The sequence below is a fragment of the Panicum virgatum genome, chromosome 6N, assembly GCF_016808335.1.
Source record: "Panicum virgatum strain AP13 chromosome 6N, P.virgatum_v5, whole genome shotgun sequence".
Classification (NCBI taxonomy): domain Eukaryota; kingdom Viridiplantae; phylum Streptophyta; class Magnoliopsida; order Poales; family Poaceae; genus Panicum; species Panicum virgatum.
In genome coordinates, this window is record NC_053150.1 from 19,503,312 (window position 1) to 19,564,290 (window position 60,979).

The following is a 60,979-nucleotide window of genomic DNA, read 5'->3' on the forward strand; positions in this document are numbered from 1 at the left end:
TTCAGAGAAACAAGATGTAGACCTTTAAGTAACAGGTGATTAGATCACTGCTATGGCACAATCTCAGGGCAAAATAATTCATAAGGAATTAAGTGCAGCCTTTGCCATAGACTCTATTACCTTGTGTTAATTAATCAAAATAACCAAGATATGTATATTGCAAATTTTTAATCCATTAAAGATGAATAATCTTTAATGATATTCATGTCTTAGTTAAATTGCAACTAAGTTACTAGCAAATTTAACTTGTATGTGGTGCAAAAGTGTGTTTTGGGTGTACCAACATACCTCAATTCTATTATAAAATTACAAATGTAATATGTATGTGGTGCAAAGGAGGATTGGGTGCACCACATATTTCAAAAAATACGATAGAATCAAGATGACATTGTAATATAATCAAACCATAAAGTATATTACAATGACAATATCCAAACAACAACAAAACACAAAGTGCTATAGTTTGGTAGTAGCATAAATTATGCAAAATCCCGTGGGATCAAAGCAAAAAAAAAACTTCGACTGTCATTTTGCCTTTTTGATTTAGGCTCATCTGAGCCTAATTATATCAATATTAATTAACTATCAATTAATTAAGAGGATTCAATTTTGTTGCAACTAAAAAAAATATTTGCCAAACAAAATCGACAAACTATGTATATTTAGACATGAATAAATTTCTGATCTTTGAAACAAACGATGTATAGGAGTAAAAAGTTCTACCATATTGATTAGATCCATGACTAAATCAGGAAATCTGAGACATAAAAAATATATCTAAATATTAACATAGTAAATTGATTGCAATATAATATTATGATGCAATTTATGAGAATTGATGCGTTTCAAAAATTATTTATTTACAATAGGTAAATAATTTGCATTATAATTTATTTAGATCAGAGATCTAAAAACGAGCAATTATATGTGGTATAAATGCAATATATATTCCAGTGTTATATGAAGGGCTAAACAGAATAATTTAGGGCAACATAATATAAATATACAGAATTGAAATAATCCAAATGTCAATAGATAAAGTTGTGAGGGCCTTATACAATTTTGTATGGGAGAGAGGGGGATGGGCTTGGCTTGGCGCGGGCGGCCTGGCAGCAGCCCGTTTGGCTCGGCTTGCCGGTGGTAGGGCGGTGTGGCTTGCCCATTGGCTCGGCTCGGCCTGAGTAGAAAAATGAGGGAGGGAGCGGTTAAGGTTGGGAACCCAAACCCCCAACCCCAGGAACCGCCGCTGCTGCCTGCTCTTGGGCGCGCCGGTGCCTCCCCTTTGCCGCCTCCGCCTCCAGCCTCTGGCACCACCACCTCCAGCCCCTGGCGCCGCCACTTGGGCCATGTGCCGCCGCCGTCTCTAGGTCCTGGTGCCGCCGCCGGTCCCTTGGGCGCGCCACCGCTTAGCCACGGTGCCGGAGAGCGCCGCCGCCTGCGTGCGTCCGCCGTTCGCCGCTGCGGAGGCCCGCCATGGAGGGGCCAGGGGCGTGTGCTTTGCGTCCCCGTTGGGCACCGCCGTCGTGCATCGTCGTGCGGTGTTGTGTGCCTCCATCCGTGCTCCCCTGCTCTTCCCTGTCTCTCCCTTGGGGTGGCGATGCCGCCCCCGCGAGCGCCGGTTTAGGACCGGCCGCTGGGCACCACCGGCCGGAGGAGAGCCCTGCGCTGCGGTGTGCTGCGGGTGGGGTTGCGTCGGCCGTCTCTTGGTGCACCGCCGTTGCGTGGACGGTCAGTGCCGAGGATGCCACCACTGATGGCGTTGGAGCGGCGGGTGCCGCCTCCGATGGCGTTCATGTGTGTGCACTGTGCCGCAGATGGTGGCCAAGCGAGCGTCGGCGAGGATCCATTGTCGGCGTCCACCAAGCAGAAGGGCAAAATCCGGTGTCCAATTGGAAGAATCGTAAGTTACTGGGTTAATTATTACTCGTCCACGTATGAATATGGGGTATCAAAAAAAATTTCTACCGCAAAAACCAGGATTACTGTAGTTATAGACCACAAGATTACCACTAGACGCGCGGTTGCGAAACTTCTGTAGCGCGTCGGTGTAGTGCAGATGGAAGCCGGCAGTGCAGTTGCGTGAACCTCCTCACAAATGGCTCGTCCTTGTGCAGCAAGCGCAGCACCTCTACGAAGTCCACACGTACGGGAAGAAGCTTCGCTCTCCGGATTGCTAGATCCGCAAGAACGAACTATGGCATGGTGTGCGGGAGGAGGAGCAGCAGAGAGAGGGAGGAGGGCGCCAATGAGGGGCGGCTAGGGCTGCACCAGATTGGGGCGCCCCCCCTCCTCCCCTCCTTTTATAGCCCTGGTGGGCGCCCCTAGATGGGCCCTAGTGGGCCCCACCTTGGGCGTCCCTTTCAGGTGGGCTGCTCTACGCCCCCACCACAAGTCCAACCCCATGGGCCTCTCTAGGCCCATTAGTGCATCAAAGCCCAGTCTAATTTGGATCTCATTCTCATTAGGCTTCTGGCCCTTAAGTGTGTGACCCTATGGGCTCACGCGTGAGTAGACATGACCCAGTACTCCTACTGGCTAATAGTTGATAGCGGTCTCTAGCAAGACGTGTCAACTCTTAAGCACGCGCAATTCATATCTATCGAGCCATCACAATCTTATACATGTTGTTCCCTTTACCTCACGATATTTGGTCTAGCTTGAAGCCGACCACTCTTTCTTGATTCTGTGATTCGGAATCCTTGGTTAACTCTTAACCCTAGCATGGCCATGCATTTCCTGATCCGAATCACTCGAGGGGCCCAGAGATATCTCTCTCTTGTAGAGAGTGGCAAATCTCATCTTGACCGACTATGTCTCACAGCATGCTTCTTGACAGACCCGAAAGCCACCTTTATAACTACCCTATTATGGTGTAGTGTTTGATGGCTCCTAAGTAAGTCAGTTTGGAAGCTAGCATCAGTGTAACCAGTTACAACGAGCTCCTTCTCACCTCCATAGACTAGAAACACATCCTTAGTTCTTCTCAAGTACTTAAGGATGTTTTTCACAGCTGTCCAGTGACTCTCACCTGGATCTGACTGGTACCTGCTCGTAACACTTAGAGCATAAGAAACATCTGAGCGTGTACTTATCATTGCATACATGATATATCCAATTGCTGAGGCATATGGAACTTTGCTCATGCGCTCTCGCTCATCAGTCGTCGTAGGACACTGAGTCTTGCTGAGATGTATGTCATGTGACATAGGCAAGAACCAATTCTTTGCCTCTTCCATGTTGAACCGCTTCAACACTTTGTCAATGTAAGTATCTTGGCTTAATCCTATAAGCCTCTTTGATCTATCTCTATAGATCTTGATGTCCAGTATGTATGCTGTTTCTCCTAAATCCTTCATCGAAAAACTATTTTTCAGTGAAGTCTTTACGGACTCAAGCATAGGAATATTATTTCCAATCAGCAGTACGTCATCTACATACAGGATTAGAAATGTAACAGAGCTCCCACTTTCCTTCTTGTAAACACAAGTTTCTTCTTCGTTTTTAATGAAGCCAAACCCTTTGACTACTTCATCAAAACGAATATTCCAACTCCGAGATGCTTGCTTTAATCCATAAATAGATTTTTGAAGCTTGCATATCTTTCCAGCATTGGTCCGATCGACAAAACCCTCGGGCTGCATCATATACACGTCCTCGGTCAGATTTCCATTAAGGAACGTTGTTTTGACATCCATCTGCCATATTTCATAATCGAAATATGCAGCAATAGTTAGAATAATCTGAACATATTTAAGAATCGCTACGGGCGAGAAAGTCTCGTCGTAGTCAACTCCTTGAACTTGTTGAAAACTTTTTGCGACAAGTCGAGATTTATAGATGTGAACATTTCCATCCATATCTTTCTTCTTCTTATAGATCTATTTGCACTCTATAGTTTTCACACCATTAGGCGGGTCTATCAAGTTCCAAACTTGATTTTCCTTCATGGATTCTATTTTGGATTTCATGGCATCTTGCCATGACTCAGAGTCAGGGTCTGCCATCGCCTCTGCATATGTTGCATGCTCATCATTGTCTAACAATAATAATTTCCGCGCTGCGCGGAGCCTTGCTGACCTTTGTGGTTGCGGAGGTGCTTCTGTTGCCGTAGGCATCTCAACTTGTTCAGCTACATTAGCATCACTTGTAGAGTCATGTCCTATTAGCTCATCTCGAACTTCTTCGAGTTGCACTTTTCTTCCAGTTTTTTCTCCTTTGAGAAACTCTTTCTCTAGAAAAACACCGTTCCGAGCGACAAACACTTTGTCCTCAGATCGATTATAGAAGTAATACCCTAAGGTCTCCTTTGGGTATCCCACGAATATGCACTTATCCGATTTGGGTGCAAGATTGTCAGTCTGGAGTCGTTTGACAAATGCTTCACAGCCCCAAATCTTTAGAAAAAACAAACTGGGAGTCTTGCCAGTCCATATCTCATATGGTGTCTTGTCTACGGATTTTGACGGCACCCTGTTCAGTGTGAAAGCTGCTGTTTCTAGAGCGTAACCCCAAAATGACAATGGTAAGTCCGATTGGCTCATCATTGATCGAACCATGTTCAACAGAGTTCGATTACGTCGCTCGAAAAGCCCGTTCCTTTGAGGCGATCCAGGCAGCGTAAGTTGTGGAATAATTCCGCAACTCTTCAAATGATCGCTAAATTCGTGACTCAGATATTCGCCCCCACGATCAAATCGCAAGGCTTTAATCTTCTTGCCACGCTGATTTTCAACTTCATTCTGAAATTCCTTGAACTTTTCAAAGGTTTCAGACTTATGCCTCATCAAGTAGACATAGCCATATCTACTTAAGTCATCAATAAAAGTAATGAAGTATAGGAATCCTCCTCTAGCAGTCGAGCTCATTGGTCCACACACATCAGTATGTATGAGTCCCAGCAAATCCGATGCTCTCTCTGGAAAACCTATGAACGACGTCTTGGTCATCTTGCCCAGCAAACAAGCTTCGCATGTCTCGTATGATTCAAAATCAAACGAACTTAGAAGTCCATCCTCACGGAGCTTCTTCATGCGTTTCTCGCTTATATGACCGAGACGACAATGCCACATGTAGGTAGGATTCAAATTATTTAGCCAAGGCCTTTTAGCACTTATATTACAGACAGGAGAATCATCAAGATTTAAAATGAATAGCCCATTCTTAATGGACGCCAAAGCCACAAACATATTATTCTTAGAGATCACACAACCATTGTTTTCACTCACAAAAGAATAACCATCCTTCATCAAACATGAAGGAAACACAATGTTTCGACTCAAACTAGGAACAAAATAACAATTATTAAGCACCAAGACAAATCCTGACGGTAGGTGTAGTTGCATCGTCCCGACGGCCAAAGCAGCAACTCTTACATTATTGCCGACGCGGAAGTCAACTTCTCCTCTTTCAACGCTTCTACTCTTTGTCATTCCCTGCATCGAATTGCATATATGAGCAACCGATCCGATATCAAATACCCAAGAGTTAACATAAGAGTCAGTGAGAAATATTTCTGTAATATGAACGACAAGCGTACCCAAGGTGGAAGAACGGTTCTTCTGTGTGGCTAGTACAGCTTGGAGTTCCTCTTCCAATGTTCTAGCTGGTGACAATGAGAGCACTCCTTGTCTGCAGCTGGTCCAGGTTTCGCCTTGGGTGTAGGGTTTGGTTTAGGGTTCGCAACCTTAGCCTTGCCCTTCTTCTTCTTCTTCTTCTTCTTCTTCTTCTTCTTCTTCTTCTTCTTCTTCCAAGAAGAACCTTTCTTCTTGAAAGTAGGCTTATTCTGAACAGCCATCACATGGCCGCCACTTGTGCTGTTCTTGATGTCACTCTCTGCCATTTTGAGCATGCCGCACAACTCATTCAAGCCCTTCTCAGGCCCGTGCATGTGGTAGTTCGAGACGAAGTTTTCATAGCTCGGAGGCAAAGAGGCAAGAATGAAGTCAGTGGACAACTCTTGGCCAAGTGGGAAGCCCAGGTTCTCCAACCTCTGTGTGTAACCAACCATTTTGATTACATGCGGCCCTACTGGTGCTCCTTCTGCTAGCTTAGTTTCAGCAAAGGCCTTGGACACATTGAACTTTTCAGTCCTGGCCTGAGTCTGGAACATGTCCCGTAGCGCCACGATCATATCGTGCGCCGCATGGTTATTCTCAAACTGCATCTGCAGCTCAGGTTCCATGCAAGCTAGCATGAGACAGCTCACTTCACGGTCTTTATCAACCGCTCTCCTGTAAGCATTCCTCTCAGCAGCAGGGGCATCTGCAGCAGGCTCCTCTGGCAGTGGGTTATCTAAAACATCTTCCTTGCTAGCTGCCCTGAGAACAATTCTCAGGTTGCAGATCCAATCCGCGTAGTTTGTTTCATTCAATTTGTTGCTCTCAAGTACAGAACGTAAAGAGAAAGGTTGATTTTGAGCCATTGATCTACAAAAATGCAAAATACTAAGACAAAAGTATTCATGATGGAGTAAACGACATTAAACAATTTAATAGAATTTACTCACACTAAAATCAATATCCCTCTGTTGATTCTTAGTGATTCAAGACCCACAACTAACACGTCCACTAGTGAGCTTTTGCATCACCGCTAGAAGACGAGGTAGATCGGTAAGCAACTCTTGCTAATCATATCTCATATGACTCTTGTTGTTGGGTGACATCTCCATGTCTCGCTCCCAACCTTTATGCCCCATGGTCCTTAACCGTTAAGATGACCTTATCAAGCTAACCAACCATTTATGCGTGAATGTATCCGATACAGCCTGTCTAGTCAAGGAAAACTAGTGGCGCCCTAATTTCATAGACCCACCACCAATCGTACAAGACATGAGACAGTGCAAGGTTTAGTTGGTAGGGCATGATAGCTCGAAATTTGTGAGGGATCATTCTACTTCTACTTTGACGCATGTAGTAGTAAAATGTCAAGAACGGCAAGCACATGATTGTGAATCAGTATGGCCCTTGTTCTCATGGTGATATCCATCTCCATAGAACTTGTTCGCCATGTAGATCTCCATCTCCATGGAACTTGTTCACTATGATGATCTCCATCTCCATGTTCAAGTGCACTATCCTTCATGTGATGAAAACTCCAAGAACTAGAACTTGCTATTACACCTAATAGCTAGTAAATAAAATTACATTCAGACTTGGATCATCACATGTTGGCACGCAGGCCATTACATCAAATGCAACAATTCATATGGCTCCGACCGAATTGTCATAATTACGACACGCAGGTCATGAAATAATTACACACATGCATCACATACACATAGGGGCCATACCGATCACAAAACCTGCAAAATAGAGTTATGCGATTCCGATGTCCGAACTTAAATCGCCAAAAACTCTATCTTCTGGGACAAATTTCACAAATCTAAATTTCACGAAAATAGGTAGCTATTTTGAACTAATTCTAACTTTTTTTGTAGATACAAATCGATTTAAAATTCACCTCAATCAGAGTTCGTATACAAAAGTTATGACTGTTTTACTGTAAAACACACTTTTGCAACAAATCGGAATTCGCAGTAGATCCAATCTACTGCCCTATGCATCTCATGCATCTTGCTTATGCCCTAAGTTTCGATTCGACCAATCACATTGATCTCCAACCGCAGTGACTAGGTTTATGTGCATCACTTAACTCCGATGGCGGAAAACCGACCGGTAGGAGTATGTCATTGCACAACCTTCACAGCATGTTTACAAAACTAGGTCATTGATCGATCTGAAACTACGCATATCTCCATATGCACATATCCGAATCTATAACGAGACAGCACTGGCTCTTGATACCGCTGTATGAATATGGGGTAGCAAAAATAAAAATTTTCTACCGCATAAACCAGGATTACTGCAGTTATAGATCACAGGATTACCACTAGATGCGCGGTTGCGGAACTTCTGTGGCGCGTCAGTGTAGTGCAGATGGAAGCCGGCAGTGTAGTTGCGTGAACCTCCTCACGAACGGCTCGTCCTTGTGCAGCAAGCGCAGCACCTCTACGAAGTCCACACGTACGGGAAGAAGCTTCGCTCTCCGGATTGCTAGATCCGCAACAACGAACTATGACTTGATGCGCGGGAGGAGGAGCAGCAGAGAGAGGGAGGAGGGCGCCAATGAGGGTGTCACACCCGGTTTTAAGAACAAAACCGAATGCATAACTATATGTATGCCAGGATCAAGTTCCATACATATAGAGACACTATAAGTGTATAATCAGTAATAGTATCACGTAAAAGAAAATAAAGAAATTATAGACTATCAGAGTTATACAGGTTATCCTGGAAACGAAGGCTTCAAACTTCACAGGCAATCGACTGGGGGTTGTGTACGCCTAGAACTCAGTATCATCTTCGAAGACTTCACATCATATTTCTCTTCTGAGCAGCAGTAAGCAAGGGTGAGTACACTTATGGTTGGTACTCAACAAGGCCACAAGAAATAACTAGAATGTGATTTATATCCATCTTCAAGTAAATTAATCAAGTGAGAGTCCAAGCCGCTCTTGACCATGAGCATGGCAGATATATCAGTTTTACACTCTGCAGAGGTTGTACACTTTCACCACAATTCGCGTAAAAGTTCCGAAGAGCTTTGAACCCAACCACGCATGTGCTAGCTAGGCACAATACCACACTTCCGAGGTGTGATTGCATAGGGACGCTACGAGGCCTTTACAAAGATTCCCTAATAAATGACAATCCGCTAAGGTTTCAAGCCAAAGCAAAGCATAACCCTCCCTAATGGTCAGCTCCTTAGCAAAGGCCGCTACCCCAAGAGGACCGGGCTATACCCCATCGATGCATCCCCTCTTGCCCTTTCGGTAAGACTGTCACAAGCTAGAGTTTCTAATTAATCAGCCAAGACCAGAGCCATAAAGTATTGTGGTTGTACTGTTTTCCTGGGTGGTTCTCCATGTTCTAATTAAACAAAGTATTCTTGTAAATAAGCATAGACAGAAAGATGGTTAGGATCACTTGCCTTTCACCAATGAAAAGCTACTCTTAGTGCTCTTCACTTCTCTTTACCTTTTGCTCACTTGCAATTCTTGATTCTTCAAGCTTCAACAACGATCCTTCTACTCGAAGCAATCACCGAGCAAACATACAAAGCAAACAACAAGTACAGCTCAGAACGATACACCAAAACAAAAGAAAGGCTTTAAAAAGCATATATAAGGATAAGACTCGTTGCTACAGTTATGCTAGCGCAATAAACGCGGAAAACGGAGCTACGGTTGAAAAGAGACAACTATCGTAAGATTTGTGTTGTAAAGAAACAAAAGAACTATAAACTTTATTTATTTTAATTAGAAAACACATGTGAAAGATATTCAAAAGAATTATCCTTGATTATAATTAACTCACATTATATTTGCATTTACGAAATTGAAGTGAAACTTAGTCAAATTTTATATATAATTGTCTATGTAGAAATTACACAAATTAAACAATTAATTAGAGAACATATATATGACAGCATCTAACCACGTAACTTAGGATTTGGCTGAACTAAGCAAATTATATACATGTTTAAGTGGTTAGTAATCAAATTATCATTAATTATGAAAACTCGAGTTAAAACTCTAATTTGTTTTTAATTAGAAAAGCTAGTGACAATATCATTAATAAAATTAATTCTACATTTATTTAGAAATAGCAAACTATGGTAAGACTATGCTACTAAATGATAGCTTAGTCTATTAGAAGACTAACGCAAAAAAAAAACGGACTGAAACGGATCTAAAACAATGATTCTACGAGCTAAACGGTGATTAAGGGGCCTATTTAAGAGATTGCGAGGGCTAGTAGAAAAGACTCGCAAGACATAGAAAACTGTGCTCACAGAAGATGACAAGGTGGTAGAGCTTTTGCACACGTTGCAAGGATCACGTGAGCACAAGAATCGTCGAAAACGGAGTTAAAACGAAGAAGTTATGGCTAAAGCAAGGTTCCAGGTGCTAGATTGGAAGAAAACAGGCACTAAAATGATATTAAACCTAATCTTTAGGGGTTAGCTTGCAAAACTAGGGGTCTCGGACTGCGGGTTAGATTTTAGGAAAAAGGCAGGGGCTAAATCAGAAAATAAAGGGCTACCTTGTAAATACTTTTGAATATGTGTGGATCGCGGGTTGATTTTAGCAAAACAGAAGGGCTCTTTTGCAAAATGGACTAAGGTTGACCGGTATCAGCTCGGTTGACCCCAGATTGGATCTAACGTGGATCGTCAGATCCAGATCCGACGGCTCTGGATGGATTGGGCGGGAGCGGGCGGCGCTAGGCACCGGCGATGAGGTTTCATGGCAGCGAGTTCGCCAGAGTGATGCTTTACCACGCGGCGGAGCTTCGGAGGCGGCTTGTGGAGGCGAATGAGCGACGGAGCAGCGAGTCGGCGGCAGCTCCGAGATCAACGAGCTTCAATGGCGGCGCAACTAGGGTTTGAGCAAGAGGAGGCGGCTGCGGCTTGAAGAGGGTCAAGAGAGGGGTCCAAGAGGGCGGTGCAGGGCTATAAATAGGGGCGGTCGCGGGTCTTGGCGTGCGCACCAAGGGAGACGGTAGCGCGGGCGGCACCCGGACTCGGAAGCGAGTCCCGGTCGCGCACGAGGAGGATACGGCCCTGATGGGCGGGGCCCGCGCGGCAGCGAGTGAGAGAGGGATAGAAGGGGGTGGCGGTTTGGGCCGGGAACTGGGCCGACGGGAGTGGGCTGCACGGGGAAGAAAGGAGAGAAAGGAAGGGAGAGAGGGAGAGGCGCCGGGTTGGGCCAAAAGAAAGGATGCTGGGCCGGTTTGGGCTGAAAGAGGAGGGAAGAGAAAGGGAAAAGCTTTCTAATTTAGCAACAAACAATTAAATTCAAATTTAAATTCAGATTGAAAACTCAAACAAATAAAATGATGCAATCAGCATGAATGCAACAAAACAACCTCATTTAGTTTTAGAAAAACAACCAATTATTTTATTTTCTTATACTAAATTTCCTGTAAAGAGAAATAAATGTTGGGGAAAATTTTAAAATTATGAGAAAATTATTGTTTTATTTTTATTTTTAATCACATTCTGAAATCCAACAATCTCAAGGTGCGACAGAGGGGCTAGGGCGGCACCAGATTGGGGCGCCCCCCTCCTCCCCTCCTTTTATAGCCCTGGTGGGCGCCCCTAGATGGGCCCTAGTGGGCCCCACCTTGGGCGCCCCTTTCAGGTGGGCTGCTCTAAGCCCCCACCGCAAGTCCAACCCCATGGGCCTCTCTAGGCCCATTAGTGCATCAAAGCCCAGTCTAATTTGAATTTCATCATCATTAGGCTTCTGGCCCTTAAGTGTGTGACCCTAGGGCTCACGTGTGAGTAGACATGGCCCAGTACTCCTACTGGTCAATAGTTGATAGCGGTCTCTAGCAAGACGTGTCAACTCCTAAGCACGCGCAATTCATATCTGTCGAGCCGTCACAATCTTATACATGTTGTTCCCTTTGCCTCACGATATTTGGTCTAGCTTGAAGCCGACCACTCTTTCTCGATCTTGTGATTCGGAATTCTTGGTTAACTCTTAACCCTAGCATGGCCATGCATTTCCTGATCCGAATCACTCGAGGGGCCCAGAGATATCTCTCTTGTAGAGAGGGGCAAATCTCATCTTGACCGACTATGTCTCACATCATGCTTCTTGACAGACCCGAAAGCCTCCTTTATAATTACCCTGTTACGGTGCGGCGTTTGATGGCTCCTAAGTAAGTTGGTTCACATCTTGAGTACACACGACGATCTCAGGTCTTAGGACACAGTGTACATATTGTGTAATGAGAAGTCATCATCTCGTGTTGGGTCAGTTCTGTCTCATGTCTCATATGAACCAACATTATTAGTTTGACATCCCCATGTCTATGACTTGTGAAACATAGTCAATCAACTAATATATGGGCTAGTCTAATATTCATGTATGTTCTCACATGAATTACGACTAGGAACATTTTAAAATATTCATATAAGTATAGAGTTTCACAAATACTTCACATAAGCATTAATCAATATAAGTTGTCATCTATGAATATTCAAGGAGCACGTTATTAATCATGAATACAAGAAAATATAATTGTCTCTAGGGCATATTTCCAACAGTCCAAGTGTAATCCTTCTTCCCGTTGCTCTTGCCGTGGTCCATTTCCGGTGGCCATCGTGTCTGTCTTCTCTGTGAGTTCACGTGGTCGTCAAGTTCCCTTTGTCGAGGAAATCGTCGAGTTCTCCTTGCCCAGGGAGCGAGTTCGGCCCTCGTTCCTGTGTCTCTCAGCGTTCGTTGAGTCAATGCGTGCGTGATAACGTGTTAGAGTGAAAAGGGAATGAATGATTCCATTGATTATCTGTTGAACTGTGTGTTAACAATATATATACAACCCCAAGGGGCACCAAATGAGAAGAGACGCCTCTACAGGAAGATTGTGTGACTCCTACGGTAAGTCACGTTCCTACAGGGGAACTGCCAGGAGCAGTTACTAATGTTGGAATTATCCTAATTGATCACTAAATTAATAATTAATCTTAACAGTAGTCATTCTGCGAAGAAATGAGCAGTCGTATAATTGCTCCAAAAGGACTTGATCGTCAGCATATTCTGAGTTAAAACTTTATTTTTTCTATATAAATATTTTATATATAATTTTTTCTAAGTTAAGGACTAGAAATGCATATAGTGCCAAACTAAAAATGTATTTTTTATCTAATTTTTTTGCCGATAGTCTATCTGTGTTGATGCAACGAAGAAGTTATAGTTGTGCACCTTCACAAACACCATACGACGTGTCTTTTTGTTTGGTTGATGTATACATGTAGGTAGTGATTAGTAAGCTGGGTAGAATCAAACCTGGCTCTGGGTAGTGCAAGGCCCCTTTAGCCTGGATAGAGGAGTACATTGAACCATATTTGGTTGGACGCTGTTCCACTTTTGGCCTGCTGGAGATTGAGTTTGGTTGGTTGTATTGGGCTTATGCATTGTGTAATGCAGGCTTCGCTCGTTTGGTTTGGGCCCGGCTGGACGGTCAACCAACTGTTTCCACTTGTTGAATTTTGAATTGGCAAGAAATGTTTGGCAACACATTTGCCAACACAACATCACATAATTCTACTTAGAGGGTCAAATGGTTGCCAACACAGCATCAGCTGTTACAAATATAGTCTGCTAATTGCCATACAACTTAAAGATCACAGCAACAAGAACTATCACAACAACCAGCATAAGGCCTTCCTTCTTCCAGTGCCTGTTTGCTGTCTCTTGGAGCTCTGAGCTTGTTCCTCAACATGGGGCACTCTCATTCGTGACTTCACTCCATTCCCACAGAACAACTGGTAGGCGTACATGGCCTCCTCTCTAGACTTGTAACTTTGGTGGCAAGAGTGACTGAATCCAGAGGCTTGATCATGGCATGCATTCCAGTTGTCATACACCCCTGGCATCCGGCCTTTGAAGACAACATACCACTTCATGTCTACATTGCAGAAATTTGCACATATGAGAAGTAATTCGACAATATAGATCGTAGACAATACATTTGCGGGAATTCAGAACATATGAATCAGCCACAGAGAACAAACAGACATGCATAAAAGTAATCTCACACTTTCATCTCAGTATACCAAATGTAAGATTTCATGGCACACAAGCATGTGCATACTAAAGTGTTCATGTACTCCCTCCAGGTTGGTAAAAGAAGTCGTTTAGGACATTGACACGGTCTCCAAAAATAACTTTGACCACTATATTTTTACTATAAAAAATTTATAAAATATACTTAATATATACTTTTACTAAACTACATTTCAAGATGAATCTGTTTACATCGCTTTCATATTTTCAAACTCAATCCAAAAAAAATTATTTATAGTCAAAGTTTAAAATGTTTGACTTCAGACAAACTCAAAACGACTTCCTTTACCAATACGGAGGGAGTATGCAAACATCACCACCTCCCTCATCCTGCATACAAAAGTCTCCTTGTATGCCTCTGATGATCAGCTCCTCCTCCCATCCTAACTAATTTACAAAAACAATTGCATGGGTTTGTTGGGTATTTTAACGATGCGAATAAATCCGCAAGCAGACGGATACCGTCGTAGCTTCCACCCGAGAGTATTCAAGGGTATCGAATCCACAGGGAACGTGTGTGCACTAACTTCTAACTCAGTCGGTCCAAGGACATATCAAGATATGTGACGAGGATGGAGAGGATTCCTGAGGTAGTCCTATAAGTGAGTTAAAGATTGATCTCTCGGGCAGAAAACTCGCTTCGGGCACCGACTTACCCCTAAAATGGTTAGAAGACTCCGGCTAACGGCTTTACTCCATATCCGAACTTGGAGGATTACAAATGACTAACAGGGCTACCTATGACTTACCTCTACAAACCATGAGATATAAGGCAAACGAAGGTAACTCTTAGCCTATACACCATGTCTATGCTACTGAATACTACCACAGTCTAACTACGTCTAAATCCCCGTAGCGAACTACGGCACTCTGTATAAATATAGAGCGACACAACCATGAGTAAGATAACTGATCTCACTCAAATATAAGTACTATGCAAGATAGAAATAAGAAATATTAACTTACTCATACCAGAGAAAACCAGCATCCATGCAAGGTCGGAGTAGGGTGCTGAGGGACTCAGCACTCCTCCGAACTACTCTCCCTCCCTCCCTCTCCCTCTCCCTCTCTCTCTCTCTCCCTATTATAATCACTAGCCTAGGCAGGGCTTCACCATGGAGTGGAGCGCTACATCTTCAGGTGAAGGTGCTGGAGGTCTTGGTGGTCTATGTTGAGATGGTGCTTTCCTCCTCTTTTTATAAGTTGGATAGGTCAATTCCCGAGGGTTGGTTTGCATGGAAACACTTGGAACCGATGTAAGGAAGAGCGCGGGAAGCCTTCCCGCCAAGGCTGGGCCCAAGAGGCGCTAATTTGGGGTCTGCCGACACAAGGAATCTACCCACCGCCAACCGACTTCTTTTCCACTGCCCTTTGGCTAGGTGACGGTTTGGGGAGGGAGGCGGCTAAGCTCTGTTTGTAGGCCCATCTTTCTTTATGTAATGCAGGATGTGATCTTCTGTGCTTTTCTTCTGTGTTGGTGCGTGTTTTCCCTTGCTTTCCACTTTGTGGGTGCCTGCAAATCATAATTCATCAAGACTTGTGGAACCAAAATTAAACCCCATAGCTAAGTTTGGTGATTATTTAATACGGAAATTATGACAAAGTTGACAATTGAATTTATGACTTAAGGATCGTCAATAGGGTCATGAACCCCTCTTGTGTAACATCTAGTCTAGTGCAGGATTGAAACCTCCAGCATTAGTTACATTCAATGGATGACAATGCAACTGATAAAAAAACAGTCAGCTACAATGGAAGACTCCATCAGCCAAAGAAGTTGTTCTTGCCAAGATGTCCAGCAAGCTATAGGTCCTTCTATCCAACATCCATCTCCAAGAAACCAAGTGCAGTACTCTTGTGTTCCATTAGGTGGTTCAGGCCGAACATCAATATAGACTTGGTCAAGTTGGTGCAGCCCATCACAGCCTTAACGATTCCTAGTGCACCTTCAGAGTGTGTTTCCTCTTTCAAAGCACCCACAACCCCCCCCCTCTTCCTTTTGCACAGCACAGGCCCTTCACCTCTTGCTCTGAGATCAGATCCCTCGGCCTGGTCTAGAGTTGTTTGTGCAGCATCAGCATCCAAGTTAAATGCCTCGGGTTCTGCAAGTTCTCCCAGTGCTTCATTAAATCCTATGGCAAATATTCTAGTATCTACTCCACTTACAAAGATGGCCTCATCTATGGGTAGTTAACTAGTGGAGCATTTAGAAACTCAGCATCCTTAGAGTGATCCTGCATCATTTAGAAAGGGTCAGTTGGATCCATGCCACTCCAACTTCTTGAAATTGGATTTCATGTTGAAATCCATGCCATTGAGTGGCATGATTTTGAACATGAAACCCAATTTCACGGAGTTGTGGTGGCATGAATCGAATTTTCCCTAGAAAATAACCAAGCATGAGCGGCACACAAGCATGAACTTGTGTAGACAAAACATGATGTAGTATGAATGCCATAGAAGAATCTAGTTAGAATGACTTGCCCTCACATGACCAGCATAGTGCTCAGGGGCTAAGATTATCATAAACAGGCTTTCACCCCAAAGAGATCCACTCAAATCTTTCAGCCTACAAATCTTAACCCACCTAGTCCTCCACTTGTGCAGGTGATTGTACATCTGTGTCCTAGTCACCTCAACCCCACTAAACTCAGTCAGGTCCCAGGCAACCCTGTTCAGGTGTACATCCTTGAACCCTTTATCAATCTTCACTCCCTCACCAACAAGTTCTATGAAGCGGTGTAGCACAAACCCTGACATCTTATTTATCCAGTTCATCCTACCACCCTAACCATTTTCCTGCACTGGGTTGCCATTATGGGCAGCACCTTGACCTTGGAGAGAATTATTTCCTTAGCCCTAAAAAGGTTATGCTTAGTTTCTTGGCCCTTTTTCTCTTGAACTTGGCTATTTTGCACAAAAACGAGTTAGTGATTTATTAATAACAATATCAACTTTTCAGTAGCTCAAATGGCATGTTAGTGATTTTTTTCTGGATCCAGCATGCTTAGATACGACTCCACTGAGTTTTTCATAGTTTTACCATGTTTTTGTGATTTTCTGTGATTTAAAACTTAATATAGATTAATAAATGCCTAGAAATTATTTTACTAATGGAAAAAATACTAAAATTTCACAAAAGATTCCTTTATGTTATCATTTTCCTAGTTAAAAATCTAAACTGGTAAGTTTGAATATAATAAGACTGTAGATCTAATTGTAGGTGATGGAAGGGTCAAGAAACTAAACAAAACTCGTTTTAGATGCCAAATAGCCAAGTCAAGAGAAAATGAGTTAAGAAACTAAGCACAATTTTTTCTAGGGCCAAGACAATAATTCTCTCTTGACCTTGAACCTCATCCAACACATGGTCATCATCCATTACCTAACATCACAATTGTAGCAACATATGCATATAAAATAAATGGCAAAGAGGGAAACATTACACAACCACGTCTAGCGTAATAAAAGGAAACAAAGTAGATAAAAGAATAGGCATTACAATACGAAATGGTCTTGGGGTGTGGCATCAGTTCCAAACATTACAGAACAAGGTCAACATGACAAGTAACCAGCAGTACCAATACATAATTAATGACAGACTACATCTTATAAAGATTACTGAAGCTAACTAGTTTCTACCAACACCCCTATTTTGCCACATCTACTCAGCCCATTGGTCTCTTTTGGCTGCCTATGTCCCATTGTCCATCACAACATCATTGGGACCTTCCTCATCAGAGGGATTAGCACTCCACTCTTCCTCAGGGGGATGTGTGCATCATGTCCATGTCTTAAAATCCAGTTGTGAAGGATACATCAAAAGTTCAAATTTCACCTAGCTCTATGGATGAAATGGCTTTTTGTATAGAATCCTGAACATATTCTTTGATGCCCCAAATCCCCTCTCTGTAGTAATCCTGAGTGATGAATGCCTTAAGTTGAATAACTCCCTTGCATTCTGAAGCCTCCTATACTCCTTTAGGTGGTACCTAGTGCCTCCGTAATGTGGCAGAAATCTAGGCCTTACTGCATAACCATCATCTACAAGGTAGAACTTGCCAAAAAAGAGGGATACAAGAGAAGATCACCATTCATCAATAGGGTTCATCTCCTAAGTTTAAGTGGTTATGCAATTATTACTTGGTGGAACTCTTAAACCATCATCCCTTTGGAGGGCATCAGACATGATAAGAGCATCATGTGCTGAGCCCTCCCATCCGGCTAACACATAGGTAAACCTTAGGTCAAAGTCAACTGCAGCAGTGACATTTTGTGTGGTAGTATGGTTCCTACTAAGGAAATCAGCTTTGTGTTTAACTGGAACTCTAGCAAGCACATGGGTTCCACCAGTTGCACCAAAACACAGTCTTACATCAATTTGCCAAATGTGCTATTTGTTACAAAATCCATCTTACTCTAAAGACACAAATTGGATGCTCAGACATAAAGGCCCATCCATCCGCAGCTACGTTGGATTTTGGTAGGAACAATTGTAGACAGTGGAAGGATCAACTCTGACATCAGTTCCCCCACTGCATACATAACCTCTATGGCAAGGCTATTTGAGTGGGTACTGGAGCACAAATACCTATGGGCTATGGCAGGGGAGGAAGGCAGCCGATGACAGGGAATTGTGGCACCGATGAATAGTAGCATGGTGGCGGGGAGGAGATGAGAGCCAGCGAAGAGGCGAGGCGGAAATGAGCACAATGTGCGGTAACCCTAGCATGGCTCCTATTGGCGCTTCTTAAGTATCCATTTTATCCCCTATTTAACTTTGATAATGGCATGAATTTAATATCAAAATCACTAACCATCCTAACCTCGGCCCAATTATTGGTCGTTTTCACGTTTGCACATATATTTTGGAGGTACTTCGTTTTTGCAGGTTTTTGACCAATTTTGGAGCATGAAATGGCGAGGCCCACGATCACGCGATGACACGAAGAATGACGAAGGCCAAAGCCCGAACAAAGGGTCGAAGGCCATGATGATTGGAGGCCCATTCATGCACATCCACCCTCCAATGAAGCCCAAAAGACAAAGCCCACAAGATAAGATTGAGATACTTCGGAGCTAAGCAAAGCAAAGAGATATTTAAGGAAGGATTTTCCATCCTATCCTTCTCCTCGAAGAAATCTCGAAGATAACGACGTCTAAAGGGGTGCAATCGTGAAAGACATAAACTCTAGAAGATTCCAGGAGGCTTGGGGAGAAAGTTGAGCATGAGCCGGCGAAGGAAAGTGCTAGGCCGGCCGGCCTAGGCTCATTGGGCCGGCCGGCCCAGGCCTTTTTTTAGGTCGGTTCGACCTCCCCTTTGACCGAGGGTTCCCTGAGGCTATTTAAAGACCCCTCCCCAAGGTTCACGCAGAGAGCAATTCGGGAGACGACGCCAAGGAGCAGAGAAGATAGAGGGACACCTCTCGGAGAGCCGAGGGTCGTGCTAGTTGTCTAGGGTTTGCCCTAGCCGACGTGGGAACCTTGCAAGGAAGACCACGTCGGAGTTCTGGAGCTAGGATCATCAAGATCAAGGTAGGGCCCCGGTTGTGATCTTGTGATGTACTATCATTCATGGTGAAGTTATTTGTGTTTCCGAATGTTTAGCGACCATGTTCTCCTCTTTCGATTTCGTTCTTTTCTTTGGGTTAGCTTCATCTTAGATCTATTATCGAGATAGATCACTTAGCATGATCTTGTAGTCATGGTGGCTAGAGGTTCATGGCGGAACTACCAAAGTGAGTTCGACTGGCTTCAGGGTATCCCGTTGAAAAGGGGGGCGTCGTGACAGGCCGTCTCCACAGAGTAGGTTGGGTATCGAGGGATCGGATTGGAGATTTTGGGTTTAAAGAGGCTTTTCATTGAGATTCACATCTATCTTACTTCACTTTATCTAGCTGGAACTACAACATATGCATGATCTAGGTGATCTAGATTGGTTGTCTCTAACTTTCTCTTGCTACCTTCGGTGTTTGTCGTGTTTTTAGTAGATTATATTCGTTTTCACCATCTCACATAAAGGAATCTCTATGCTAGTAGATTGTTTCTTGTCGCTTTGGTTCCGTGAATTGATAAACCTTGGGGGAATACTCTGAGGGAAAAGCTACACGAAACCGTGCGCTTGCGGTATATAAATCGGGGGCGCTAAGGAGCGTCAACAAGCTTTTCTGGCGTCGTTGCCGTGGATCCATCGATTTAAGATCCAATCTTACTTGCATTCGTAAATATTTCTTGATTTTTCTTTTTGACCTTTTTAGATCTCTTAATTTTTCTGAGCTAACTAAAAAAACCGATCTATTCCACGAAAATCAATCTAATCTAGAGTTTGCTTTATTTTTCTTTTATGTTTTAAATCTTGTATATTCATCTTTTAGATCTCGTATATATTTTTTCTTTTTCACTAACCCCTAACAGGAGATGGACGGGAGCCTCTCCAACAAACCCGAAAATTTTGTGGATGATCCAGAAAAAATTTACAGGCAAAGGAGACGAGAAGCACGATCAAGGAAGCCGGAACTAGTAGATCCAGAAGTTGAAGCCGACGATTCATCGTCTTCACCTCAAGCAACTCCACCAACAAGTCCAAATGAGGCGCCACTTCACCAAGGGATGGCGCTACCGGAGCCAGAGCGTACGATCGGAGAGCTATGCACTCCGGACGTTCGAGACTTGCCGATCCAAAATCTCGACAACATCGGAGTTCCGTTCGAGATCAAGACTTCAATCATAAGGATGGTGCAAAGCTCGCCCTTCACTGGAAAAGAAGACGCTAATCTACATCTTCAAGCGTTCCTCCAACTATGCCGCACCTTCGACATGTAAGGGATGACTCAAGATCAAATAAGAGCGAGGCTCTTTCCATTCTCTCTACTTGGGAGAGCGCTACAATGGTTTCATTCTCTACCACCGCACACGGTGCAAAATTGGGAGTCCTTGATGAAAGAGTTTATGACGGAGTTCTACTCGCCGGGCAAGACCCAGATTCTGCGCAACAAGATTGCAACATTCGCGCAAGCCCCAACAGAGACTATTGCGGAAGCCTATGAGCGCTTCAACGACTACATTCGCGCCGTACCTCATCACAAGTTCTCAAGGGAGGATGTGGTCCAGAAGTTCTATCAAGGCCTCACTACTGCATCAAGGGGGATCATTGACGCATCGGCCGGAGGTTCTATCATTGAGCTCACGCCTACTCAAGTTTTCAAACTATTCAAGACGGTGGCGGGCAATGACGCATGGGCATCATCGGGGCGCCTGCAACCACTCCAAGCCGTGGGTGCCGCGAAGAGTGTATTACAAGTGGAACGCGAAGAAGTGCTAGAAGGGAAGATCGACACGCTCATGAGAAGGTTGGAGAAGATGGAAGTGGAAAAGAGAGAAGCCCAAGCTATCGATTTGAAGGCGGCTGAAGCAAGGTCTACATGTGAAGAATGTGGAGAGTACGGCCATGTGCAAAAGAATTGCCCGGAGGAAGCCAAGATGCTCGATTACATGAAGAAGGGAGAATGGATTCCGCCGACCAACTTACGCTACGGGCAAGGTAGACCCCAATTTAATGCAAGCTCTTCCATTCAAAACTCGGTACCTCTTCGTATACAATTGAAGGAGTTTATGGAGGAGCAAGGCAAGATCAACAAGGACACCGTCACCAAGTTCAAGGCTATGGACAAGATCTTGGAGAACATTGATGGCAAGGTGACGGAGGTCGGGAGCTCTAACCTTCAAGTACTCAACAGGATGAAGATGCTAGAAACACAAGTAGCCCAGCTCGCCGGACGCCTATCTAGCAACGAAGGAAAATTGCCCGGGCAACCTCAAAGTCCGGAGACGGCTAAGGCAATTCAAACTCGCTCGGGAAAGGAGACCGAAGAACCCGAACATGCAGCGGGAGCAAGGAAGCCTAAGCCAAGAGTTGAAGTGGAGACCATCATCAAGGAGAAGGCACCTACTCCTATGCCAGAGATAGTCACCGAAGAGCCGGAGTTTGAGCTAGATGATATAAACACCAAGATTCTACCGCCAAGGCCACGATACCAGAAAGGTAAACACGAAGATGAGCAATTCAACAAATTTGTTGAGATGGTACGCAGGTTGAGCATCAATATGCCGCTCTTGGACGCTCTACAAGTTCCGACGTATTCTCGCTACTTCAAAGACATCATGGGAAACAAGCGCGAGATACCGCCAAGCACTGTCAAGCTAACTGAGGAATGTAGCGCGGTAATCGCTAATGAAGCTCCAGAAAAGAAGAGGGACCCCGGATGTCCTACCATCCCGTGTTCCATTGGATCTCTTATGTTCGAAAGAGCACTTTGTGATCTCGGTGCAAGTGTGAGCGTCATGCCAAAGAATGTGTTCGAGAAGCTATGCTTACCGGAGCCGGAACCCACCGCCATGTGCCTAGAGTTAGCGGACAATTCCGTTCGCTATCCTTTGGGAATCGCCGAAGACGTGCCCGTGAAGATTGGAGAACACTTAGTCCCCGTTGACTTTGTGATTCTCGATATGGGAGAAGGGAGCAAGGCGCCTCTCATACTTGGGAGGCCTTTCCTCAAGACCGCAAGGGCAAACATCGACGTTGGCAAGGGGAAGATAAAGTTCGACATCAATGGCACCACAAGCGAATTCAAGTTTCGTCCACGTCTCGAGGTATGCAACATGATCAATGTCAAATATGTTTCGCCTCACCGCCGTGTCACAGAGGAGAAGCCAAAGAAAGAAGAGGAGCCGAACAAGAAGGAAGCGAAGAAGGAGATAGAAGTCGTCGCGTCCATCGCGACAAAGAAGATCGTTGCACCCGTCAAGAAGAAAGCTAAAAGCCCGCCTGTGAAGACCAAAAAGACGACTAACGTAGAAGACAAACCCGCACCAAGGATTGTGCGGAAGTGGGTACCCAAGACTGCAGCGCCATCACCGAGCGTTGGTCCGAAGTGAAGAAGAAGAAAGTCTAGCTATAGACTATAAACGAAGCGCTTTGCGGGAGGCAACCCGTTCATCGAGTCAAGAATAAAGCTGCCGGGAGTTCAACCCGTTCGTCGAGTCAAGAATAAGCTACCGGGAGGACAACCTGCGAAAGGTTTAGGTAAGTAAGTCGAGAATTTTGCTACGCAGGAACATGATATACTTTTGAACAATTGGTAGTTCGGTCAAACAATTCGATTTGGATTTTATTCGCTCGGTCATTCCAATGTTATTTCTTATTTTAAACCAATGACATGAGCCATCCTATGATTTATTTGCCTCTTCTTGAGAAAGCCACATCCAAAATTCCATACCTATTTTTGGCGACCGTCCTCTCCATGACGGCCGGACCAAGTTGAGTTAAAACACACGAGTAGAGCCGCGCTATGTTACTTAAATTCTTGATGCGTAGGTTCACACAAACATAGAGAGAATTTTCAGTTTCATTACCATAGGACTAGAATTTTCCTAACCTTAATTATTCTCTTTTTCAAAATTCTCTCTCTCATTTTGGCAAAAATTAGAACCTAAACCCAAGACCCACGGTTGAATTCGAGATTGTTCGCTATCAATTCATGAAAGTGAACGGTTCCGGTGCAACCAAAATTAATGTAGTCGGGAAATATTTTTTGACTTACAAATGTAAAGATGTTTCAATTCCCCTCTAATTATTCATTTAAACTCATTGCATGCTTTGAGTCAATTCTGAAATTTCGAAGGTAGAGGAGGATTAAACATCTAAGCATCATTTGGAAAGGGTTTATGTGCTTGATTAACATCCATTGATCAAAGTGAGTTCACGGGAAAGAGTAGTGCTCTCTACCTACCACCACATGCAAATAATTCAAAGGAGGGAGCAGCCATGCATGGGAAGGACAAGTGATTTTCAGCAAAGATGGCACCATGTGATGAATGATTAAGCATGGGACAAGGTGAATGACACAAAGTGGAGAAATAATGTTGCAAGTGGACATCAAAGGCAAAGAAGGAGTGGTTCACATGATTTGGGCGGTGCAAAGCATACAAGATGTACTGGACAGAAGCAAATAATTGCACCAGGAAGCCACCAGAGAAAATTGAAGTGGAGAAGAGGGAAAAACACCCTAGGCCGGCCGGCCTAGCCCCTATTTATGCCCTCTGGTGCTCCCCTTTGGCAGGTCTACTCCTCACTTATTTCCTTGCTTATGTTCTTCAAGTTCTTTGCCCAGAAACATTAGTTAGAGCCCTGAAAAATTCGTCCACCAAAATCTACTCCAAAAATCTCAGAAAATTCACCACAATTCCTAGTTTGCTCCACTCTTCGATATATTGTTCTCCCGCCGGCAAGAAACCCCCAGTGTGTTTGTTTTTGAGTGTGTGCAGCAAGGAGTCACCATGAGTGGCCTCATGAAGTTCATCGCCGGGAGGAGAAGGACACGTTCATCAACATCCGACGCATCGGCAAGTTCTTCACGGAGGCACTCGGTCTCCGAGTCTCCGCGGAGCATGGAGGAAGACAACCCCGCACCGAGGAGCGACATGTTGCTCCTTGGTGGGATGAGAGACCCGAGAAGCTCCTCCATGAGATTCACCGAAGCGATGCCACCTCCTCGACGGCGTTCGACAAGGTCATCCGCACCACCACCGTATAAGCCCAAGAATTCAGAATATGGGTTTATTATCTTGTCGAAGGAAGAAGAAGAAAGGCTAAAGTTCATGAAGGGAAGACTACGAGCAAATTATGATTTTGATGATGAAGCATTGGTGAAGCTGGGATTTCATCATGACATCTATGAGCTATTGGAAAACATCGGTTGGAAGTTATTTTCCGATGGTGTCACGGTTGATATGCAAGAAGAAGTGGCTCTTGAGATGTTCATGACATTAGAAAAATCAACGGAAATGGTGGATGGTGAAGAAGTTTCATGTCTGAAATTTAGGCTCAAGAATGAAGAGAAAGTAATCACCTATGGTGAAATAGGAAGCTTGCTTGGATTCAAAAATAATGCATATGAAATGGTGCAAGTTGAAGATGGAGAGCTTGATGAATTTTGGACAAAAATAGCAAAAGATGTCAACCACCAAAGAAAAAATATAAGTAATGTTACCCTCCAAATATTCCACTCTTGGTTGAGCAAAAGAATTCTCGGGAGGATGAGAGAATCAAAGGTCACCAACCAGGAATTAAGTTGGATGTATGCTGCATTGGTGAAGAAGCAAGTAATTGATCCCACCAACATCATGGTTGAAAGGTGGCTTTGTGAAGCATCATCCGGCACGGGAGAAGTTGGTTCGGGATGTTATCTCACAATGATAGCCCGAGCAATGAATCCGAGGTTACGAGTGATCCAAAAATTTTATGTCCCGGGAAGAGATATTGGGATTGATCATTTGAGGCAAGGCCATTATATCGGAGGAGATGAAAAGAAGGGATTTACTATTTCTGAGATGGATATTTCCCTCCCCGATCAAAGGCTGAAATTATTTGCAAGAGGGAGGACTGATTGGCGAGTTGAAAATATTGGAAAAAAGGTGAAGAAATAAAAAAGAGGAAGGTTAATTGAAGGGACATCGGCATCGGCACAACAAGAAGACTTGGAAGTAAATCTTCCACCGCCAAGTTCTGCTTATTGGAGGAATGAATTTCAAGGTGCATCAAGTGGACAGGGATACCCGCAAGGATGGACGAGTCAATGGGAAGGAAGCCAAGAACAAGCATGGGGGCACGCTGCGGCGGCACCCCCACCATTTAGCAACTACGGATGCCCACCCTCGTCATATCAAGGAGAGATGCCCGACCCGTCATTTGGAGCACAATATTTTGACCTCCCTCAACCAGAACAAGGAATGAGAATTATGGGTGCTTATGCGAGAAGAAATATGGAAGATATAGATGCCATCCGGAGGCATACAACCCAACTAGAAGATCGAACTGCAGGAATTGCATATCAAATGGGACTTCTAGGTCTGGCGCCACCGGAACAATTTAATGGAGGAGCATTTCAGCAGTATTATGATCAAGGATACAACGCAAGAGCCAATCAAGGAGATTGATCGACGGCATGACCAAGAATAAAATGCTCGCACGTGTGGTTTGGATTTTCTATTTCTTTTCATTTATTTTCAGCATGTGTGCAAGCTTGTGTGTGCGTAGCGATTTTCTGTTTTATTTATTTCAGCATGTGTGCAATTTGTTTTCTTTTGTCTTCATCACCATGATAAATAAATGCATCACCCACGCTTTAATATTATGGTTAGTAATGATGATAGAAAGTTTGTGCCATGTTAAAATATGATGATCGTTGCCGCTTTGTCTACTTTCTTGTGCTTGGTTTATGCATGATTAAACTAATGCTCTCTTTAACATGATCTGAAAATTAATTAAATGCCGGCTAATTCAATTGTGGAGGTTATGATAAATTAGGACCCATATCTTTTACTCTTGCTCTCTTACTTAAGCTTGTCAAGGAAAATTTATTTTGGATTTAATTCTGAGCTAACCTTGTCAATAATACCTTTTGCAATTGCTCTACCCTTCTACAAGCCTAAATGATATATCATAACAAACCATAGAGCGAGAATTATTTTCAGGTGAATTAATTCAGGATTTATCTTCTTTGGTACGAGACTAAGAAGCTGACCATTCCATATTTTTGCGTACCTCTCTTTTGCTAGCCATTCTATCCATGCATTGTGAGTTTCAATACCGGGAACATCGCAAACCTCGCTGGATATCCACCCTTAACCAAAAACATCTTTTTGTGAAACACCTCCTTGACCACAGCCTATATATTGAGTATATATATTTCGACGGCAAAACAGTGGAATCAAGAGCAAAATTCAGTAAAACATAAGCTTGGGAAGCATCAAAGAATTCGCAGAAGAAAAAATCCGAAGAAGTGGAGGCCTACAGGCAATAGGCTGGCCGGCTCAACACCCCTAGGCCGGCCGGCCTGCCTCTTTTCCTCCTTTGTTGGCTTCAATCTTTCACGAGGAGATGCTCCTCTGAATTCCAAAGTTATGTCCAGAGAATTGATAAAGGTTTTGTGCACTCACTCCATCAAGTTATCATCACTTCATTGCTTGAGGACAAGCAAAAGTTCAAGCATGGGGGGAGGTGGAGTAAGTGCATTGTGTTGCCAGTGGTTCTGAGGAGCAAAAAGAATAAAAAAAGAGAGAAAGAAAGAAAGAAAAAAAGAAATAAATAAATAAGGATGAAAAGCTCCTCGGTTCCGTCTGCTTCATTAAACTCCGGGTACTTTGAAGATTATTCTATACTCAATTATTCCAACCATGTGCAATCCGATAACAAGGACTTCAGTCGTGCCTTGGGATCAACTGTTGCCATTTGCACATGTCCACCATCTAAAGTGTGTGTTCCATTCTCTCCCTCTCCCCAAAGAAATTATTTTCCAATGGTCTTTTTGACGAGTCTCGGTAAATCCATAAGAAGTATTTCTTGTTTTGATAATATCTTGATTATAATATCTTTTGTTAGGACTAACCTTTCCAGAGCTCCAGATAAAGCCTCACACATACATATGAGAGAAAGAAAGGAGAGAGTTCTAGCAAGTTTGAGAGACAAGATGAGCTGAGAGTTTCCATGAGCAAATTGCAATGAGGTTTGAATTATTGATCTTGGTTTAGCATTACTTATGGAACTTACTTTCTAACTACTGAGACTTGTTTAATTTTGAGAGCATGTGCTTAATAATTGTGGGGAAGCATTTAACTTGTATCTACCTTCCACATTGAAAAAAAGCTGGTTACAACTTGAACTATTAACTGCAAAATATTTTTTGGGAGCATTGTGTTTTCTCGTGTATGATCAAGTACAGGGATTGGACACTGAAAGGCAGCGCTGATTTTTATCAAAGACTTACTCGAGGACGAGCAAGGTTTAAGCATGGGGGGAATGTTGGCGCTTCTTAAGTATCCATTTTATCCCCTGTTTAACTTTGATAATGGCATGAATTTAATATCAAAATCACTAACCATCCTAACCTCGGCCCAATTATTGGTCGTTTTCACGTTTGCACATATATTTTGGAGGTACTTCGTTTTTGCAGGTTTTTGACCAATTTTGGAGCATGAAATGGCGAGGCCCACGATCATGCGATGACACGAAGAATGACGAAGGCCAAAGCCCGAACAAAGGGTCGAAGGCCATGATGATTGGAGGCTCATTCATGCACATCCACCCTCCAATGAAGCCCAAAAGACAAAGCCCACAAGATAAGATTGAGATACTTCGGAGCTAAGCAAAGCAAAGAGATATTTAAGGAAGAATTTTCCATCCTATCCTTCTCCTCGAAGAAATCTCGAAGATAACGACGTCTAAAGGGGTGCAATCGTGAAAGACATAAACTCTAGAAGATTCCAGGAGGCTTGGGGAGAAAGTTGAGCGCGAGCCGGCGAAGGAAAGTGCTAGGCCGGCCGGCCTAGGCTCATTGGGCCGGCCAGCCCAGGCCTTTTTTAGGTCGGTTCGACCTCCCCTTTGACCGAGGGTTCCCTGAGGCTATTTAAAGACCCCTCCCCAAGGTTCACGCAGAGAGCAATTCGGGAGACGACGCCAAGGAGCAGAGAAGATAGAGGGACACCTCTCGGAGAGCCGAGGGTCGTGCTAGTTGTCTAGGGTTTGCCCTAGCCGACGTGGGAACCTTGCAAGGAAGACCACGTCGGAGTTCTGGAGCTAGGATCATCAAGATCAAGGTAGGGCCCCGGTTGTGATCTTGTGATGTACTATCATTCATGGTGAAGTTATTTGTGTTTCCGAATGTTTAGCGACCATGTTCTCCTCTTTCGATTTCGTTCTTTTCTTTGGGTTAGCTTCATCTTAGATCTATTATCGAGATAGATCACTTAGCATGATCTTGTAGTCATGGTGGCTAGAGGTTCATGGCGGAACTACCAAAGTGAGTTCGACTGGCTTCAGGGTATCCCGTTGAAAAGGGGGGCGTCGTGACAGGCCGTCTCCACAGAGTAGGTTGGGTATCGAGAGATCGGATTGGAGATTTTGGGTTTAAAGAGGCTTTTCATTGAGATTCACATCTATCTTACTTCACTTTATCTAGCTGGAACTACAACATATGCATGATCTAGGTGATCTAGATTGGTTGTCTCTAACTTTCTCTTGCTACCTTCGGTGTTTGTCGTGTTTTTAGTAGATTATATTCGTTTTCACCATCTCACATAAAGGAATCTCTATGCTAGTAGATTGTTTCTTGTCCCTTTGGTTCCGTGGATTGATAAACCTTGGGGGAATACTCTGAGGGAAAAGCTACACGAAACCGTGCGCTTGCGGTATATAAATCGGGGGCGCTAAGGAGCGTCAACAGCTCCCGGGTTTTGTTGCCCGCAGAGTGACTTGTCAAGCCGCACAACCTGAGCCCAACAAAGTGGCCTCACGAGGCGCTAGCCACCCTGCACAAGCTGGAAACAAGATTCAAACTCATTTTCAGTTATGCAAGCCATACTGGGGGTTTGCATAGCCGGGGGTCTTGCTAAACCCTCTAGCCAGCCCACCAAACAACTCAGACCTGCATTAGCTAGGCCTAGATAGGCCTTGTCCACCTTACCAATCACTACCTAAGCTACGCTCAGGTGAGAACGTGTTCGGTTGCCTGCTCAGCTAGCGTGAATTAGCTTTTCCCTCTCTACACGCTCACCCAAGCACTCACTTGTAGGGTTGGCAAGGGGCACAGACCCATGGGGGTTTGCCAACCCAAACCCGTGCCCGCAATGCTGGAATGAATCCCGCTAAAAATTCATACCCGTCGTGAGTTCATTTTAAGCCCAGACCCGTGCCCGCTCGGGTCTCGGGTCGCCCACGGGCTGCCCGTGCCCGTTAACAAACGCATGCACTGCTGCACACAGCTAGAAATGCGAGGGAGAGCGAGCTGCGAGGGGTGAGCGTCCAGCGGGCGTCGCCGTCGATATCGAGCACGAGCATGGCCGCACGGGCACACCGCGCACGTCGAGCTGCAAGGGGTGAGGCGGCGAGCATCCAATAGGCATCGCCATCAAGCTCGAGCATGGCCGCACAGGTGCATCGCACCGCTTGCGGCGAGCTCGCCGCAAGCGAGCGTGTGCCGTGTGCGGCGAGCGAGCATCGAGCGTGCGGCGAGCAGACGTCGGGCATGCGTACGCCTAGGCGTGCGTGCTGCTGGGGCCGGCCGCCTGGTCCTATCCTTGTCTGGTGGCATGCGACTGCTGGGGTGGCGAGCAAATGGATTAGGTTTCGAGTTTGGGGTGGCTGTTGTCTTATATATATACTATCTATATTGGGCCAAGCCTCTTGGGAACAACGCTGTTTTGGGATGGTTACAAGCTAATTTGACTGTTGGCCTGGGTAAAAAAACTTATGGGTTTACAGGTTCAAGTTCTACAATCCTAGACTCGTGCCCGGAAACCTGATGGATCTGACTTTTTGCCCATTAGCTGACCTACTATAGGTTGAGAAATTGATCCAAACTCGTGCTCTAATTAGTAAAAAACCCATTGGATTTCGGGTACCCGTTGCCAACCCTACTCACTTGCCCGCACCATACCAGCCGGCTCTAGGGAAATGAGGAAAAAATTCTGCATCCTAGGAGCTGGGCTCACCGGCGGTGTTTGCATCCCATGAACCAGGCTGAATGTCTAATGCAAAGCAACCAATCACATACGCTGCATGTGACGGGTCTGGATAGCTTGGTTGTGAGCAACCAATCATCCCCTAGTAACCATCGTGTTCGAGTCAAAAGATGTTCTGACCAAACCTATTCATGTAATCGGTTTGTGTTTATGTGCAGATTTAATTAGTCGCTCGTTCATGCATAAGCAAAGCCTTCTTCATATGTTATGAATTAACTCTCATTCAGAATTTTCCGAACCTTACTTGCGCTACACCAACATCATGTTGACACACGCACGTGCACGCCTGGGATCGATCAACATGCGCATGCGTGCATGTGTTTACGCCTTTCATCTATTTTTGAACTTTGTCAACATGTGCATGTGCTACTCGTTGGGATTAACCATTTTGTAAACCTCGAGTGTTTAATATAGGCCTTCAGATTTATTGATTTAATTAGAAATATATAATGGGCATAGTGCCCTAGTCAATAAAATCCCACAACTTGCACAAACATTCTCTCCATCTCCAAATATCTATTTCCTACATCTTGGATTTTTTGTACAAAGGTTTATGCAGTAATAATTATCTGGCTTAAGCTAGGTTTAATTCCACTGGGGCTTAAAATAGGCCCCGTCACATTGGATGACGTTTGGATGTTAATTAGGAGCATCAAACATAGATGGATGACAAAAAATCCATAATCCCTAGGTTTATTTGCGAGACGAATCTATTAAGCCTAATTAGTTCATGATTAGCCCCTGTGATGCTACGGTAAATATGTGCTAATCATGGATTAACTAGGTTTAGTAGAGTCGTCTCCTGAATAATAAGCCCAAGGCTTATGCAGTGAGTTTTATAATTAACTTATGGTTAGTTTTTCCTAATTAGCATCGAAATATTCAATGTGATAGGGTTTATTTTAAGCCTTTGGAAACCAAACAGCCCTTACTTCATTCTTCTCTCGTTTCTCTTTATGAGATTTATGGGATCTTATTCACTCCAAACAAACATCAAATCAACATATAGGGCTCAGTCCAACGAAAACATATATCAGAAGTGGCAAACACTCCTAGCAGAACTATTTGTCTAGTTAATGACCAAGATTATATTTGTGGTCTCTATCTGAGTGCATACAGTGGTAATTTGTCCAGTTAGCGAGGATACAAATTTTGTAGAAGAGTTCTTTCGTTAGTAAAGAATGCAACTATTTACATAATATAGATTCATGTTATTCTAAATGTTAAACGCTAAACAATTGGTCACCTATCGTTAACTCTTTGTTCTAACTAAATAGTTATTTAAACAGGTTAAAAGGTATTAAATAGGTATCACTATAGAAAACATTTTTAGAGGTGGGTAAAACATTTGTAGACACAGCTACAAATAGCTTAGCTGTTTGCACGAGCGGGTAACATGCCCCCTTACAAATACTATTTTTAGGGACATGTCATGCTAGTATTTCTAGAGACGAGTCATGCTATGACCCATTCCTACAAATCAAATTTCAAAAAAATAAAATAATTAGAAAAAAATTTAAAACAACAAAATGAAAAGACATAAAAATATAAGCCAATCGGCCACCACCACATGCCTCTATGTACAATTGTTTTGATGAAAATATGCACACATGCATTAACCGGGGTTCCGACGCTTATCTGAAACCTTGTGCATACCCTCCACCACACAACATAGTGACACATCCTTTTGTATTAACTCTAAAATAGATTTCTAGGAGGGCGGGTCATACCCGCCCCTACAAATACATTTTCAGAGGTGGGTTACACCCCCACCCGCCCCTAAAAATATTTTTATATTATTCTAAAAATGTATTTAAATTTTAGAATGTATAAAAATAAATAAATAAGTAAAATTTGTACACTATGTTTATTGTGAACTATAGATATAGAAAAAATATATCAAGCATATTTTATTATATATAAATGATAAGATTGTGGAAACCTTAATGTATGACTTAGGATGTGTTTGGTTGGGCTGTGGCTATACCAAAAGCTGTTGTTGGCTGTGACTTTGAAAAAAAAAGTAACTTTGGCAAAGGTTGGAAGCCCATTTGGTTTAGCTGCTGTGACTTTTGAAGAAGTCCCCTCACTTACAAGTGGGTCCCACATGTCATACATAGATTGTATCTTCTTCTTACTCTACTCAATGCCAGGATGAGTTCGCTGAGGCTGTGCAGGGAGGGGCTCGCCAGAGCCGCGCCCGCGCCCGCCCTCGGGGTGGAGCTCGCGCCGTCGTGCTCGACGCCCGCTGGGCGCCCGCCCTCAGGGCTGAGCTCGCGCCGGCCCCTGGCGCACGGCGGAGCTCGCCCTCGGGACGAAGCTCGCGCCGGCCGCTGGCCCGCGGCGGAGCTCGCCCTGGAGCGGCGGATCTGCAGTGGAGCTCGCCCTGCAGCGGCGGATCTGCGGCGGACCGCCTTGGAGCTAGACAACATCGAGCCATGCGCGCCGCCCCGCCCCGCCCGCCGCCATGCGCGCCACCGCCGGTGAGGGATGGCCGTGAGGGAGAGCCGCCGGTGTGGGAGGGCCGCCGGTGAGGAAGGGTCGCGAGGGAGGAGAGAGCGACAGGAAAAAAAAGAATGTGAACCAGTATCCTCATAACTAGTGGCAGGTGGGTAATTTTTTGACCCAAAAGCCAGTGAAAGCAAGGGGGGTCCAGGTGCTTTCTAATTTGTACTAGACAAAAGCTGCTTTTGACTGTGACTTTGGATGGCAGCCAACCCCTTTGGTTGGACTGTTGGCTTTTGGAGGCAAAAGCCACAGCCAAAAGCCCAACCAAACACACCCTTAAGTCCGTATGAGATACTAGTGTGGGGAGTCGATGAGTTTATAAAGAATGTACATTGAACTTAATGCATAATGTTTTGAATCTTCTATGATGACAAAAAATTATTTAAAAGTATGATGTCATGCCATTTACAGAAGATTTGGACCTCTTTTATATAAATGCACTATCCATATCCATAATACTTCTAGATTTTAAAATTAGAGAACTTCTAATAATTTTTTGGACTAATAGATGACCTTAAATGAAAAGGTTATCAACTACAAATTTTTAGGTATCATCAATCTCTACAAATTAGGTGTGATGCTTGACTTCATCCGAGATGATATGAAATATTTGTGTATGATCATTTGTAGGGGCGGGTCAGACCATCCTTGCCCTGAAAATCAATATTAGGGGCAGGTGATGCCATTACCCACCATTTCCTGAGATAGGCGATGGCGTCATCTGCTCAAAAAAAATGGTGGCCATTTTCAGAAACGGGTAACACAATCATCTATTCCTAAAAATCTATTTCAAGGGGCAGTTTGAAAGCTCTAGTAACCCTGCTCTTTTTATAGGAACAAGTTACGTTTTAGGTCGCTTCTAGAAAAAAAAAGAAGAGAACCTTCCTAAAAATCTTTTTTGTAGTAATTCAATGGACACACTTGTGTAGCGTTTATACGGTGTGTATGCCAACACTAATGTAGATATTGAATATCCTCGCTTGCTGGCGTAGTCGGTTGCATTGCTTTCGGTGTAGATAAAGTATTTATCGAGGTAACTGCCGCCTTTATATTTCACAAACTAAAGTCAACTTAGGATTCCAATGCAAAGTACTAATGTTTGCATCATGGCCTCACGAGTATTAACTATTTTATCTTTGCAGATCAGATTATTAACAACTCAGTTTGTCTCGTCTGCTCTTACCCACTCCATTGCACAAGTACGTACACAAAGAAAATTTAATTCGAACTAGACAAGGAAGAACGCCTAGGTTCGGCACAACTTTTCAGCATAGTTATAGCTCATGTTGTTACTGACTATAACAAGCAATGTCCTTTTATTAGTTATATAAGGCTGTCCGCACCGGCGAATTGAATCTGCTCGTGCAGTACGCATATAGCGTAAAATGAGATTCATCATGCTAAGGCTGTCTGCACTCGTGATCCTCTATATTCATCCTCTAAACGGAATATTCCGTCTAGTCATCGAGATTCTCTTCTCTATCCCCACTTCTCCCGCACTCGTCATACTCTATATCTCATCCTTTATATCCTAGTCATCTACATTTTCTACTCAAATCTACCCTACCCAGTCACTGACAGGTGGGACCACCCAACCTTATCTCCCCACGTCTCTCTCCTCCCATGTTTTCTCCTCCGCCAGCACCCATGGCCGAACGCGCCGGCCACCACATGGCGGCCCCTCCTCGGCGATGCGGTGGAGCGGCCGCAACAGGCTCCTTCTCCAGGCGGCGGGCGGAGCGGTGGCGGCGGCCCCTCCCTCCCCGCGCAGGCCAGCCCCACCCAGCGCGCGCGGCCGTCCTTCCCTCTCCCCTGCGCGCGCGGCCGCCCTCCATCCCCGTCCCCTGCGTGCGCGCGGCGGCCACGGCCCCCCTCGTCGACGGTGGCCAAGGCACGCGTGCGGGACGGCGGCCATGGCGCGCGGTGGGGTGGCCACGGCGGCGACCCGGAGCTCCGTCCGCGGGCGGCAGCGGCGGGGCGGAGGGAAGCGGCGCGCGGCGGCCGTGCCGTGGCCGCGGCGGGGCTGAGGAGCAGCGGCGCGCACGGCCGTGGCGGGGCGCAGGAGCCGCGACGCTCCCGGCGGTGCTCGAAATCGGCTCTCCCCGGCGTCGTCCCCCTCCCGGCGGCGCTCGAAATCTGCGGTGGCGACGCGATGGGCGCGCGGCGGCGAGGCAGCGGCGAGGTGATGGGAGCGTGGCGGCGAGGCAACGACGTCGGGAGGACAGCGGCCCAGGCAGGCCACGACCACGGCGGTGCACGCGCAGCCGTCCTCCATGGCCATGGCGGGGCGCACGGGCCGTCCTCCTCTCACTCCCTCTCCGGCGAGGCGGCGCGCGGCCCTCTTCCGGCGCTCGAACTCTGCGGCGTCGAGGCGATGGCGGCGTGGCGCGGCAGCGGCGGGGCTCCTCTCCCGCGCGTCCTCATCGGCTCCTCCCTTCCGCAGCGGGGCTCCGACAGGCGGTGCGGCCTCGACGGCGGGGCTCCGACGGTGGGTGCGGACCAGAGGTCGCGCGGCGGTGGAGGTGAGCGGAGGCACGACTATGGGAGGTGGGCCCCACGCCACGGTAAACCGGTAGAGCGCCCCCACTATTGCGCTACATTTGGCGGGCACGGGACGGTAGCGGGAGCTTTCACGTCCCCTGCGGCAGTGCCTTTTTCCTCTAAATGCTGCTGAAGGGAGCTATTCAGTACAGCAGTGCAGCCAGCCTAAACAAGTGGAGGCAATTCCCCTGGACCCATTATAAAAGTTCTCAATTCCATTTGTGCCATTAAAAAAGTTTGAACTCCCAACCAACCATTAACCCAGTTTTTTCTGGACATCCAGACCATTGCTATCTATATCTGGGCTAACGGGGTTAAATTGGTAGACCAATTGTCTGTTTTGCCCACGGGGATGCGGGGCAGCCCACTGCGGAACGCCGGAACGTGGCTCAGCGGCGGCTCCCTGTCCGCAGACGCGAAGCTCTCCCACCCCTTGCCGGTGCCGGAGCAAGGATTCCTCCTCGGCAGGGGCTTCGCGAACGGCACCTCCACAGCGTCGACGAACCCCGCGAGCTCCGCGAGCGCGCCGGAGCAGAACACGGGCTGCGCGGGGTCGGACACGCCGGGGAAGCCGCCGAGCGCATGGTCCTCGAGCGCGAGGATGATGTCAGCAATGTTTGGCTCTATGCGGCCGGGGACCCCGGCGAAGGCCGTGGTGGCACGGCCCAGGGACTCAATGTAGTGGCCGGCAATGTCAGAGAGGGCGCGGAGCGTGGCGGCCTTCACGGCGGAGTAGCCGGAGGCGCGGAGGATCTGGGAGGTGGAGACCACGGCCTGGAGGCGGCGGGGGATGGGCGAGGCCCCACCGCGTTAGAGGGGCGCTTGGCCGGAGTTCCCATACATGGCGGCGACGCAGGTGGCCGGAGGACGCGCGAGCCGGCGGGCGGAGGAGGAAGAGGTGCGCGCCGGCGGCCGGGTGGAGGAGGACGCGCGTGCCGGCGAGCGGAGGAGGAAGAGGCTCGCGCCGGCGGGCGGAGGAAGAAGAGGCCCGCGCCGGCGGGCGGAGGAAGAAGAGGCCCGCGCCGGCGGCCGGGAGGAGGAGGATGCGCGCGCCGGCGGGCGGAGGAGGAAGAGGCGAGCGCCGGCGGTCGGGCTAAGGAGGACGCGCGTGCCGGCGGGCGGAGGAGGAAGAGGCGCACGCCGGCGGCCGGGCTGAGGAGGACACACACGCCGGCGGGCGGAGAAGGAGGATGCGCGCGACAGTGTGCACCTCTTCAGTCAAGGTGGGGTCAAAGGTGAGGTCAAGGTGAGGAGGGGTAAAATGGGCACTATAAAGTCCTCTGCTTCTTCCCAATGAGTTTGACTGACGGTCAACGTGACGGATTTGGACGGTGATGGTCCGGAAGTCCAGAGAAAACTAGGTTAGTTGTTGAGTGGGAGCTCAAACTTTTTTAATGGCACGGATGGAATTGAGAACTTTTATAATGGCTCTAGGGGAATTGCCTCAAACAAGTGGGTCACCTCCCATCCGCCAAATCTGATGGGCTTCCAGGACCCTGCTATCCGCACTGGCCCCACCGATGATGACCAGCCGTTGCTGCCCTGCACGCGAGAGAGTAGGAGGAGGGGCTGTCGGCAGCCCCAAGCTCCACAGCCGGCAGCCGAGCTCGAGCTCGCGCAGGCCCGCCTGCCTGCCACCACCAGCGCATCGCAGGGGAGGGAGGAGGGGCACTGGCGAGGGAGGGGAAGGGAGGCGTAGAGAGATCTGAGCGAGCTCGGCGCTGCATAGCTTGAGGCTGGTGGCGGCGAGCAGGAAGGAGAGGGTGGGAGATCCGCAGAGCTTAAGACGGAGGAGGGAGCCCGGTGGAGCTCAAGGTCACGGAGCTCAAGGCTGGAGAGCTCGATGCTGGCGGAGCTCATGGCGAAGGGAGGAGGCTGCCAGTGCTGCTCCACTCCTGCGCCTGTTCAGAGCAGGAAGGGGAGAGGGAGAGGAAGGGATGTCGTTGTGCAGGCCTCGGCCACCACAGATGGATCCGCCCAGCGGGGCGAGAGAGAGAGAGTGGGGAGGGAGGTGGGCCATGGGGGTTAAAAAAAGAGAACCCAAAGCTGGCAGTTGGTATAAAGGTCTGTTCGCTTGGCTGTGGTTGATGGCTAGTGCTGATTTGTTATGAGAGAAAAGTAATGCTGGCTGGCTGGTGGCTGGTGCTGATTTGGTATGAGAGAAAAATACTGCTGGCTGGTTTGCTGATAAGCCAAGCGAACAGAGTAGGATGGATAGGTGCGGGGGAAATGGTATAGAGAAGAGAATCACGATGACCAAAATAGAATATTTCTTTTAGATGATGAATATATAATACTACAAGTGTGGACAGCCTAAGGTGTAGGCAGATAGATGCCTTGGAACTCTAGAAAAATTAAATAATAAGTGATGTTTTGACTCCTCGGTCATTTTAATTTTTTCAAACAGATAAATAGTGGCGTGAAAAGACTCTCAACACCTCATTTGTCAGCTACATACAATTAGTTTTAGCATACAAATCAAATATATGCCTATTTCAAAACTGAGTAAGATTTCTATCTATTTTTTTTGTTTGATCCGTCTTATGGCATTGATATGTGGACCTTGGTCCATCTTGTATGTGAGTTGGACCAGCCCTCCATCTACGATTCGATCACGTAGATTCTTACAAATTAATGAATAGACAATTATACATATTCAATGCTTATACCAACTCCGTCTGTAGCAACGCACAGACATAATTACCTAGTCTAACTAAATTAGGAAGGTAGTTTTAGTATACAAATCAAATCTAACTAAATTAGGTAGGTAGTTGAGATCTAATATCTAGTATTGCAATTTTTATGCATCTTATTTTCAAACGCAGGAATTTGCTTTTTATGGGATGGAGTAGGCATATACGGCTTCCAAAACACAACTCTAATCAGAACATTTTTTACAAAATGCTTGTGTGCTTTTATGAAATTACATTCTCAGGAAAACAAATTCCTCAAATCATTTGTCGAATATACACACTTAACATATAAAAGGTAATCAGATAGTTTTTCTAAAAGAAGGTAATTTGGAATCAAAGTTTCGAATAGTTGATACTTTCCTTTGAAATACGCACTAGGTACTCTAGTAGAAGGCTAAGTAGCTTGATTATTGAACAATGATTAGCTAGATGCAGGTAATATAAAAGGGAAAAGTCCAATTTAGATCTTGGACTATCATAAAAGCCAATTTTCAACCAATAATTACAAAATCAGATAATGGAGGTGATCTAACTGTTGAAACCAGACAAATTTGCTTTTTTGGTGACTTCAAAGGCGATTTTTTATTTTCTAAAAATAAATAATATTCAATTTTAGACTAAAAAATTTATAAGTAACTTACTTTAGATAAAAACAATATGAAACGGGTGCTAACATTTGTTTTTAAATGTAGCCTATCTATTGGCACTTTACTCATCGGTTATTCCGATATAATTTTTCATGTTCCTAGTATTTATTTGCTTGCATTTATGCCTTTTATTTTTGAATAAATAAGATTCAAATAGAGCAACAACAAATAGGCTAAAATTTTTTAAAAATTTTGGTACTAGTTTCATATTTTTTAATTTAAAATGAATTAGTTTTAATTTTTTAGATCTAACCACAAATTTTTTAAAAATGCAAAACCACCTTGCAAACTTGATTGGTTCAGCAGTTGGATGGCCCTCGTTATCCTATTTTGTAGTGAAGGTTGAAAATCGGATTTTTGCAATAGTTTGATGTGTAAAGTAGACTTGTTTGCCCTAAAAATGATACCTGCTCGCCCTTTCAAAAAATTATAAAAGTCAAATCAAAGCCTTCTATGCAAAATAAATGAAAAATCAAAGTCTTCTGTGCAAAATAAACAAACTTATTGGCGTGTACTGTTGTTATTAGATGTTAAGGCATACATTGACTCATCGCTTGCTTTTCCCAAGTGCCAAAAGCTATTGCCTTCTGTGCAACCTCACCCAGCTGGTTCCGTGCATAAGCGCTCCTATCCAATGAGGCAATGACGACCTTCTCCAACAAATCCGTTGACGCAATTTGCATTGGAATAAAAAAACAGTAAGTACAATCTATTCAATATTAGCAGAATATGTACTCTTTGTATTTTTTATGCAACGTTGAACATGCTGCGTTTCAAGTATATATCTGTAGGTTATGGCTAGAGGCCTAGAGCAACTCTCTCTCTCTCTCTCTCTCTCTCTCTCTCTCTCTCTCTCTCTCTCTCTCTCGGAGAAGGTTCCAGAAGCTTCTGGTTCATGCCCGTGTCGTCACTCCTGCATTCCCTTCATTAAGGGATGTTTGAAGAGGCTATGGCTGTGCAGCCTGTGCTGCTCTATAGCATTTGAGTACTGTTTGGTTAGGAAATCTGGCCGCGAGGGAGAGATCAAATCTTCTCAGCTGAAGCTCCTTCCTCGCATGTGCACACAGTTAAGGATCCTGTTCTAAAGGATTGGTAAGGAAACGATGAGGTGAGTTTGTGCGATAGTTTCTAGTGCAAGTATTCCACGGATTGGATTATATCATTGGTGACTCCATTGAAACTTTCAAGAGGTTTCACAGTAGTTTGTTTTTGCGAAAGAAAAAGGCAAACTATTTATTTGAAGATTGAATGTTTCACAATTTTGAAAATAGTTATGAAAACACTTTGATATATTTTCTCAGGCATTTGTCACAGAAAAAAGCTCATTTATATGATGGGCACATATTTTAATTCATATATATATATATAGATAAGAATTTTTATTGATTCATGGCCTTTGTATATACAAGGCCTGAACTGTCAACTAAAGTATAAGAGGAACGTAGTAATATGTCAAGGAACATCCAGAAACAAATGGGCTACTCCAGTATGATACTATAATTGCTACAAAATACATGTACTGGTGCTTTACAATGACTGGCAAAAAAATATAAAAATCAATTTCAGTCTCATAAACAAGTGCAACTAGTATAGCAGACTTAATACAGCTGGTTGGGAATCACATGTACAGGTTCCTAATGTAGTAGGCTATATACCTTCAAAAAATACTAAATGATTCTTCTATGAATTTCGATCTCCACAGGTTTAACCCAGGCAAGAACGATCGAAGAGGCGAACAACAGAATACAGGCACAGTTAATGCAACAGGAAACGAGATAATGTATAAGTTACACTGGACATGCTGGCACAAGTGGATTCTAGACCCTGGAGGCAACACTGTACTTATATGGAACCGCGCCTTCCTCATCTCCTGTGTAGCTTCTCAATGCGTTGATCCTCTATTTTTCTTCTTGCTAACCGTTGAGAGTGCATACACCCCATGCATGAAAATAGACCACCATTTTGCCATCGGGCTCACATATCTCCGGACTCTTATCGACATGTTCTTCATAGTTCAGATTGCCACAAGATTTTTCACTGCATATATTGATCCAGGCTCCATAATGCTTGGCAAGGGCGAGCTTGTCACAGATCCTAAAAGAATTGCATACAGATACATCAGAACGAACTTCTTCATCGACGTCGCAGCAGCATTGCCTGTTCCACAGGTGCGTATCCTTTTTCAGAGAACTCCACAACTGCAATTGAAGAGAGTGGTATATGTGTAACTGTTGAATACTAATGCTCCTTCCTCGCATGTGCAGATCCTTGTGTGGGCAATCCTGCCATCTTTGAGCTTCAGATATATCAACACCTCTTTGTTTCTGATAATCTTGGTCCAATCTGCAGTTAGGTTATACACTGCAATTCAGCTCAGCGTAGACATTATCAAAACAGTAGGCTTTTTGACTAAAAATGGGTGGACTGGAAGTATCTATAACTTATTTCTTTATTTGGTCGCCAGTCATGTGAGTCTTTTCATTCTCTTCAATTATACTAAGACATATCCATGAATGCAGTAAAAATATTGAGATGGCTTGATGAGGATTAAGCATGCCATCAACGAACAATGTGCTTTAGCCCTCAGGGAACTGATTAAAACTAATGACATTGGTGTTTCCCGGAATTTAGAGCACATGTAAGAAGCCACAGAATCAGGTCTAACATAATAACATTCTAACAGGTTGTTGGATCAATATACTATCTACTTGCAGTTGGTCGGCAGAAAACATGCTGGGAAACACAATGCTCCATCGAGGACCAGATGACAGATGATGCACCGTGTGATTTCAAGTTTCTTGGTTGCATTTATGGCACATCAAACCAAAGTCGAATTTGGGCTAAAAGCACGAAAGTCTTCACAGAATGTGATGTTGACAGTGACAACATCTACTATGGGATATTCATTTCAGCAATGAAAAATGGGGTGTCTGAAATATCATTTCCTGAGAAATATTTCTACTCCCTGTGGTGGGGAATGCAACAGCTAACGTACATCTTATAATCTTATCACTATTGCTGTGCATGAGTTTTGATAGTTCCAGTTTGGTACCATATAATCATGCTACAAATCACCCATACAAATGAGTTCAGACTATTCACAATGTAGAGAATTGGGAAGGAAAAAGTCTATATCACCCCCTCACCTATGGGGGTGGACTACATAATCCCCACAACCTATAAAACAGTCTATATCACCCTCTGAACTTTTCAAAACCGGTCAAAATTACCCCCTAAAGCAGCTTAAAAAAACATAGTAAATCACAGAAAAATCATAAAATAGAAAATTTAATTGTGTTGGACTCCAAATGAGTTGATCTATATAGTGAATATATAATATGGTATGTTTTAGTATATTTTTTTTGTTGTAGCTTTAGATCTATGCCTTTCTTCATAGCTGTAAAAAAAATGTACTAAAGCATATCATATTATATGTTCACTGTGTAGATCTACTCATTTGGAGTCTAACACAATTTGATTTTTTATTTTATGATTTTTCTGTGATTTACTATAATTTTTCAAAACTGCTTTAGTTGGTAATTTGACCGATTTTGGAAAGTTTAGGGGGTAATATAGACCGTTTCATAGATTGGGGGGTTATGTAGTCCACCCCCCATAGGTGAGGGGGTGATACACCACACACCCAAAGGAGGGGGGTGACATCTATTATATATTGCCGTATAGGCTCGGAGTACAAGTAAACTCAATACAAGGAAATACAACAATATATTTCTAATACCCGCCCGTAGTCGTAGGCGGAGCTAAACGAAGACCAAGACTAGTCTTAAAATCAGTGTACAATTGGACTGGAAGTCCTTCAGTCATGATATCAGCATACTGATGAGAAGACGGGACATGTAAGACCCGAATTTCTCCCAAGACCACCTTCTCGCGAACAAAAGAATGCCAATCTCGATGTGCTTCGTGCGACGATGGTGGACTGGATTAGCAGTCATATATACAGCACTAACGTTGTCACAATAGACAACGGTAGCCTTGGCGAGGCGAACATGAAGCTCCTGAAGCAAATGACGCAGCCAACAACACTCAGCAACAACATGTGCAACTACCGTGTATTCAGCCTCAGCACTGGAACAGGAAACTGTAGTCTGGCATTTAGAGGACCAAGACACCAAATTATCACTAAGATAAACACAGTAACCTAAGGTAGAACGTCGGGAATCTGGGCATCCAGCCCAATCAACATCAGAATATGCTGTGAGAGTGTCGACAGGACCAGCTCCTAAAGAAAGGCCAACATCCAGAGTGCCCTTGACATAACGCAAAATCCGCTTGACAAGTGCAAGATGGGGTTCCCTGGGATCATGCATGAACAAGCAGACTTGCCGAACAGCATAGGCCAAGTCAGGACGAGTCAGAGTGAGATACTGCAATGCACCAACAATACTCCTGTACTCTGAAGGATCCACAACTGGAGGACCAACTGTAGCAGACAGCTTGGACTTACTATCAATTGGCGTCAAGGTAGAGTGGGCTCACTCATACCGGCGCGCTGTAGCAGATCCGAGGCATACTGTCGCTGAGACAAGAACAATCCATCCGAAGTGCGGGTGACAGAAATCCCCAGAAAGTGATGTAGATCACCCAAATCAGTCATAGCAAACTCAGCATGAAGGAGACCAATAATGGAGAGAAGCAAATCCGTCGACGAGACTGTGAGAACAATGTCATCGACATATAAGAGCAGGTAAGCAGTGCTGGCGCCATCCTTGTAAACAAACAAGGAAGTGTCGAAGACCCATGGAATGAACCCCAAGTGACGAATATATGTAGCAAATCGTTGGTACCATGCACGAAGAGCTTGCTTCAACCCATAAAGCGACTTCTGCAGAAGAGGCATAATCTGGACGTGAAGGATCAACAAAACCAGGAGGTTGCTGGCAGTACACTGTCTCATCAAGATGTCCATGCAGAAAGGCATTTTTCACATCAAGCTGACGGATAGGCCAATGTCGGGATGCAACAAGGCTGAGGACAGTGCGAATGGTAGCAAGTCTCATCATAATCTATGCCATGCTGCTGAGAAAAGCCACGAACAACCCATGGAGCTTTGTGACGTGCAATAGAACCATCTGAATGAAATTTATGCTTGAAAATCCACTTGTCGGTGACCACATTAGCTCCAGGAGGCCGAGGAACAAGGCGCCAAGTACCATTGTCAACCAGAGCCTAAAACTCATCTGCCATAGCGGCTCGCCAATTAGGATCCGCAAGAGCACTGCGATAATTGGCCGGGACGGGAGAAGCAACAACATGATCAGTAGACAAATTTTTGTAACTGACTGGCTGAATTGTACCAGGCTGGAGTCGAGTAATGCGGCGAAGAGTCGGCGGTGGAGGAGAACCACTCATCGGACGTCGAGGGGGCTCAAGAGCTGGAAGCTCTCGAGGTGGAGCATCTGAAGACCGTGCCGGAAGAGGACCAAGGTAGTGGTCCTGCTGCTGCGGCAAGGGGAGGTCACGTAGAGGACGACCACGCTGCGGAGGTGTCGTGACGACGGCAGGCGCAGCAGCCGGTCAACAGCTGTAGACCCGACCGAAGCGGCCAGGAGGAACTATTGCTGCGAGCGCAGAACTCGCGCCAGGAACAGCAGGAGCAGGCGGAGCTGGTGCCACTGCTGCTGGCTCAACAGCCGGCGCTGGCAGTGGACAGGAAGACGACCCGTCCGTAGTGGATGAAGCCGAAGGACCGGACGGGGGCACGAGACCACGCCCGCCCGAACTGGAGGAAGCCGAGGGTCCTGATGGGGGTACAGTACCGCCGCCACCAGATACCGAGGGCGGTTGCTCAACGTCTAAGGAAGACGGAGCAGCCGCAGAAGAGCCACCAGCTGCATGATTAGTAAACAACGATGCAATATCCAAGTCGTGTCCGAGTAAGAAATCAAAGGAGCTGGTGGGAGGGTGGGTGAGTCTCACGGGCAAAGGGAAAAGTGGACTCATCAAACACAACATGTCGCGATATGATAATGCGATGCATAGAAAGGTCGAGACAGCTACATCCCTTATGATCAGGTGGATATCCCAAAAAGACACAGGCTGTCGAGCGCGGCACAAGCTTATGTGGAGAAGTAGCCTGCAGGTTAGGATAACACAAGCAACCGAAGACACGCAAGTGATCATTAGTGGGATAGGAGTTACAGAGGCGAAAATAGGGAATGGCGTTTCGGATAGAAGAAGCGGAGCGCCGGTTGAGCAAGTAGGTGGCTGCTGCAAGCGCCTCACCCCAATAATTGGGCGGCATGGAGGCATGGATGAGTAAGGTTCACGCTGAATTGTTAACGTTCAGCCTTGCCATTTTGTGGGGGAGGTTTATGGGCATGATAGTGGAATATGATGCCGTTGGCGCGGAGGGAGGCGTGCATGGCGCGATTGACAAACTCAGTCCCGTTATCGGCTTGGAAGCACTTAACGGAAAGGCCGAACTTTGTACGGGCATAAGCAATAAAATCAATGATATGCTGATGTACATCGGATTTGTGCTTAAGCGGGAACGTCCAACAATAGTGTGTATAATCATCCAGCAGAACTAGGTAATAAGAGCAACCAGAAACACTAGCAACCGGAGAGGTGCAGACATCACAATGAACTATCTCAAAAGGAGTAGTAGTTTGTGAAGTAGGAGTGAAAGGAAGACGCGCGTGCTGCCAGGCTGACAGGCATGACACAGCGAACGATCTACTTTATTACATGAAACCAAATTGTTCTATTTTAAAGTAGCCAAGACTGCTAGACCAGGATGACCAAGCCGACGATGCCATAAGGTGGAGGAGGCTGCAAGGAGGGCTTGTGCGGCGGCGGGAGCAACTGATGGGATGGTGTAGAGGTCGCCGGCACTATCGCAGCGAAGGATCACTCGTCGCGTCCTGATGTCCTTAACAGAAAAACCAGAGGCGTCAAACTCGATAGAACAACGGTTATCGCGAGTGAATTGGCGAACTGAAAGTAAGTTGCGAATTATGAATGGAACGATAAGAACGTTGTTCAGAACAAATCTAGACGTATCTGTGGCGAGAACAGAAGAACCTCGGGACGTGACAGGGATATGTGCACCATTGCCTACGGTAATCAAAGAGGAAGTAGCTGGAAGGCGAGAGAGAAGTATACCTTCAGAGGAGTGCATGTGCGTGGAGGCTCCAGTGTCCATCACCCATACATTGCCCTCGAGCGCCATCTGCTGAAGAGCGGCGATCAGCCCAACCTGATCCCACAAAGGAGACTGAGCTGGCGCCTGGGGTGAGGAGAGCGCCACGTGAGCCTGAGGAGGGGCGCCAAGAACGCCCTGACTGCCGCGCAGGAATTGGCCTCCTGCACCACCACTCCTGTCTTGCGCACCCTGGGGGGCAGCCCATGGGTTGATGCAGATCCATGGGCCGCTAGGGTTAGGCGTGCGAGGTGGCTGCTGCTGCTATTGGCCGCCGTTGTACTGCCTGCCCCTACGGCGACATTGCTGCTACTGTCCGCCTTACTGCTGCTGTGGTGGACGCTGCTGGTGGTGGTGGTTTGGGCATGGCTGCATGACGAAGGTCAAAGACGACGCAGACTGGCAGAAAGAGACGCACCCAGACAAGGAGGCGACCTAAGCAGAGGAGACGGACATCTTTGTTGGAATATAAGTGAATTGCCCATCTCTCTCCATCAGCTTAAGCTTTTGGGTTAAACTGGTTGGTGCATGCAACTTAATATGGTATCAAAGTCAGAGGTCTCGAGTTCGAATCCTGGTTAGCGCAATTAAATAAAATAATTGTTGCTCGCTCCTATTCCACGTCTGAGGCCTGAGGGAGCCTCCGCGTGAGAGGGAGTGTTGAAATATAAGTAAATTGCCCACGTCGAGAAGGGCCAGCACCATCTCAGACTCGGTGACGGGCTTGTTGACGTCCCGAAGCGCATCGGCGGCCTTCTTCAGGGCTTGGGCGTACTCATGGACGGATATCCCCTTGAGTAAGCGCATGGAACGCATGACTCAAGAAGATGGCATGAGGGGCTTTGTTCGCCTGGAAGTGGTTGGCGATGGCATCCCAAAGTTCCCGCACAGTCTAGTTGGCCGTCATGGTGAAGTCGAGGACATCCTCGGTGATGGAGTCGTAGAGCCAGTTGCGGACAGCGTAGTCTTCCTCGTTGGCGATGGCGTCCAAAAGTTCCCGCGCAGTCTGGTTGGCCGTCATGGTGAAGTCGAGGACATCCTCAGTGACGGAGTCGTAGAGACAGTTGCGGACAACGCAATCTTCCTCGTTCCATGCATCAGTGCGCGGTTCAGGTGGGGCGCTGGTGATGTGACGGAGGAGGCCGAACTTGCCGCACATGGCCTCGAAGAAGTTGCTCCACTTGGTGTAGTTGGAGGAGCGGAGTTCCAACTTGATGGGAACGTGCGCCTGCACGGAGACGGCGGCATACGCAGCCATGGAGATCGGCAGAGGCTGGATGTCGTCGACGAAGAGGGAGGCGATGCCGTCGAGGAAAGAGTCACCGTCGTCGAGGGTGTCGCCAGCGTTGGTGGAGGTGCTGGTGACACAGGACATCAACAGATGCAATCTGATGGGTTGCAGCCGGCCAGGGGATGGGCGGCGCAGGGAGGGGAGAGCAGCCGGCCAGAGGAGGCGGCGCAAGGGAAGGGGGGCAGCCGGCCAGGGAGGGGCGGCGCAGGGGAAGAGTTGTCGTAGCCTAGGGCAGACGGCGACGGCTGGTGGGTGGTCGCGCAAGCAGGGCTGCTGCGCGAGCTAGGGCAGCGGAGAGGAGAAGGGCACACGGCCGGCCTAGGGTTTGGCCCGGAGTCATGATACCATGTAGAGAATTGGGAAACACCACACACCCAAAGGAGGGGGCTGACCTCTATTATATATTGCCGTATAGGCGTGGAGTACAAGTAGACTCAATACAAGGAAATACAACAATATATCTCTAATACACAATGTTTGCGAAAGAGCTGTTATAATGCCAGAAGAGTGAAATGTCTTTTTATATGATTTGGTGTCAGCACGTATGGAAATCCACTGGTGACAAGTTCCTACATTGGTGAAAACTTATTTGCAATAGGGTTAACTCTTCTCAGCATTGGTTTGTTTGCTCAGCTAATTGGCAGCATGATGGTAAGTTATCATCACAAACGTAGTACATAGTCATCTTGCTAACAACATATACTTACATAGTAGATCTTAATGAGGAAAAGTAAATGTCCACAGGTCTATATGAGATCTCTTTCAAAAAATGCTGAAGATTGGAGGATACAGAGAATAGAAATGGAGGATTGGATGACAGATCATCAAATACCTGATGATTTGCAAAAGCGTATATGTCGATTCTTGGAGTACAAGTGGATTGCAACACAGGGAGTTGAAGAGGGCTCAATCCTGAAACAGCTACCTGTTGATCTTCATCGAGACATAAAAAAGTGGCTATGCCTCGATCTTGTTCAACGTGTAAGTGGTATTCTGGTTGTTGCTAAAATATTCTGCAATAATACCAACCATCAACTCTGCTTGATATTTGAACAAGGAACCAAACCATAATATTTCAATCAATATTTTAGGTGCCACTCTTCTCTGCAATGGACCACCAACTACTTGATGCTATTTGTGAGCATATGAACTATCTCCTTTGTACTGAGGGCACCTACATCATCCGCGAAGGAGAACCTGTGAAGGTGATGACATTCATATTTCGGGGAAAGCTAGAGAGCTGCACAACTGATGGTGGAAGGACAGATTTCTTCAACTCTATCATCTTAAAACCAGGCGATTTCTGCGGTGAGGAATTGCTCACATGGGCATTGCTTCCCAGCTCTGGTGACAGCTACCCATTATCAACAAGAACAGTCAGAACAATCACTGAGTTTGAGGCATTCTCACTGCAAGCAGATGACCTGAAGTTTGTGGCCAGCACATTCAGGATGATGCATTCCAAGCACCTGCAGCACATCTTCCGATTCCACTCACACCAATGGAGAACATGGGCAGCGAGGTTCATTCAGTCTGCATGGAGGCGGCACATTAGCCAACAAAAGACGGCAGAAAGAGGCTTGAGCAGTAGGTGGAAGTCATTTTTCTCATTGATTGATGATAATGCCACTGAAGAGAGGCGACAGAATATGGAAGGCTCATCCAGCTCTAGGTCACAAGCAGCGGAATTTCCTTTCTCAAAGATTGCAACAATCTTCTTAAAAGCACAGAACAATCGGCCAGAGGAGCCTGATTTCTCTGTCGGTGATCACCCAAACTAGCATAGCATGGCATTGTCATGTGCAGCCCAGTAGGTAGGGCCCATGAATGGAGCTGCCCCAGGGCATGCTAGGGCCGTCACCCTGTTCATGCGGTTACTGTTTACACAAACAGTAACATTAGGTAGTAATATGTTTTTGCATGGTGAAAACTTCAGCCTTATATTCTGTCATCCTTTCTGTTGTCTGTATTCCTAACTATGCTACCTTATCCTTCCAGAGTTCATGTGAAAAAGGGTAACATAACTCCAGGAGATCAGTAACTCTCCTGCGTGTTCAAGAATAAATAAATAAATAAATAAAACCACGCATTTCAAAGTTCCTTAACTGTCAACATGCTACCTCAAGTAATTATAAAAAGGGCAAATAGCACAAATGTTTTTCCATAATGTGGATGGGAGCAATGTCAGAATAAATTATTGAATGTTCACATGCAATGCAAAATGAAGTGGTCATAACTACAATATCACTGTCCGTCTGTCCCCAAGAAATACATCTGCCCATGGTGGGGACCATAAATCCCTAACAGGGGACTCGTTTATTTCTAGACTACCCCATGATTATGGGAATTCTAGTCTTGCATCACACCAGAGTCTACAACCAACAGCAGTTTGTCCCTAAAATTTCTTCTGTAACATTTTATTTACTTGGAGATATCTCCTGATGCCAATTTTCAGCCAAATGAATACACCCAACTTTCCTGAAGACATCAAGGATTAAGAAATAAAAATGGATCATAGAAAGAGGTGCATAAGAAAAAAAGGTTGTTAGAAAAGAGCAGTCTCAGAATCACAGAATGACATCTATTTAGAACCAAAATACTGAAGCCAACATGACATGTATTCAGTAAGGGACATAATGTGGTTTTTTCCTAGGATATTTTGTTCACAGAATGTACAGAAATCTGGTGAAAAGCTCTTTCATTGATGAGAGCCTATTCACTATGAGATTAGCATTGCGCACTATGAATGACCACCTCTTTCAATGCTAGCCTACAACACTGGGTACGCCCTTTTTCTACTCCTGTAGTGTAGTGGTAAGCTTCCAGTTGAAGAAGACACCAACCAGGGTTCAAATCCTGGTGGCAGCGAAAAAAACCCTCACTGGCAACCTGAGAAATAGTGGCAGGGTTCAGGGGGGTTTCTCGGCCTGCTTGGTTGAGGTTTCTTCCTAGTGCAATGCTGTGGGGGCGGGTCTTTCCCCCGCCGGTCGAGTTTTTTTTATGTTTATTTTTTTTCCTCGAACACGCAGTGTATTAATAGAAGAAGAGTGTCATATGAGTCTTATTGAGATCCAAAAGGTTAAAAAAATTATGTTTACTTTCCATAACATGATATCTTTCGATAAATTCCTAGTACAACAAAAAGGAATGGAGAATGAATGATGATAGATTACCTGACAGATATAAAGCATTATCGTTCTCATTTCTGTGATCCAATTAGCAGCAGTCCTTGATCCAGTAATACAATAGCACTTCCATCTTGATCTTGTCCAACATGTGAATAACTTCCTAGTCAGTAATTATATATTTGCAGGAATAACTAGAGCTGTTGCTTATTCTCATGTTCGAATAATGACACAACAAAACATTACTCATAAATAAGTATATCATGTGTAAAAAATTAATTAATCTAAGGAGGAATGACCTGACAAAGGTCGACCAAGTGCTATATTTCTCAGAATTGGATCAGCAACTACAAGATGCCATCTAGGGCCATCTAGGATTCTGGGTGCATATGACCTCTTACCTCCTGCACTTACGGTATCTGTGAGGGTGGGGCAATCAAGGAATTGCTTGCAATCATTCAAGGACAGCAACAAAGATTCGAGATAGATGGTGGCTGAAGCCATAGGACAGATTTCTTTAATTCCTTCATCCCACAATCAGGAGATTCCCGCAGCAAGGAGTTGCTAACATCTAATGCTCATTGGCACCAGCCAGCTGATAGCTAACCAAAACAAGAAAGTCAGAATATAGTCACGAAGTTGAAATCAGTCTTCCACCAAGTCAATGTCTTGAAGTTTGTAGCAAGCAACCCAGGATACTGCATTGTAAGCACCTGAGTACACATTTTGGTTCTAAGCAGTAGGTGTGAATCATTTTTCCCATTGGTTCATCAGCACACCGATGATGCAAAGTGTGTCTCAGATGGTTCTTTCAACCAAAAGGACTAAAGGAGGGTTAGTTTGTTAGGCCTATTTAAGCACAAGTTCCACCCAAGCATAACCAAATGCTCAAAAATAATAATTTACCATTTTTAATAATCTATTTCTAATATTAGTATTAACTAGGATGTGGTTTATGCAGAGCCATAAATATGTGAACATAACATTACATACTTTTCTTGATGCATTCTGAAAAACTCAGAACATAGTTTGGGTCAGGCTGGAGATTGAAAAAAGCTGAGCTGGATTGACCATGAACAGGTCCATGGTTGGTGTCTCCAATTGTATTAAATATTCAAATTCATCAGAAAAAAACAAAGATTGAGCAGCCAGAGAAACCTGATTTCTCTGCAGACACGACTCAGAATAGTAAATCAACTGCATCCATAAAGTCCAATGATGTGAGTGGGAGAGTAGTTAGTTAAACAAATGATGACACCAGTCTCCATGTAACATCTAAAGCTCCTAAATTTTCATAATCCTCCCAACTCTAAATATTCATTCATGGCTCTATTGTTTCTGATTGTTAATGTAATGCTTGAACGGTGGTCAAGTGTCATGAGTGAAACATAGATCTTGAACCAAAGAAGCAGCACTTAGTCACATAGTAATAAAACAGCAAGATTAAAAAAAAAGAGAGCAAGAGAAACTTAGAAGAGGTGTCCAGTATCCACATAAGATGAGAAAAATTGTTGCACGTCCAAAGCATTCTGCTACGGTTGAGTTCCCAATAAAAAAGGTATGTGTACAAAAGTGAATAGTTGCGCTCAACTCTCCATCCTTTTTTTAACCTGTCTATGTCATCTTTTCTAATGAACTCTTGACCAATAAGCAAATTATTCAGTTGATGCAATAAAGGCACACAAAAAATATGGAACGGAATCGTAATTTAAGTTCCTTTTTCTGAAGGACAAAATTCATTTAACATTAACAGCAACATGAATTTTGAATAATAAACACATAGTTTTACGATTTGAGTGTATTGACATGTTACTATGTTAGTATACAGATGAATGCTTCTGTACTTCAAGTATAGATTTCAGTGCTATACACAGTAGAATTTAAATAAGATCCAAGTGAACAATGATAAAATGCTTAGCTAAGAATCCGATGCTCAATTACATAATTGAAAATTTAAGTACAGGTTGAAAAGAACGACCAGTGAGATCAACTATTGGTCAAAACGGTTAACATCATAGAACTCGATATTCTTATATTTCTGGGAAATTATTTCTGCTTGAACTTTCCGAGCTGTGTCAGTTGCACATCCAACAAGGATAAGCACCGATGTACCAGCAAATCCCCGGAATGCCGTCAAGTGACTTATTTGTTCAACCACAGAAGGTCCAGCAGCTAGCACAGCAAGAAACGCAGATCCCAGGACAGATATACGACTGAGAACCTGCAATGACAAAATTATTTCAGTAACATATAACATAAGATCAGAGCTAGATGGAAACTCGCAGACTAACATTGAACCAAGTTGTTATGGGCAGGATGTAGGGCAATTTCTGCCAGCTTTTTTTTAAAAAAAATGAATGCCTTTTAAATGTGGCCAAGTTCCACAATAGTTAACATATTGCAAGTTGCAACCAAAACATCTAACAAAAAGCCAAAACTATAATCTGCAACCAGTTTCCAGCTGTCGTATGCTATTGTTGACACATAGTCTAATCAAGTACAAAAGCATATGCTGAGTGAAATATGGAATGCTATCTCACAAACATCATTTTCACACAGAACTTTCACAAAATCAACCAACCTTACGAAAACCTCCGAACACCATACAAGAGCTAGAGGACATGCCAGTTTGATGTACCATCTTCATATTTGTTAGTCCTTAACACCCTGTCCAGATCTATTGGCAATTTATCTTCATGTTCAGATACACTCACTATTTTATAAAAACACAACTGTACAATTCTAGTTTATCGATTTTATAATGACTTAGGACACCGATAAACAACTTTGCCAGTCCCCACTAGTAGGGGTGGGCAAAAAATGACCAAACCCAAAGAACCTAACGAAGCCGAACCACTAAAATTGTCAGTTTTTACGGTATTCGGTTCTAGTTTGGTTCCAATTTCTGTGCTATTTGGTTTTTGGCTCTTTTCCGGCTACCAGATCACAAACACCAACAAACCGCAGCCGCCGAACTTCCATGCACCTTCTGATCACCCACATCGGCAACATGATGCCCCCATAACTGTTGAGGTGACCATGTATCCCTTATCGCACGCGCCCTCTCCAAACCTTATACAGGTATATTCCAAGCACTCACACTCTCGCATATCAGCATCTGGTGGCAGCAGTGGCATGCAGCACGCAGAGAGCAGGCGCACCAAGAGGGTGAGCTGGAGTAGCGCGTGGCCAGCAGGGTACGGGCGGCATACAATGGTGTAAGATACAAGCAGCATGAGGTGAGCAGGATGAGACCACAGCGAATGTGCAGGCACGGCTGCAGCGAACTGGTAAGGGTTAGGTATCTCTCTGATGTCGAAATTGTTGTTGGCTTGCGAACCGTACGTCCATAGTTCTTATTGCCAGAATCATAAACTTGTTGGCTTGTGAGATGTTCTGTTGGCAATTTTTCTTGTAATCTTGTTCTTCTCCAATTCGGTTGTCTCAGACGTTCAAATGCTTGATTAATTTCCTACTGGTAAAGCACATACAACTTCAGTGAACCGAGACACCGAACAAATAACACCTAATATACTAATTGCCCAGCCCTATCGGCTAGGTAGGATTTTGATAGCCCCAGAGTTATTTGTTAAGGGGAACACATCCAATTTGAGGTTATATATGCATAGATTCCACATTACAAGAATTAGGTAACAAGTTGGAATATGTGCATTAGAATCGAAGAAAAGCATGTAGTCTAATGGAAGTGTAAGAACTCACTGTTTTAATATAAGCAGCTGTGCTTTTCCCTGGTCTCACAAGAGGAATTGAAGCACCTTGCCGCTTCAATTGCTCACTAAGATCATCAGGATCCAATTGGAGAAATGTGTAATAGTAATTAAAAAAGGCTATAAGTAATACATTGGTTGGAAGATACAGAGATCCTACAGCAGAAAATTAACATTAGGATTAACTTGTCAACCAGCAATTCACGAGCTCAGCATTCTCTGGGAAATGCAGCAGCCTTAAGCGAACAACAAATCTAGACAACTTACCTCCTGGATTAAGGGCTACGGCAGCCTTCTTAAGAAACTCCAAGCCAGTGAACCGTGCCAAAGTACCAGGCAAAGCCAGAGAAGATGTTGAAAATATGATAGGCATAACACCAGAACTGTTGACCTGCTCATAATTGTACTGAAGTCATTACTTCATCCTTTGGTAGTTTGCACTTTGCAAGGTTGCACAGAAAAAAAAAGGTAAAAATCAGGGAAATTGTGAGGAGTTTCAAAGGCTAGGAACCCAAAAAATGATGGGGGATGCAATGGGGCCAACTTTATTAGAGTGTACAGAGGATCTGCCCAAGCTTGCTATACCCACGAGGCAGCGCCTCACTGTAGAAGGGATATAATTGGTGTAATGGATGGATTGTATTAGCCTGAGCCTTGGGGCTGAATATATAGGAGTACATGACTTGGAGGGCAAGAAGCCTCTCCTACAGATCTGGTAGGATACGGATACAATCCTAATCTACCTAATATAGAGATATCTCTAATATACTCTAACATCCCCCCGCAGTCACAGCGGGAGCGTCGCAGACGGTGAGACTGGAGAGAAGTCGATAAACTGATATCCCCCGCAGTCACAACGGTCAGTGCGCCGCAGATGCTGTGGCTGGAGTGGAAAACCACAAGGTTGCTCAAGCAGATGATAGCCCTTTGTGCCGATGTCGAGGTAGCCGAGGTGAGGACGAGTAGCCATGGTCGATGATGCCGTACATAGAGTAGCCGTGGTCGACGTAGCTATGTCGAGGTTGCCGAAGACAAGGTAGCCGCACATGAAGCCGCGGGCGCACGAGGAGGCGCCATGGTGGTGGCGTAATGGAGAAGACGCCGGAGACGAAGATGGCGACGCGTCGAGGCAGTCGTAGAGGGAGCGATGCCGAAGTCGAAGCAGTCAGGCCATCGGGCGACACATACCCGAGTTTGCCAGGCTCGGGAACGCATCGGGGACGATGGGCACGCACCGGTGTTGCCAATACCGGACGTGCAAGGGAGAATGCACAACCAGACGCCGTCGCCGGGGGACCAGCAGAGAAGGCCTCCATGGCAGTCGCAGGCGCAGAAGAAGGCGAGGTAGAAGATGCCAACGCCTGCTGTTGCTGGAGTAGACGAAGTAGTCGGGGACGAGATGGCGACGCTGGCGACGTGGTTGTGCTAGACGAAGCGATGAGGGGAATCCAAACTTTCTACCACAAGGCCGAGTGATCCGGATGACGCGGCGGCGGTGCTCGAAGGAGACGGCGAAGAACTCGTACAGCTTGACGAAAACCATGCGCGAAAGACGCGCACCGATAGAGTCGACAGCATGTAGATGCAACGGCGAGGATGACGATAGGCGGCGACGCTGCTGCCCGAGGAGGCGACGCAGCGGCAGCCCTCTTGCTTGGCGAAGCATCGCGCGATAGACGACAAACGTCTCAGGAGGGTGGTTCGCGCGATCGGTTGATCAGGCCGACGGCGTGCGAGGCGAAGACAACGATGGCGAAGGCGATGTCGAAGGTGGAGCCTCCCGATCGGTGGTGGCGAAGACGAGCCGACGTAGGTCGACGTGCAGACGAGGGGGCGCAGCACAGGCAGGCGTTCCGGTTACGCCGCAGGCCACACCGGCAACACAGTCGAAGGAGATGAGGAAGTCGGTGTTGTCGAAGCCGATGTCGATGATGCGCGAGTCGACGGCGGTGGGCGATGGGGACGCAAACCCGATCACAGATCGGGAAAAAGAAAACAACAGCAGCAACCGACCGGGAAGGCGACAGGGATAGAACGGAGCGACGGCCACCGGCGAAAAGGACCCGTCCAGGCCTCCTCCACCATGAATAAGGGTGCGGCCACCACCACGGTGGCGCGCTGCATCGGCGGCGAGGAGTGCAGCCGCCACCACGACGGCTGCGCGGAAGGGAGGGCCCAGCCGGCGGCGTGAAGGAGGGGCGCGACCGGCGGCACAGCGATGAGGTCTTCGATCTGCTGGAGCTTGACGACACGACGACAGGCGGCGGGATCAGATGGATCCACCGTAGACTCGAGGACGATGACGAACACGGCGGTCAGAGGGACCGGCCGCGCATCTAGGAGGGCGCTGCCCCCGGCGGAGATGGATCTCCCCGGGGGCGCGCGGCGGCGGCGGCGGAAGCTAGGTCTAGGATTAGGAACCCTAGTCTCGTGATACCATGTAGAAGGGATATAATTGGTGTAATGGATGGATTGTATTAGCCTGAGCCTTGGGGCTGAATATATAGGAGTACATGACTTGGAGGGCAAGAAGCCTCTCCTACAGATCTGGTAGGATACGGATACAATCCTAATCTACCTAATATAGAGATATCTCTAATATACTCTAACACTCACCAAGCCCACAACCAACTAATGCCTTGGTCCTAACTGAACCCAAAAGACTAGCCTGATAAGTGAAGCCCCACCTTATATATTTTGCTCCCCCACCATCAGTTTTCGATGTGGGACTAAACCTAACAAACTTCATTCATGTACTTGAGATAAACAGGTTAGTCATGAGCAACCTAGAAGGCTCCAACTCTTTGGTAGGTCAAATCTAGTCCTATTTCATACATGATATCTAAAGATAATTTAGATTGTATGTTTTTCGTCAGAGATCATATAGCCCCAACAACAGTTCAACGCACATAATTATGGAAAACATTATAAAGTTGAATATAAACATGAAGTATTGAAATGCAATCCACTGAGGCAAATGTTTAGAAGCTTTTGTAAATGAGTACAGCATGTTTGCAAATAACACATAGTTTCCCAAACAAACTTTCAGATCTACTCTTATCCAGATCCAGCACAAAACCACAGCTACCAAATGAATATGGAAAGTCACTAATGCAACAGAAGATGTACACAAATTTACACCATGTCACAAACTTAATCACATCTAAGTTAGTGGGTAGTTCAGAATATTTCACATCAACAAGAAGTACCATAATTTCAAATCAAATCACACTTTGTCCGTGTACAAAATTCATGGCTTGAATAAATTATATGAAGTCTCAAACCTTAAACGGTAGATATGCAGATTGTTGAAGTCCCCCAGTTCGACTGCTGTATCTAGAAGCATAGTTCAGGGGTATTTTGCGCTCAGCTTCCTGGAAATCATCCAGATGATATAAATTAGGCAGTTAGAAAATTGAAATAAAATGTGTAAATATATCTTGAAGAATGAAAATTCACTTACTTGGACATAGACAATTCCAAGGACTAACAAAAAGAACGACAATATGATTGTGATAAGTCCAACATAGTTCCCATCTTGAAATGCCTGTGCAACTGTCCTCCCAAATGATGCAGGCAAATATGATATAATACTTGTAAATATAAGAAGAGATGTTCCGTTTCCAAGTTTCAGATCAGATATTCTTTCACCAATGAAAGTAGTAAAGACTGATCCAAGTGTCAATAATGTCACCGAGGTTAGAACCCATTCTGTGCTGAAGTCATTCACATAAGGACGGAGATAAAGGACTTGTCCAATAGCCTAGAAATAGATATGCAAATTTATTCTTGACAGCATCGCAGTATAAAATTAACATGACAAAATTGCATTCAAGGTAAAACAATAACATTATAAATGATCACATTATAACACACCAAGCATGTTAGTGTAATCCTCTGCACAAGGTCAGTTATTTCAGTCTATTTTGTGTCATCAGTTAAGAGTCGATCAATCAATCTTTGAGCTATTATTCAGGGGATTCAGTCAAGGTAGTTAGGCAGTTAGCAAAGCATGCATCTAGTTGATCATGCCTGAGTTTTAGGCGCCACCACAGACATGTTTACCTGGCCTGTTAGGGCTTATCTAGTTGTAATCATCGGCTATAAAAAAAAGGACAAGAACACCAGAAAAGCCGCTTCGTCACAGCACAAACACTCGAGTTAAGATCCTCTCACCTGGTGATTCTGTGCAACAAAACAGTAGCTGACAAGACACAGCAGTACAAGATACAAAGACAATATCATATTTGTTTACTAGAATACAATTTAATCACAAAAGTAGCAAAAATATACTGAGATGGCAAGTTTAAAGTTAACTGTTTGTGCTACATTTTTTTTCTTTTTTTTAATGCACTACAGTAGTACAGTTAATTTGTAAATGGAAAAAAAATGAACTTCCAGTATCCTTCATTTAGATTGGTGCCTGGAAACTTGAAAATTTTTGTAGCGGTAAAATTCTTTACAGACAGCTTCTTCTGCATATTCATGCTAGAAGCCTAGAAGACCTCACACTTAGCACTTAGCAACGGTAAGTTAAATCCTTTAGACTGACCTATTTTCTCTTTGTTTTTCCCCTTTTTTGTACATACCCGACCCCTGTTTTCTTTTTATTTCTGAACTGCAGGGAACTCCCCCACAGTAATGAGCCAAAAAAAATACAGGTAGTTTGCCGAAAACATGTTAGCATCTTGTTGGATTCAACTCTAGGCTGCCACAATTTGACAGGGCCTAAAAGGCTTTGTTGTTGTTGACATTAATGTTAGCATCCATAAACAAGCTCGAGCCTCTTTCTTTTATGTTATTATGCTCATTAGTTCTTTGCCCTGCAGGAGCCATGTCATAGTTGGATACAGTTGTAACTTTTTTAAAACTAAGAACATACTAGGCATCCAGCATTCTATTGATATAGCAATATTTTTTATTAAGTTGCATTGTTTAAAACAAGTCAAGTCTCATTTCAGTTTCGCATGTAAAAAATGCAAGATTATGGAGGTTTAGACATAAGAGTTCTGGTAAGTGGTGCCAAGCTAACTACAAGGCAATCGAAGTGAATTTCAATTTATTAATCACGTATTAGTCGTTCAACATAATTAAAAAAAAAGAAGAGACCATGGAATTTCAATTGCTAAACCAATACCATAGCATAGGAGATCACAAGATTTTCACTGTTAAAGCCACAACAGCTTTAAAAGCTCAAATATTTTTGGGGGAATCTAACCTGGACAACTGCAAAACCAACAGAGGCATATCTTGTATATTGAAGAACCTTCTTTCTTCCTGCTTCCCCTTCTTTCCGCTGAAGGTCTTGCAATTTTGGGTACAGTTGTGCAAGAAGTTGAAACACAATCTGTGCATTAATGAATGGTACAATGCCAAGAGAGCATATTCCAAGACGACCAATACCACCACCGGAGAAAGAATCTAAAGTGCTCAGCAGGCTGTTCTGGTCAAGGTTCCCAGCAAAAGCTTCTCGGTTCACCCCACCCAAGGGTATATACACACCAAGTCGAGACAAGGCCAAAAAACCAAGGAGCTTCAGGAACTTCCCAGGTAGAGGACCCTTGAAGAAGTCACCGATGTCAATGGAGCTATCCTCGATTGCAGCTGCTCAAAAGGTAGCTACTTGGATTAAGACACATTTTAAACAGCAAAGTCTAACTGGCTAAAGAAGTGGGTTCCAGCAAATCCATGACCTGAACGGATCCTAGCTGTTAAACCATTAAAAATCAGAAGGCAAAGAGGTGGTTGACTAGATGCTAGGGCAAATAAATTTTGAAAACAATTGGAAACCTAGGCATGATAGGAGGCACGCATGATTAATTGGGCATAAGAATGTTGATAATTTCTACAGAATTCTCATAAACTGGATCCAATTTTTATTACAATAATGGAATTCCAGTTCCAAGTCATGGGAATTGTCTTGTTGATGTTATGTGGTACCACTCATCTCTCTACAGAACTAATTAGGTTACATAATTTTTTGACACTTTGATGCAAGTAGCGTGGTACCAGTACCACTACTTTGTCCCAAGAAGATTCACCTCAAATTTTACTAGTATAAGCTAACAATTCATCACATTAACCTAACCGACTTTGTGCAGAACAGCAGAAGCATAGCATTGTTGCATTTGAATAGTCAACATGAAAATTCAACTCGTTTTCCTAAGCAATATTCCTGACAAAAAAATTGAAGGTAATAGCTCTGAACTGGCAACCTGCTGCTCCTCGGCCATAGGACGCCTTCTCCCTCCTGGCGCCACCCCCGCTGGAGCTCCCAAACACCGGCGCCAGGATACCGAAGAAGGTCGACAGGGGCGACCGCGAAGAGGCTTCAGACCCCGACGGGCCCTCCTTGTAGAGCCCCAGAGGGTCGAACCCAGCGGGGCCGGCCGTCCCCAGCGTGCACCTGATGCACGAGCACATCGGAAAGAAGGAACCTAATCAAAATCTAGCTCGATGACCGCGACAACAGTGGCGGCTCGCCGCTCGCAACCAGGAGAGGTGTTGGTCCGCGCGGATTCGGTACCTCGGGGAGCAGGCCAGGGCGGATCGCCTTCCTCTTCCGCTGGCTGCCGTGCTGGCGGTGCGGGGCCTCGGGGGACGGAAGGGAGCGGCAAGGGGGTGAACGCGGAGGGGGGAGGAGAGAGGCGGGCGTGCGCGCGCGGAAGCGGGGAGCCCTCGCCAGCATTGCGGCGGGGTCACCGTGGCGGTGGCCATGGTGGCGCGGCGCCGGGGTGGGGAGGGGAAGCAGCCAAGCAGCGGATGATGAGTGGTTTTTTGGGAGGTGATAAGCGAAGCGAGAGGGAGAAATGTGGGATCGGGCGGGCCTCTGGCGGGCCCAACGGAAGTCTAATTTTGGCGGGTTTTTTATTTTTGTTTTTTATAAAAATATTTTTTCGTTTTCAAAATTTACAGGAATATACCCGGCCGCCCCGCTGCCGGGCGGTTGGGACCTGGTCGTCTTGTTGCGGTGCGGCAGGGGTTTTTCTGTAAAAATTTTCGCGGAGAATTTGCGCTGAAGCCCCTAGAGGACCGGTCGCCCGACAGCAGGGCGGTCGGCCCCCCAGGCC

The 60,979-nt window shown here is 45.2% G+C and overlaps 3 protein-coding genes across 3 annotated transcripts; 1 reads left to right on the forward strand and 2 right to left on the reverse strand.

Moving 5' to 3' along the window:
• Positions 1–35,504: 35,504 nt before the first annotated feature.
• On the reverse strand, positions 35,505–36,067 carry LOC120678003 (the record flags this gene model as incomplete). The annotated part of the gene is made up of 1 exon (XM_039959169.1): positions 35,505–36,067. A coding segment is annotated over one exon (513 nt), but the record flags the coding sequence as incomplete, so codon positions are not given.
• A 4,149-nt stretch (positions 36,068–40,216) lies between these two features.
• Positions 40,217–49,021, forward strand: LOC120677356 (protein CNGC15b-like). Its single transcript, XM_039958506.1, has 6 exons — positions 40,217–40,768; positions 40,865–41,068; positions 41,284–41,591; positions 47,596–47,707; positions 47,801–48,037; positions 48,148–49,021. Exons 1-6 carry the CDS (start codon positions 40,283–40,285, stop codon positions 48,835–48,837), a joined length of 2,037 nt encoding a protein of 678 aa, XP_039814440.1. The 5' UTR covers positions 40,217–40,282; the 3' UTR covers positions 48,838–49,021.
• Positions 49,022–51,964: 2,943 nt separating this feature from the next.
• LOC120677355 (preprotein translocase subunit SECY, chloroplastic) lies at positions 51,965–60,666 on the reverse strand. The gene is made up of 8 exons (XM_039958505.1): positions 60,436–60,666; positions 60,125–60,315; positions 59,128–59,513; positions 57,373–57,672; positions 57,194–57,283; positions 54,177–54,300; positions 53,902–54,065; positions 51,965–52,402 (listed from the first exon to the last, which is right to left on the reverse strand). The coding sequence occupies exons 1-8, from the start codon at positions 60,624–60,626 to the stop codon at positions 52,172–52,174; spliced, it is 1,677 nt and encodes a 558-aa protein (XP_039814439.1). The 5' UTR covers positions 60,627–60,666; the 3' UTR covers positions 51,965–52,171.
• Between the last annotated feature and the right edge of the window lie 313 nt (positions 60,667–60,979).

Excerpts from the sequence above, each read along its gene's own strand:
- LOC120677355 (XM_039958505.1), bottom strand. The coding sequence starts at position 60,626 with ATGGCCACCGCCACGGTGACCCCGCCGCAATGCTGGCGAGGGCTCCCC. Across the intron at positions 60,316-60,435 it reads GCCCTGGCCTGCTCCCCGAG|GTGCACGCTGGGGACGGCCG; the intron begins GTACCGAATCCG and ends CTCGTGCATCAG. Across the intron at positions 57,673-59,127 it reads TTGGTTTTGCAGTTGTCCAG|GCTATTGGACAAGTCCTTTA; the intron begins GTTAGATTCCCC and ends ATCTATTTCTAG.
- LOC120677356 (XM_039958506.1), top strand. The coding sequence starts at position 40,283 with ATGAATTTCGATCTCCACAGGTTTAACCCAGGCAAGAACGATCGAAGA. Across the intron at positions 40,769-40,864 it reads CAGCATTGCCTGTTCCACAG|ATCCTTGTGTGGGCAATCCT; the intron begins GTGCGTATCCTT and ends TCGCATGTGCAG. Across the intron at positions 48,038-48,147 it reads GCCTCGATCTTGTTCAACGT|GTGCCACTCTTCTCTGCAAT; the intron begins GTAAGTGGTATT and ends TCAATATTTTAG.